This window comes from Somniosus microcephalus, unplaced genomic scaffold (assembly GCF_052327205.1).
Source record: "Somniosus microcephalus isolate GS21.2 unplaced genomic scaffold, FLI_Smic_1.0 scaffold883, whole genome shotgun sequence".
Classification (NCBI taxonomy): Eukaryota; Metazoa; Chordata; class Chondrichthyes; order Squaliformes; family Somniosidae; genus Somniosus; species Somniosus microcephalus.
In genome coordinates this window covers 18,906-80,126 of record NW_028226070.1, presented here as the reverse complement: position 1 = coordinate 80,126, position 61,221 = coordinate 18,906, and the positions used below count along the sequence as shown (strand labels likewise).

Here is a 61,221-nt window from a genome sequence, read left to right as displayed (position 1 = left end):
CAGGCTAGAGAGACAGAAGCCAAAATTACCAAAATGCACAATACTTTATCTAATCTAATATACACCCTTAGAGAGACAGAAGGCTTTGTTCCCTTGGTACCAAAAGGTCCAACACAAGGTGCAAGGAACCATTATTAACTGTAGAAAAATGAACTGCCACACTGGTACAGGTTCTGGGCTTTATAGTACCCTGTGCCACACTGGCTACCTCCAATGTTATTTGAGTGCACAGCACTCCTCAAAACCTATTAAGGTAGGCTACATAATGTGTGGCTGACACAGGATGGACAATTTCTACCACTTAAGACCACCACTGTTAACACAACTCAGCGGACCCTCTGGTGGCAAAGAATAGGTATGCGGAAGTATGTATGAGCAGAGCCAATGAAAAAAATCAAGTTATATTTTGTCATTAACAGATGACCCATGATCAGTGTCCCTTTCAATTTCTGAATAGTCGAAAATAAAAGTAGTTTGGAAATAGCTACATATTTTGTTTATTTTTCCCCCATTTAAATGGAAAGTGCCGAATATCCTGAATCTTCGTTTTTTTTTAATGTTGTTGCACATTTGAAAACTTTTCAAAAATCAAGATCGTATTTTTGGTGTCTACCATTACAATAACAGGAAAACAAGGAGGATAATATCAATAGATGGGCATGAATGTGCAAACTGCCACTGAACATTTCACTTCACAGTTTAAAACCATCAAGGATAATTAACTACCCAGATCCCCAAAAAGCTACTCAAGTAGACTCCAGAATCTGCATCAATCCCAACTGTCCTGTCCTCGTTTGTTGCCCTCCAGATTCACCTCTCCAGCAGTGCAGGAACCATGTCTCACGGAGTATTTGATCACCCTGGTCCAGGCCTACGTGCTATAATCTTCAATCCAATGACCAAATGTGTATCCAGCTCCTTTTCGAAAGGAGTCAACCAGCCTACTTTTGCTGGGAGTCTGGTCCATATATCCTCTGCTCTGCAGCAAAAGATAATTTCTTCTAATCTCAAGTCCTACTTCAGGCTCATTTACTGAACTTGTGCATTAAGCGCGACATTCTCATGAACACCCTCCCAAGCCAAACATTACTTCAGATTTCTTGTGGCAAATGAAAAATGATTTTGAGCAGCTTGGGCTAGAGAGAGACTGTAGTTTTGGAAAGTAGAATTTTAATTTCTATCTAGCTTTTATTAAATCTGGAGGGAGTAAAATTTCCCGCCCCCCCTCCCTCCCGCATGACTTGCCAAATGCCCCAGGAGTCCTTCCTGCACAACCCTGGCAGCAGCACCTACCTCTTCGGATATGGAAGGACAGCAACCTCAGGTCCCCATTCTCATCCCGCTTGTTGATGCGTTCACTGATGAAATCTACCACCTCCTGGCTGCTCATTACATTCCTGAAAGGGAAGACGAATTACTAAAGTTGGCAAGAATCCGTTTGTGGGCGCATCTATGTGGACTCCAAATACTAGAGTCCCTCCTAAATCAAGTCAATGGTAACCATTTGAGCCAAACAGGCAATTGCAGTTACGGAGCTCTGTACAATGATTCTGGGTGTCTGGAATTTAAGTTGTAAGGATAAGGTTAAGGTAGTTAGCTTTGTTTTCTTTTGAAAAATCCCCCGGCTCGAGATGATAGAAACATAGAAGATATGGAGCAGGGAGTAGGCCATTCGGCCCCTCGAGCCTGCTCCGCCATTCAATGAGATCATGGCTGATCATCCAAATTCAGTACCCTGTCCCTGCTTTCTCCCCATATCCCTTTAGGCCTTAAGAAATATAGCTAACTCCTTCTTGAATATATTTAATAAGTTGGCCTCAACTGCCTTCTGTGGTAGAGAATTCCACAGGTTCACCACTCATTGGGTGAAGAAATCCTCCTCATCTCTGTCCTAAACTGTCTTACCCCTTATCCTTAGACTGTGACCCCTGGCTCTGGACTCCCCGACCATCGGGAACATCCTGCATCTAGTCTGTCTAGTCCTGTTAGAATTTTATAAGTTTCAATGAGCTCCCCTCTCATTCTTCTCTAAACTCCAGCAAATATAAGCCCAATCGACCCCAATCTCTCCTCATACGTAATTCCTGCCATCCCAGATATCAGTCTGGTGAATCTTCGCTGCACTCCCTCCATGGCAAGAACATCCTTCCTCAGATAAGGTGACCAAAACTGCACACGATACTCAAGGTGTGGTCTCACCAAGGCCCTGTACAACTGCAGCAAGACATCCTTGGCTCCTGTACACGAATCTTCTCACTATGAAGGCCAACATACCATTTGCCTTAACCATCTGCTGCACCTGCATGCTTACCTTCAGTGACTGGTGCACAAGGACACACAGGGTCCTCGTTGCACTTCCTTCTCCCAATCTATTGCTGTTCAGATAATAGTCTGCCTTCCTGTTTTTGCCCACCAAAGTGGATAACCTCACATTTATTCACATTATACTGCATCTGCCATTTCACCCAACCTGTTCCAAATCATACTGGAGTCTTCTCTGCATCCTCCACAAAGCACACACGCCCACCCAGCCATTGTGTCGTCTGCAAACTTGGAGATATTACATCTAGTTCCCTCGTCTAGATCATTAATATATATTGTGAATAGCTGGGGTCCTAGCACGGATCCCTGCGGTACCCCACTAGTCACTGCCTGCCACTCGGAAAAAGACCCATTTACTCCAACTCTTTGCTTCCTGTCTGCCAACCAGTTCTCTATCCAAATCAGTACCTTACCCCCAATCCCATTTGCTTTTAACTTTGCACGCTAATCTCTTATGTGGGACCTTATCATAAGCCTTCTGAAAGTCCAAAATACACCACATCCACTGGCTCTCCCTTATCTATTCTACCAGTTATATCCTCAAAAATTTCCAGTAAATTAGTCAAGCACGATTTACCTTTTGTAAATCCATGCTGACTTTGTCCGATCCTGTCACTGTTTTCCAAGTGCTCTGCTATTACATCTTTTATAATGGGCTCTAGCATTTTTCCCCACTACCGATGTCAGGCTTATCTATAATTCCCCGTTTTCTCTCTACCACCTTTTTTAAATAGTGGGGGTTACATTAGCTACCCTCCAATCCATGGGAACTGTGCCAGAGTCTATAGAATTTTGGAAGATGACCAGCAATGCATCTACTATTTCTACGGCCACTTCTTTAAATACCCATAGGATGTAGATTATTAGGCCCTGGGGATTTATCGGCCTTCAACCCCGTCAATTTCCCCTAACACCATTTCCCTACACATACTGATTTCATTCAGTTCCTCCCTCTCATTAGACCCTATGTTCCCCTGAAAACTCTGGGAGGTTATTTGTGTCCTCCTTTGTGAAGGACAGAACCAAAGTATGTATTTAATTGGTCAGCCATTTCTTTGTTCCCCATTATAAATTCCCCTGATTCTGACTGCAAGGGACCTACACTTGACTTCACCAATCTTTTTCTCTTTACATATCTATAGAAGCTTTTACAGTCAGTTTTTATGTCCCCTGCAAGCTTACTCTCAATCTTATTTCCCCCTCTTAATTAATCCTTTTGTCCTCCTTTGCGGAATCCTAAACTGCTCCCAATCCTCAGGTTTGCTGCTTTTTCTGGCCAATTTCTATGTCCTCTCCTTGGATCTTATGCTATCCCTAATTTCCCTTGTTAGCCACGGTTGCACCACCTTTTTTGTTTTATTTTTATGCCAGACAGGGATGTACAAATTCTGTAGTTCATCCATTCGATCTTTAAATGTTTGCCATTGCCTATCCACCGTCAACCCTTTTAAGTAACGTTCCCCAATCCATCCGAGCCAACTCACGCCTCATACCATCGTAGCTTCCTTTATTTAAATTCAGGACCCTGAAGTGTTCAAAGTCATCCAGATTTCATAAAATGAGTGGTGCAGAAAAGACCAATGGGTTTGTTTGGCCTTTCCCTATTTATATAGATTATATTGAGATCTCCGAGTAGGTCTACAGTCTCTTTCAACAAGGGAAGGTAGAAGACTTCAAAAGGAAATGCAAAGAAAAATAATTTAGTCCTGTAGGTTTATAGAAGTGTGGAAAATTCCTTCTTGGATCACTCATTTCAGTTCCATAGTACAGTAAACAATCAGCACATGTAGGCCTAGAAATTCAGTTGGCGCCGCGCCAGGGCTTTAGCGCCGGAAAGTTAGCGCCGGCGCTAAGTCCCCCTGCGCGCGCCAAAAATTCAGTAGCGCCGCGCCCAAACGGCTGCCGGCGCTACTGAAGGGTGTTTGCGCCTGAAAATGGGCGCTACCTGCCGCATTGCGGCGCTATTCCGGCGCCCGATGCGGTGCGGCAGGCTCGGGAAGTGCAGGCCTCCTCCTTCAGTTAAGGAGGAGCTGCCTGCACCCGCCTGCTGGCCGGTAAAATCTTCACAAAAATGAGCCCGGCACCTCGGGGAAGTGCCGGGCTCGCAGCCCAGAAGCATCTGTTCCGCGGGGGGGGGGGGGGGGGGGGGGGGGGGGTGTGGAGGAGTCCGGGGAGGGAGGTGTGGGCAGGCGGCCGGCGGGAAAGCGGCCAGCCGCCGCGCGACCTTAATGCGCCGGCGCAAACTCCTGTAAGACTCGGTTGCCAGAGTCTTAGTTGCGGCTGCCACGGGCGAGGCGGCCGCAACTCAATTTCGGCGCTGGGGCCCGTCACCACGGCAACCGGGACGCTGCGCACACCGATGACGTCATCGGTGCCGGCGCAGCGCAACCGGTCTACCGCCGATGGTAGGGCCCCAGGGAATTTCTGAACCGGCTGTAAGTCCAGCGCAATGACCTCTAGCGCCGCAAAATGGGCGCAAAGCCCACTCAATTCCTAGGCCGTAGAGTATACAAAATAGTACCTTGCTGGTAAATTGGATAGTGAGAATCCCACTGTAAATCTAACATTACTTTATTCCAAGGTCAAATCTACCATCCTTTGCTTAACAAATTTATTATTTGGCGCTGAAGTCAGTGCTGGAAATTGAAACCCTTCCAGTTTGGGAGTTCAGTGTCAGGTGCACTTCCAGGCCTTGCTCCGCACTCCACCTAAGCTTTGCAAACTTCCCTCTTCCATTCAGTGCCTGGAGGGGTCTCACCTTGAACTGGCCTGGCTTCAGATGTGTGAAAACCTGATTAATTGAACACGGCTAGGTTAAGCTGGAAGAGCATACCCATTTCAGCGGTTCACCAAAGAGTTAAAACATGGAGCAATTACTGCATCATTTGCTCAGTGACACAGAAGCGCCAACTAAAGAAAGAGTAACTTGCTTACGCTTTCGTTTCACAGGCTCAGCAAAAACAAACATTCAGGTCTCGAGTACAAACCTGCCCTGGATCACCTGGTATTTCTCCAAGTCATGGCAAACCATTTTATAAGTTTTTTTTTTTGAGCCGACAAAACTGCATTAAGTTTGATAAACAATACAAGCTGAAATACAATTAAAAATTTGGTCCCCAGACCCAAGGAGGTCTGCAAGAGGACGCAGTCATCAGAATTTGTCTGTATTTGTTGACTCACATTCACTACTTCTGTTGTTCCATCTTTTTGGTTGCGAACACAGTCTTTTGGATGTTAGCTCTTGGGATCTGAGAGCATGTCAATTATTTGTAAGGGGTCCCCGGGAGTGGTGTTGGTCAGGACATTAGGAGGACTCCCTCTTCTACTTCAAAAAGTGGGGAGCGGCTTTAACATCCACCTGAACAGGCAGATGAGATTTCATCGCACACTCAGTATTGCAGCGGAGTGTCAATCAAGATTATAATGCTCAAGTCCTAGGGTGAGGGTTCAACCCACTCGGCACAGACCAGGGACCGAATTGTGGCGATTAGGGTCTAAGGTTTAATATTACAGTGCATGGTGTCTAACCACCATGTCATCAGGAACTACAGTTTCAGTTTTTAAGGTCCATTTATGCATCAGTAATAGCGGTTATCACTAGCTTGTTGGATCACTGTCTTGCCGACAGTGTGAGCTGCGGCTCAGTGGGCAGCGCTCTCGCCTCTGAGTCAGAAGGTTGTGGGTTCAAGTCCCACTCCAGGGACTTGAGCACAAAATTTCAGGCTCACACTCCGGTGCTGTACTTTTGTAGAAAATGGTATGGAACTGAGTTTTGGCAGCAATGGGCTAAGATGGTAGCGCAGACAGGGAATATTATGGAGGTAGAAATAGGCGGTCTTTGTGATGGAGGTAAGGGGTCAGAAGCTCATCGCAGGTTTGAATAGAACTGATGTTGCCAACAGTCTGATTCAGAGCGAGATAGTGGCTGGAGAGGGGGATGGAACGGTGGCAGTCAACCAAATAGCTGTAGCCCCTACCAGATTGGTTACAGCATCAATAACTCAAGTATACATTAGGTCGTTAAAATGTTCAAAAATAGAAAATGCTGTTCCTAAAGATAAATATTTGACTTCTACCTCTCCCCCCACTAGCCTCAAGAAACAGGGGGATTTGGAGCTTAATTAAAATCATAAAACCAACAAATCAATGCTTACCATATACCGTCGCATGCAATCACCATGAAGTCATGGTCATCATTTAATGCCAACGCCTTGAGGTCAGGTAGCGCCGAGATCATCTGCTCCTCTGGAGGAAGATTCTTATTCCTCTTGTAGAAATGATCACCTGCAGCAACAGTCACAAACCACTGTCAGAAGGCACTAGTTCATTTCCGCGGGATGACTTCAGGCCAGGCATTAAAGCACTGTACCGAGCAGCGCGTTAAAACCCCCGCGATTATTGTTCATATCGGAAGGGAGCATTTCCCGGTAAGCAGGAAACTAAGTCACCTACGAAGTCCTAATCAAAGTTTAAGCACGTTAACAAACAGCAAATGAGACTCTTCACATAAGGCTCCAGGCAAGTCATCCTCATGTGCTGATCAGAAAGTTGCAATGTGTTGGGCAGAAAACACAAAAGGGAAGCTTTACTGAAACAGGGCAGTGTGCATCAGATTTAGTGTGCCAACTCTGGACTCGGGAGAAACTTCTCACACCTCCCCCACTAAATCCCAGAAGCAAATGTCAAGGCAATAGGATGCTATCTCAACAGCTCACAGAAAGAGGTCAAGATGATAAGTAGAGGAAAGTTAGCCGTTAGGCAAGGATCAGCGCTGGGATGGTACTGCAAATAAGTCTGCACAGAACCGGAAAAGGTTGCGGGCAACTATTAGGGTTACAAGTGCAAAGGCATTGATGGAGGTTGATTAGTGTCATCGGCCACTGATGGTCATTTAAAAATGTTGTGGTCACCTCTTGAATGAGGTTGCGAACTGGTGGTAAATTGTGGGTAGGTTAGTGTGGTGAGCCCATCACTGCAAAGAACAGGGCAGATAGCGGAGAAGGTAGACTGCGCCCAATAAGTCTGGACTGATTTGCACCGCTTGGTCTAGTTCACTTGGTTTTCTTTGTGAACAAATGTACAAATGACATGTACAAACACTGCCTTCCACCGTATAGTCAGCTTGACTCAGTTGATAGCACTCTCATCTCAGCACGTAGCTTATTAAATAGGACATTCAATACGTTTAGAAACCAAATGCAAGAGAACAAGCCTCAACTTGAAATTTTAGACAGGGGGTGGGAAGTCAATTAGAAAAGTGTACATGAAATTTCAAGCTGAACAAGTTTCTTTCAATAGATTGAGCTTTGTTGTACTATTTAACATTAGCAATTAAAAAAAACTCCTCCCAATTTATAAAGGATCCTTTTGTGATGCCCCTTCCCTAGCCATGAGCAACTTACAAGCCTCAACCAATGCTACTAACAGGCACGAAAGGGCATCCCTGGTTGACATACTGTGAGAACTCCAATGTCCAGTGCCTTCATGCCACCTCCCCCCACCCCACATGCCTGCCCTCCCCCAGTCCCAGCTTTTAAAGCGGACTGAAAATGGTACCGGTACATTTCTCAGCGGGTAGCTGATAGTCTTTGAAATGAAGAGATTTTAACTTGACCTAGAAACACTAGATACCAAAGTGATGTACGGAACAAGAAACACGTAGGAGGAAGTTGCAGGCTTGCAATTTAACAGAGGTTCTGAAGGCATTCTATAGCAGGTCAGCAATATTCCTGGTTCAGTACATAGCTTGGGGCGACGATTCTTTTAGGAGAAACAAAAATGGGTACCTATTGCTCGAGAGAGGTTTAGTCCTCCATTGACTCTCCCGTCCAAAGTAACTTTTCCACCAGCATTCTTGATCCTGGCCAGTTCCACTTCATCTTCTGGTTTGTGGTCATAGGACATATCAATCGCCTTGCCACTCTCCGAAACAACACACCGGGAGTCTCCGGCATTGGCCACGATCAGCTGCTTCCCACGGATCAGTGCCACAACAGCCGTCGTACCACTGTCAGAGCCAGGCTAGAAATCAAAAACCACTTCAATGATCAATCAATGCTTTCAACTGTGTCATTGCACAGTAAAACCTGACGTTAAGGAGCAGTTATGTTCTGGATACAAGTTTTAAAGTGTACACTGTCTCTCTTAAAATGGGATCTGGTGGAAGTCGTAGGATAGTGTACGATATTGTAAGGTTAACAGCTTGGCTTCAGTAATGGGCCTATCAGGAATGCCCTCTACATGCCAGCCAGAATGAAGTATTTGTCATGCAACATTGCCACCTACTGGTGCAGTAGCATTATGACAAAAGGATCATGAAACAATCTCAGAATGGATAGGTGACTTGTTCTGAACCTGATGTTGCTTAGGAACTGTCCATCTAGGTGTATAAAATATGATACTGTTTTCCGTAGTTCTTTGGCATTAAGCACTGACAACACACCACAACAGGAGGGTCAGCGTCCCTGATGGATATCCTAAATCTGTATAATCTTGTTTGTACTTTGTCAATATTCATTAAAACAAGTTAATTTATCGCTGGCATCTGAAACTATACAATTTGGATTGACCTACTCCATTGCTCCAACGGAAGCGTAAGTGCAAACCGCACCCCCTTGCTAAAATAATTTGCTTAAACTCACTCCCAGGTTTCACACATGAATAATATGCAAAAGCATCAAGGGCAGCCAACCTCTGCTGAACAGTGTCCAGCAAGGACTCAATGCCTTCTAAAGCAGCAAGGTATAAGTGGGGCGGGAGTATAAGTGGGGCAGGGGAAAGAAGAGTGTTCCTACTTGCTGCTGTCTTGCCACAGCAGAGCAAAGCAACCCCTCTATTCACATGCATTAAATGTTTGAAATTCATCTCGGGTGAAGTTCAGATTGGCAAATGGGATAATAGTACATTCTCTTCCGATTTACAGGGAACACCCGCAAGATCATACCTCCTCTTTACCATCCATTCCGGGCAATATAATCTCGTCCTCCTCTTCTGCATCATCACTGTCTTCTTGCTCCTCCTCTTCTTCCTCCTCCGCCTCCTCCTCCTCTTCTTCCTCCGCCTCTTCCTCTTCCTCTTCTCCTTCACTGCTGTATTCCTCCTCCTCTTCACTGCAATCCTGCCGATGAAAGATTTAACAAAGCTCAAGTCACATAGTAGTCAAAGCACTTTTGGTCAGAGCAGTAGAAAAATAGACAACTGCATTATTGGTAAAGAATCATGGAAAATTAAATTGAATGTGTTAGAAAGGCTTCGTGGTGCTGCAGCTTGTGAGTCCCCAAAATAGCTGTAGGAAAAAATAATCTAATTTCTTTCAGTTCTTCAATCTGGTGAATGCTGTGCTCATAGTAAAATGCTAAGGAATTAACACTTTTTAATCATCAGTGCCGGCATTAAGCAGTCCCCAAGTCAAATAAAGCATAGCCAGCTAACTGCAGAGCAAATCTTCCACTACTGTTCCCCAGCCTCAGAACAGTATACTGTACCTCAAACTGATTTCTTAGCTATTAGAAGAATTTAACTAAACCAGAGATACTGTGAGTACCAAAATAATACAAAAAAAACTACAACATTACAACAGGTTTTTGTTTCCCCTGGCTGGGGAGTCTAGAACTAGGGGGTCACGGTCTCAGAATATGGGGTCGGTCATTTAGGACTGAGATGAGGAGAAATTTCTTCACTCAAAGGGTTGTGAATCTTTGGAATTCTCTACCCCAGAGGGCTGTGGATGCTCAGCCGTTGAGTATATTCAAGACACAGTTCGATAGATTTTAGGATACGAAGGGAACCAAGGGATATGGGGATAGTGCGGGAAGGTGGAGTTAAGGTCGAAGATCAGCCATTATCTTACTGAATAGCAGAACATGTTCAAAGGGCTGAATGGCCTACTCCTGCTCCTATTTCACATGTTCTTATGTAACAATAGCAAAAGGGTTATTTATAACATTTTATTGAATTTTATAAATGTGGTAGCGGTAGGGTTGCGAAGGGGTGGAAAGTTTCCGGTAAATTTCTGGAAATTTTCCACGGGAAGTTTAGCTTGGGAATTTTGCCCAAAAAACCACATGCTAGCATAATTGTTTTTTTTTGTATTTCTTTCATTTTTTTTCCCCCACAGGTCCTCTCTTAAAATTACTAACAGAGATGGAATCTTAATTATTAAGGAATTTCTTAATCAATATATGTTTATCTTCTTACAGTACTTGGCTTATTTTATTTTAGATGGGTCTTTTTTGTGGGGGTTCAATAAAGTTCAAAATTATAACCTAAATAAAGTTTTGAAAGCCTGTTTTTATTTGTATGGAACAGTATGTCTATTTTGATGACAAAGATAATATAAGGGTCAGAGACAAAAACCATCAGTGTGCAAAAAAACTCTAAATTCCCATGGAAAGTTTCCTCTTTTAAAAATTCCTGGAATTTTGCAACCCTAGGTAGCGAAAACAGATTGACAAGAAGAAAAAGCAGTTCTCAGTAATGTCACCAGTGCTGATCCAGACATCAATGCAGTTCACATTTCAAATTATTTCCAGCAAATTTATACAGAAGCTTGTGCTGATTAGGCAACATGGAATATAAACACAATATACAAAGCCTTAGGATACATAGGAACAGGAGTAGGCCAGTGAGCCCCTCAATCCTGTTCCGCCATTCAATTAGATCATGGCTAATCGGTGACCTAACTCCATATACCCGCCTTTGGCCCATATCCCTTAATACAAGTTATATCCCACTCCTGACACTTGACTGCAGCGCCCAAGTGTTGCAGCATATGGGATACAGATTGTATGAGTTTTTAGTCTAATCTTAATCTCCTGCTCGCTCTCCATACTATTTAATATTGATCTTTTACAAGCTATCAAATTCCCTTTTAAAAGGAATGTACAGACTCTGTTTCAACAGTTTGTGGTTGACAATGCCACCGTCTAACCAGCTTGTGTAAAGAAATCTTTTGCGATTACCTTTAATTTACGTCATATCACATCACCAACCAGTGGAATTAATCCCACTCTTTACCTCAGCATAATCCAGAACTCCAACAAGTCACCTTTAGTCACATCAGCTTAAATGAAAAAAGCCCCAACTTCTGAAGTCACTCTTCGTAACTAATTCCTCATCCGCACCATCAACTTTTCAATTGGTTTTATACCCATTCTACAATGGGCTGCCACAAACAGTACACAGTACTTTAACTGCGTCCTAATTAAGGTCTTCTACAATTTCAAAATGACCTCTGTGCTTCTGTATTCAACATCTTCAGATACAAATCCAAGGATTCTATTTGCCTTTATTTTTGACCTCCCTACTTATGCTGCTTCCTTTAAAGTGACCTTAAATCGATGGACCATTATCCTCATCAGGAGTCTCTTGCATGGTACCTTACCAAATGCTTTCTGAAAATCCACTGAAGGTACATCAATTTTATTCAGCATTTCTTTTTCCTTTGTACAGTAGAGAGACAGAGGAAAGCATACATCCTCTTAGTTTCCAAGGACCAAAGAAATGCACAGCAACTGCAGTAAGTCACAAAAACACCTCAATCTCCAGGCATTAAGGGGATCCAAACCAGAACTTGCTAATTTTTTTGCACAAATATTTTGTGCTAGAAAGTCAACTATTAAAATAGCAACGGGAAACGATTCTAGCAGCAACTGCCCAGGGCATCGCTCAGCGTGTTCCCTTATTGATTGGCTCAAGGACTCATTGGTGAATTTCTTTCAGCTCTTCTGCATAAGCCACGGAGATCTTCATACCTTCAATGTGCTGTCTCTCTGGACTCAGCCCACAAAAGGCATCCACCTTCTTTGGAACAAGATGCCGTTTACAGGAAATTTCATACACCAGCGTTTGCTACCATGAGCAAATAAAATATCAAATTAACCTCAACAGATATCCATCAATTGCTCCATCAATAGAGAGAGAGCTGCACTGCCGGAGGTGCCGTCTTTCGGATGAGGCGATAAACCGAGGCTTCGTCGGTCCTCAGGTGGACGGAAACAATCCCACGGCATGTTTTGAAGAGGAGGGGAGTTATCCCCTGTGTCCTGGCCAATATCTATCCCTCAAACCAACATCACAAAGAGATTATTGGTCATTCTGGGTCCATCAATATACTAAAAACAATGAGAAGTTTATTGACACAATTTACATGCATTCAGATTTTTAAAAAGACTTGAAAGCAGTTCTAGCCTTGCTAGATTCTGCATTACTTATGTACTAGTTATCCGATGTTAGTTGGTTTAATCGCACAGCTGCTACTTCAGAGTGTTGAAGATGCTCAAATGTGCTACAGATTAGGATCAGTAGGTCGCACTCTCGCCTGAGTCAGAGGGTTGTGGGTTCAAGTCCCTCTCCAGGGACTCGAACACAATAATCTAGGCTGACACTCCAGTGCAGTACCGAGAGAGAGCTGCACTGTCAGAGGTGCCGTCTTTCAGAGGAGACGATAAACCGAGGCCTCGTCGGTCCTCTCAGGTGGACGGAAACAATCCCACGGCACTATTTTGAAACGGAGATGGGGAGTTATCCCGTGTCCTGGCCAATATCTATCCCTTAAACCAACATCACTAAAAGAAATTCTGGGTCTTTATCACATTGCTGTTTCTGGGAGCTTGCTATGTGCAATTTGGCTGCCACGTTTCCTACATTGCAACAGTGACTACACTTCAAAATTTTCTTCTTCTTAGGCAGTCCCTCGGAACTGAGGATGACTTGCTTCCACATTAAAAATGAGTTCTCAGGTGGCTGATTAGTCCAATGCGGGACCTACAGTCTCTGTCACAGGTGGGGCACTTCAAAAAGTACTTCATTGGCTGCAAAGCACATTGGGAAGTCCTGCGGTCGTGAAAGGCGCTATATAAATGGATGTCTTTCTTTTCAGGAAAACCTCAGGTTTGACCATGGTCCATGCTTAGTTGACTGACCTCGCCATAGAGGCAGAGATATATAGGTGTGCGAGCACAGGGACCATGTTAGTCGACCACAGTTTACATGGGGAGAATGGCCCATCAGACAATGCACCAGAAAGCTGCGAGGACGAGTGGAATTGTAACCCGGCATAGGTTGGTGCTTTCAGAAAACCACGGGTGAAAAGGAAATAGGAAGACAAAGGGAAAATGAAAGCCGATCACCACAATGCTTTTACTTCAGGGCTTTGTCACATTTGACTTACAGCGTTGCAAGGACCTGATTAATTTAATTAGTACTTCCGTCAGGTTTTCACACCTCAGCAAGAACACTTACTGTCCTGCAATAAGTAAACAGATCAGGAGTTGGGACATTTCCTCAGATTAGATTTTTTTGGGTGGAAAGGAAAGCGGTTGTTAGGGCAGGGACTGAAAGAGCAGGGAAACTACTCTCTTGGAAAATAATTAGCAATTAGAAGAGCTTCCGTACCCAGCTATCACAAAAGCAGCTATAGCACATCAGCACACCCTAAAGCCCAAAGCCAAATACAGGAAACTCTTTTTTATCCGGCACTGACGTGGTGCCGGTTGATCAAAAAGTCCAGACTAAAGAGAGATATACTTACCAAGGTACGAGAGCCCCGTACACGGCCACAGGTGCAGGAGCCCGGTTACACGGCCACAGGTGCAGGAGCCCCGGTTACACGGCCACAGGTGCAGGAGCCCCGGTTACACGGCCACAGGTGCAGGAGCCCGGTTACACGGCCACAGGTGCAGGAGCCCCGGTTACACGGCCACAGGTGCAGGAGCCCCGGTTACACGGCCACAGATCCAGGAACCCCGGTTACACGGCCACAGATCCAGGAGTCCCTGTTGCACGGCCACAGATGCAGGAACCCCGGTTACACGGCCACAGATGCAGGAACCCCGGTTACACGGCCACAGATCCAGGAACCCCGGTTACACGGCCACTAATATATAGTAAAATTATCTGAACCTACTCCTGAATTTTGCCGGTTGAGAGAGATTTCCGGATATTTAGGTGTCGGCTAAAAAAAAGTTTCCTGTACTGGGCTACAACAGGACAATACTGAGCAATCCTACTTTTGTCCAAGGGTCTGAATACTCTTGACATTACTGAACACTTGACTGGCAGACCGTTAAAAAGATACATCTTCAACCCCTATCTGTCTTTCAGATGAGATGTTAAACTGAGGCCCTGACTGATCTCTCAGGTGGACGTAAAAGATCCCATGGCACTATTTTGAAGAAGAGCAGGGGGAGCTATCCCCGGTGTCCTGGCCAATATTTATCCCGCAATCAACAGCACAAACAGATTATCTGGTGGTTATCACATTGCTGTTTGTGGGAGCTTGCTGTGGACAAATTGGCTGCTGTGTTTCCTACATTACAACAGTGACTGCACTTCAATGGCTGTAAAGCGCTTTGGGACGTCCTGAGGTCATGAAAGGCGCTATATACAGGAAACTCTTTTATCCGGCATCGACAGGACTGGCGTGGTGCCGGTTTATCAATAAGTCCAGATTACAGAGAGGTATAGTTAAAAGGTACGAGAGCTCCGTACACAGCAACAAATCCAGGCTTCCCTGTTGCTTAGCAACAGGTGCAAGAAGCCCGGCCACAGACCAAGCGTCCCTGTTGCTTAGCAACAAGTGCAGGAACCCCCGATTACACAGCCAAGAATCAAGAAACGGCCACTAATATGAAGAAAAACTTAACTGAACCTACTCCTGAATTTTGCCGGTTAACCAAGATTTCCGGTTGCTTGGGTGCCAGTAAATCGAGAGTTTCCTGTACATGCAAGTCTTTCTTTTTCCTCAAGTCCACAGTTCCCTCACTTGCCCTTAATAAAGGCTGAGAGAATGAGAAGCTCGTCATGGAGAAAATTGGAAAAGAAATTAAATAGCTACCTCTTCACTGTCTTCCTCTTCTTCTGCTTCTTCAGATTCATCCTCACTGTCCTCAAAGAACACCGACTTGGCTGCCCGCTGTGATTTGGCAGACGATGAGCAGGAGGGTCCAGCATCAGCAGTGGACGATGACACAACAGCCTCTTCGGAGGTGCTCTTGTCGGCTTTGGCAGCTTCTTTATCTAAACCAGAGCCAGTAGTGCTGCCCCCACTCCCCAATCCAGCTTCCTCGCCTCCGCAATCAGAGCTCGAGGAGATCCCCACAGCCGCCTCCGATTTCCCATTTTTGCTCTCTGTCTCACCCATGCCCACTTCACTGCTCTCCAGCTCTCCGTTAATTTCCTTTTCAGTTTTGTTTTTATCTCCATCTTTGGGCAGAGGTTTCTTGACAGCGGGTGAAGTTTTGCTCTTTGCATGTTTGGCACTGTTCTGGTTTTGTCCATATCGGGTGAGTAATTCTTCAATCGTCATTGTAGCCTCTTCGTGTAAAAGTGCAGCCTCCTCATGGTCAACTGAAGGAAAAAAAAGAAACACAGAAAGTTTGCTGAACTATGATGGGGTGGGCATATCTTATTAGTTACAAATGGGCTTAGTGTATTGGCACTAATATGCCGGGGGAGGGGGAGAGAGAAGGGGTAAAATGCATTTACCGTACATGCTCAAATATAATCCGACCCACGTAGAAAACATCACCCCCCCACCCCCAAAAGAAAATAATCTACAATCTCATGCGAATTCACATTACAAAACTCCTATAAGAACATAAGGCGTAGGAGCAGGAGATCATTTGGCCCCTCCAGCCTGCTCCGCCATTCAATAAGATCAAGGCTGATCTGATCTTGGCCTCAACTCCACTTCCCTGCCCGCTCCCCATAAACCTTGACTCCCTTACCATTCAAAAATCTATCTATCTCCACCTTAAATATATTCAATGACCCAGCCTGCACCGCTCTCTGGGGAAGAGAATTCCAAAGATTCACGAGCCTCAGAGAAGAAATTCTTCATTTCCGTTTTAAATGGGTGTCCCCTTATTCTGAAATTATGCCCCCTAGTTCTAGATTCCCCCCCCCCTCCCCGCCCGAGGGGAAACATCCTCGCTGCATCTACCCTGTCAAGCCCCTTCAGAATCTTATATGTTTCAATAAGATCCCCTCTCATCCTTCTAAACTCCAGTGAGTATAGGCCCAACCTGCTCAACCTTTCTTCATAAGACAACCCCTTCATCTCCGGAATCAACCTCGTGAACCTTCTCTGAACTGCCTCCAATGCAAGTATATCCTTCCTTAACTAAGGAGACCAAAACTGTACGCAGTACTCCAGGTGTGGTCTCACCAACGCCCTGTATAGTTGTAACAGGACTTCCCTACTTTTATACTCCATTCCCTTTGCAATAAAGGCCAACATTCCATTTGCCTTCCTAATTACTTGCTGTACCTGCATGCTAACTTTTCGTGATTCATGTACAAGGACCTTTTTGCTATCTAGCAAAATTCTCATCTTTATGCCAGCTGCAGAGTCCACAAGTACATTTTCTGTTCTTTCATTTTTACCAGTGCACACCTATCCACTATTGTTTCACTTCTTCAGCACGGTGATATTTAAATACTAACTTTCCCTATCGACCTCAGTTCCGTCTCCCATTGCCAATTTTACATTTCCTCCCCTTGTATCTATTGCCTCTCCCTATATCCATCTTCCTGGGCTTTTTCCTCATTTTTAAAATCAATGCCGGGAGCTTAGATTGAAGTTGGGAATCAGAAGGGAAGGCTGCCATTTAAAGATCACAACACTGTAGGCAAACAGCATTAAACAGGTTACAAATAAGACGAGATGAATGTACTACTGGGTGTGCTATCTTTTTCAAAATTGAGTTGCCAAGAGAAGCTAGGAGGGAAACGCGAGAGGACTTGATCTGCATACAAGTCAATCCCCCCTGCCCATTTTTAGATTCCAAACCGTATAGGGGGCGATTTTCCCTGGATATTTTAGGCACTAAAGAGCCTCCGAGGTAGCCAAGATGGGGCCTTAAGCTGAAATGGCAGTTTAGCCCACATTTAGCGCAAGACGCCATCTTGGTAAAGGAGATGAAGCTTGCGCAAGGAACAGCCGCCCAAAGGACCTTTAAGGGGCTGATTGCCACTTAAGTCACCTGCTAGCACTCATTAATGAGGCGGCATGGCATTCTGGTGGCTAGCACTTGAAATAACACTCTCTCCTTACAGCGACCAGCTGATTGGGAGTAAACAAGTCATTGCAGAGGATTGAGTGCTACTTAAAGATACATCAGCTTTTACTCTTCACTTGCTGCTGGAGGTCTGAAGAGTAATTTTGAAGCACATCAGGAGATTTTCCGGGACACTTCAACACTCTAGCAACATTTATTCTGGAAATTCTCTGAGAACTTCACCTAAAGAGAGTAAGTGCTGTGCTACTCTACATCATTGGACACCTTATAGGAGTCACCAGGAGAAAAGGAATGCTTGGTCATCGGCATCGTGCTAGGGGTCGCCCTTGGTCTGCAGGAGGAACGGGAGGACGGCAAGAGGCCAGGCAGAGCAGCACCAGCTGCTGCAGGAGAGGGGGACAGGAAAGTGAGGTAGACTCCTTTCCCCCATGCAGGTACAAGACATCCCTCCTCCTCTGGACCTCCTCCACCAGGAACCTCCGTGCTGCAGCAGAGAACCCTGTGCACCATCTCCCTCGTTCCCCAAGCTATCCTGAAACATGCCGCTGTGTGTCAGCCAGCACACTCCACTCCTTCAGTGGAAGTGGGTGGGCGGAGCCCACATATGCTGCTCCATGAAAATTGTGTCTAATCAGCGCTCAAGTGATAAACCTACAGGTGTTTGTTTTAGCATCCCAAGCAAGTTGAAATGGTAAGCACCAATATTGGGTGCTAAAACCACTGTCAAACAGGCGTGTTTTATTAGCAGAGCACCCATTTAGCGCCTGTTTCCACCATTTCACCAAAATAACCCCATAATCTTATACGCAAGTCTACACAGCACGTAGTATGCTTTATATGTTGTACGACTTGCTTCTGTGTGATACCTTTAATCAGCCACTACCACCTGGGACAGACCTGTAATCACCAGTACTTCACCCTACTATTATATGGATTAAAAAGCCTTCTCTAGACAGATGTTTGATTTGTACTAAGTGTATAAAATTATATCCCTGGTTATTTTCAGCTCAAGCGGACCTATGAAAAATTCGCATGATCGCCATTACACTTTATTGAAATCCTAGTGACAACAGCGATACGGTTTAAGCATTGGTGAACAAAGTGCTGAGTTTAGAACTACTTCTCTGTTGGCTCAGTACATTAATGTAGCAAAACGAAACAACCTATTCATTGTTAATATAAACCTAAATGACAATCTCGGTCAAGTGCATTACTGATAGATTGAACTGACAAACATATCCAGTACATTTGAATGACTGTAAAACTTGTGGGGATCAACAGACATGCAATGTTCACACTTTACGCTATGTAATTCAAATTGAGAAACACATTGTACACAAGTAATAATTTACTCTTTAACAAAAAGGAAGACCTTATTTTAAATTACTGCTGATAATTAATTTAACATCTCATTTCAGCTTTTATTACTTTCTTAAAGTTGGATTGTAGCGCACTGCAGCAGAGTGCCTGATAAAAGGATTGCTTCTGTACTATTTTCCCACAAGGAAGATCACTTGAATTTGTACGTTTATTGCATTAGAACTATTGCACCAAGCTCATTTAGGGCAAATTCCATGCTCAAAGAATGGCAAGTTAAATATTTTAAGATAGTCTTTCTCATTATAAAAAGAAAAAAAAGCCATTTTGTCCAATAAGCCTTTCAATATATCCTTCTGTCTTCTCCCTCCTGTGGAAATACATCAAGTTATCTCTTGAACCTATTAATATTTGCTTCATTAGCCTGTCTGTATATGCCTCGTTCTTTTTAAAGTAGGTTGCTCTTTTACGTTTTATATTTGTTGGGGAAGGAGGACAACAACAACTTATATAGTGCCTTTAATGCAATAAAACATCGCAAGACGCTTCACAAGAGAGTTAGCAAAAAAAAAAAAATCAACACCGAGCCATATATGTTACGGCAGATGACCAAAAGAGGTAGGTATAAAGGAGCATCTTAAAGGAGCAAAGATGAGGAGAAACAGAGAGATTTAGGGAGGGAATTCCAGAGCTTTAGGCCTCAGCAGCTGAAGGGACAGCCACCAATGGTGGAGCGATTAAAATCAGGGATGTTCAAAAGGCCAGAATGGGCAGAGTGCAAAGATCTCAGGGGATTATATAGCTGGAGATTAGAGATAAGATGGGGGGAGGCCATGGAGGGATTTGAAAACAAGGATGAGAGGTTTTTTTTAAATCGAGGCGTTGTGTAACCAGGAGCCAGTGTAGGTCAGCAAGCACAGGGGTGATGGGTGAGCGAGACTTGGTGCGAGTTAAGACACGGGCGGTAGAGTTTTGGATGAACTCAAGTTTATGGAGGGTAGAACTAGGGAGGCCGGCCAGGAGTGTGTTGGAATAGTCAAGTCTATTAATAGGCAAGGAGGTAATATGGTGGGAAATGGGGGAAAAAAAATCAAATTATTATAAATAGTTGCATAGTTCTTGGGGAAAGCTGCAGTGCTGGTTTGTAGCAAGTCAAATCACAAGGCACGCAACCAAAATTGAATTCCTTAAAGTCTTTATAGCATTGTTTGTGTATTCTGGTCCTTAGCTATCAGTAGGCCGAGAATGGACTTCACTCCACTTTTTATTTATGATGCCACTCCCAAGCTTACAAACAACTTTTTTTCCTGTAGAATTTGAACCTTGCGTGTCTGGGTTCCACTCCATTCAAAAAATCAGTTTATTTCCAACTTACCATCATCTTCATCAGCAACCTTCTCGCCGTCATCCTCCTGAGGTCGGCCTGCGATCTGGGCAAGTTCTTTGATGACTAGCTCCTCTGTAAGCTTGCCATCTATGGACAGAAAGGCATCCTCCAGCGCCTTGAATTCAAAAAAGGTAAAAAAACAAAAACAAATTAAGGAGATCTTACTATCAATTTATCACCTTCCCCTTCGCCTGGCACCTTCCCGTGCAAGCGGAGGAGATGTAACACCTGCCCCTATACCTCCCCCCTTCCCACTGTCCAGGGCCCCAAACACCCCTTCCAGGTGAAACAGCAATTTACTTGTACTTCTCGCAATCTAGTATACTGTATTCGCTGCTCACAATGCGGTCTCCTCTACATTGGGGAGACCAAACGCAGATTGGGTGACCGCTTTGCGGAACACCTCCGTTCAGTCCATAAGGGTGACCCCGAGCTTCCGGTCACCTGTCATTTTAATTCACCGCTCCATTCCCACTCGGACCTCACCGTCCTTGGCCTCTTGTATTGTTCCACGGAAGTTCAACGTAAACTCGAGGAACAGCATCTCATCTTCTGATTAGGCACTCTGCAGCCTTCCGGACTCAATATCGAGTTCAACAATTTCAGATCATAACCTCGGCCCCTATTACTTTTTTACTTGTAATTTTTCCACTCCTTTCCCCCCCCCCCCCCCCCCCCCCCGCCCTTTCCTTTTGTTTCTCTCTCCCACCTGGCAGCTATCTCTTGCCCTGCCAGTACACTTCACACCTAATCTCAGCCTATTACCATCTCGTCTGGCTTCGAATACCTTTTATTGTCTCTTTTACTTCTTTTGTCTCTTTTTGTCCGATCACAGCCCTGCCTTCGATCTATATTCTTTTCTTTCTAGTTTTGAAGAAGGGTTTCGACCTGAAACGTCAACTCAAATTTCTCTCCACGGATGTTGCCTGACCTGCTGAGTTTTTCCAGCATTTTCTGTTGTTATTTAGGGTTTCAGAATACTGACCAGTCACAGATAAAAGTGTGGTGGTTATAACTGAGCATAAAAAAGGAACTTTTCTGGGGGTGGCATTGGAGGAGGTAGAGGCAGAGAAAGAGAAAATAAATCACAAAAACCAGGCTCTAAGAACTTATTATATGCCCTCATTGCAGTATATTATCCTTACAGAACGTTATAAAATTCGATAAATCACACCTGCACATGTCTACTGAAACCATGCACTATTGGCCAACCCAGGAGGATAATGGCGAGAGCAGTACCAACTTGGTTTAACGGTAGCACTCTTGCCACCGAGTCAGAAGGTTGTGGGTTCAAGCCCCACTTCAGGACCTGTGCGCACAAACTAGGCGGATGCTTCGGTGCTGCTCTCGGGGACCCTCGTTGCCTGTTCCAGTAGACACAAAAGATCCCATGGCACTTTTTCCAAAGACACAGGAGTTCTCCCAGTGTCCAGGCCAACATCCATCCCTCAAAGCAACGGCAGCAAAAACAGGTCAACTAGTCGTTCATCTCATTGGTTGTCCATGTGTGCAAACTGGCCGCTATGTCTCGTGACAAAACGGCAGTGGCTGTTGCTTCAAAAAATAATTTATCGGCTGTGAATTGCTGAGGATCTGAAAGGTATCGTATAAATTCAATCAACAACCGCAATAGTTACTTTTTTTTTTTAATTATAAAATTGTCTTGTAACACTAAAGAAAAACAGGAACAATGTTTTGAAAGGCTTCCTTTTCATCACAAATGACACAGGCCATTAGAAATAATGTTTGGCATAAGACCAGCAATCGGACACAATTACAAGAATCAGCTAGAAAAAAGGTACAGGAAACTTTGTGCTATCCGGAGGTTGAATGTCCAGCAGCTTCGATCTAACGGCAGAAATCAGCAGCCGTTTTGGTTAGGTTTTTTTTCTTCTCCTAGCATTCTTTTCACAGGCAGGCTCTGGAAAGCGTCCCTGTAGCTTAGCAACAGCTTCAGAGACGCTTCCAAGCCACGGGCCGAGTGTTGACAAGCTGTTGCTAAGCAACAGTCTTTGTTGTCAGATACGGAGATGAAAAGCTCCTATCTGATAACATTGACGCTGGTCTATCCGGAAGTTTTGAGGCAACGGCAGCAGCTCGGTCCCATGGGTGCCGGATAGCACAAAGTTTCCTGTACTTTGTAAAAGACTCATCTCTTCATTGGAAACTATCAGTAGAGCAGCATACTAAAAACATAATGAAGGTAATGGGTGAAAATTATCACTGGCAAATGTGACTGTGCTTCAATCAGAGCATGGGGACAATGTGAATACTTCAGACCAGTGGGAGTAGGGTCAACTGTACTGCCGCCACTGGATGCCCTTAATGAGTTTACATAACTCTTCAGAACAGAATTGCCCTGGACAATTGGCCTCAGAGGCTTCATTGGCCCTGAATTTGCAGTCGAAGGCTTCCCACAGGGAATTGCCTCTGATCCACAAATAAAATGCCCGTCTACCTGGTGGTCCGGAGACTCACGGTCCTGGGCCTCTCGGGCAGAGGCCCACATATCCGGTTCGCAAGCATCCCTGGGATCACCTGGGAATCCCCATTCATGTTTATCAGGATTCCGTATGTACGGAAACCCCCATAATTATGAATGGAAATGCCCGAAAAAATACCTCTACACTTCAAATAAATAAATCACATTTAAAATTAATTAACATTTAATTAAACATTTAAAACATTTAATTTTTTGAAAAATAAATTTACAGTACATGTTTTAAAGAGGCTAAAAATAAACTTACCTTATTTCACAGGTTTTTAAATCTATAAAGTATTGATAAAAAATTTCTGTTTTTAAAACTCTTACACTGGTAAAAGCAGGTCGTACGCAGATTGTACAACAGATCGCAAGTTCCGGGTTTTAGCGCGTGCCTAAACCTGGAACTTGCGTGGCCCTTACGGGCGCATGCGCACCTCGTACGCACCTCAAATTACGGCCCAACATATTTCTCCGCCACACTCGCAAAATGTTTTATTTTAATTTTAAATTGCTCCCTTTCAGGTTGCCTGGCCACATACCATTGTCATACTATGTCAGCAGGCTTCCCGGCCCCCTCAATGCCACAAGAGCCGATTGCGGAGGTGAGCGAGCATGGTCCGGTGTGACCCCTTCCGTTTACTATTGGAGAGGCACCAGCTACCCGTTTGTACACACAAAAACAGGTATGATTTGGGGAATCGTTGTACTCAAGGTGGGGTGCCTTAGCATTGGGGAATGGAATATTTTCCCATTTCAAGTATCCAAGTGAGATTACCACTTTACTGCCAAATTAAGGGGCTCTTATTTGGGTTTCAGAGAGCTCAAATACACTGCATATTGGACCCAAATAGCCAGAGACTTTATCCCATCAGCCCAAGCAAAAATTCAAATCCAAACCCCAAAGGAGAGAACGGGATAGATAACCCAGCCACTTGCCCCAACATTCAGCAATATCCAAGCTGAAAAACGTGTCATTTAAGATAAATAACTTGACAGCATCACAAATTCTCAGAGGGAAGCCGTGTCTGAGGGGGAAGAAAAACTATTTTTAATGAACTAATAAGGATCATTAAAGACGAGGTCACCGGTTACTGTCATAAATTCTGGGACTTTCTGGTGATTTGTTAAAGGCCAATTCCCAATCTTAGAAGAACACCCTCCCCACCCCCCCCATCGTACAGAAAAGTGGGTGCCATAATGCATGCGCATCACATTCATGACGTGATGCAGTCCGTGTTGTGTCATGTACACCATACAAGGTACATGATGACTTCATTAATGTGATGTGCGCATCATTTTCAGCTCTAAAGTCAATGCAGAATTGCCCTCAGTTGAGTTCAGACAGTTATTAGTGTGTGTTATCTTAGGGGGCATTGGCACATGATACTCAATAGGGTATCTGTGCACGTTACAGTGATGTTGCAAATAAAACCTTATTTTCGCTGAATTTACCCCCCTCCCCATCTCATTTTCACACGGCTTTTTTGATGCTACAAGTAGAATCTGAAAAACCTGGGTTTTTTAAGTTGGCATTAAATCCAATTTCAACTGTTTCCAGAAATCAAGCACTCAACACGGCTCATCTTACATCTGAACCAGTCTACTGTCACGAATGCTTTTCTACTCTGTGATTTCAAACACATTTTGTTTTAAATTATGAAAGTTATACCTTCTGCAATTTTCCAGTCCTGTAAGCCTGTTGCTCCTTAATAACATCAGGTAGATACTTCGCACAGTACAGTGCCACCTCTTCACCTGGAAGAAATAATAAATTTAGGGCTCCAATTTTAATCAACATACACGTTATCTTTTGAAAGGGAGGAAAGATGAATTCTGAGGGAGTGGGATGCACATTAGACCAGAGTTGGAAGAGCAGAGAATATAGGGTTGTAAATCATTACTGAGGTACGAAATCAAGCCTGTAAGTGGTGAAACCACAGATGTAGATTCCAGCAGCATTGAGATGTAGGCAGGACTGAGGGTGGGGTTTGAATCTCAGTCGTGGTTGAGCAGGACACCCAATCTCAAGGCCAACCTGAACAATGTGTACGTGTGGGGACGGGGACGGATGATCTGGGGGGGGGGGGGGGGGGGGCGCACAGGAGAGAAGGAAAGGTGGAATAGTTACCCGAGAATGTAGTGTTGGGCCAACCCAACAGAATGGCCAAGTCTTGGAGACGCTGAGCTGGAGGAAGTTGTGGCTCACGTCAGATTGCTCAGCGGCAGTCGTGGAGCCAAGGATTGTTGTGGAGGTGTACGGTTGGATCTCATTGGTATATATGGAAACTGAACCCGCACATGTGTGCAACGTCACCAAGGGGCCAGCGTGTAAATGAGGAATATGAGGGGCCAAGGATTGATCGCTGGATGTGACTGCGAAGGCATAGGGGAAGCCATCATTGTGGGAAATGGCCTCTCCTTTTGCAAAACTATAAAAATGTAAGACACTGAAAATACCCTGTAGGATGGTCAGCAGTCGAAAGAGAAACACAGATTAGCATTTCAGATGTTCTGATGAAGTGCCCTACCTCAACAAGTGTTTTTAGGCGCTATTCAAACAATTGAATTTTCAGGGCCTCACGCTTACTGCAGTAAAATGGTCAAAAATAGATGACTCCCTCCACTTCAAAATGACAACGGCACCCAGTTCAAGAATTAGAACACTTTTGTGGAATTTAGCTTCTTTCAATTTAATCTCTGTGGTGTATAAACTATTATTACAAACTTCAATCACAAACATTAAAGTCTGCAGAAATTACCAGAGAACAGAGTTTGCAATATAACTTGGGCTTAGTAGTTGCCATTACTACAAACTACTCAAAACTCGAGTTACAATTTGGATTCTTTTCAACATTTTTTGTGTGCAAACCAGACATACGAATTAGGAGCAGGAGGAGGCCATTCGGCCCCTCGAGCCTGCTCCACCATTCAATCAGATCATGGCTGATCTTCCACCTCAACTCCACTTTCCTGCACTATCCCCATATCCCTTAATTCCCCTAGAGTCCAGAAATCTATCGCTCTCAGCCGTGAATATACTCAACGACTCAGCATCCACTGTCCTTTGGGGTAGAGAATGCCAAAGATTCACGACTCGGAGTGAAGAAATTGCTCCACATCTCAGTCTTAAATGCCCGACCCCTTATCCTGAGACTATGCCCTCTCGTTCTAGACTCTCCAGCCAGGGGAAACAACCTCTTCAGCATCTACCCTGTCAATCCCCCTCAGAATCTTATATGTTTCAATGAGATCACCTCTCATTCTTCTAAACTCCAGAGAGTATCGGCCCAATCTACTCAATCCCTCCTCATAGGACAACCCTCTCATCCCAGGAATCAATCTAGCAAACATTCGTTGCAGCGCCTCCAAGGCAAGTATATCCTTCCTTAGATAAGGAGACCAAAATGTGCACAGTACTCCAGACCGCTTCAGTTATGATCTGAAACCTGCATTTTTCCACTGCCGACAATGCTGAGTTAGTGGAGGCCAGGATCTTACAATTAACCCTTGCTATAGTAAATTGCTTACTAAAAGTTACCTCGGACTACCAAGTCTCTTGTCAATCCAGGAGGCAGAAAACGTCAAGCACAATAACCACTTTGCTCAGTCTAAAACTACTTACAAAATGCTTTCCTCTTTAGATTTACAAGCAAACATAGTCATACTATATAGCACAAATAGCAAATTATTAGAACTGTTTAGAGTCCACTGGTCTTCCAGCTTTTTGCAGCAAATGAAATGACAGTCTCTTGAAACATGCAAGCCAACTGCTTAAGGGGTTTGATTTACCCACACATACATCAGTACTGCCCAAAACTGATCACTGAAAAATTCTTGTGCTTTACATCATTTAATCCCATAGCAGCCAAGTTACATTAGCTAACAAATCAAACACAATTGACGTGGTAGTCTGTTAATGAGTTAACACATGGCTGAAACAATCCCAAAATGTGTACTATATTTGCATGTAAAAGTTTCTGGAAGCCAGATGCATTCCTGTCTGGAGCTGCTGGCAAATGACAAAAGAAATAAATTATATATATCACAAGACAACCCCACACATTTTTCAATCGCTTGAGGTGGCCGGAGAGGAATGCTCCAGATTCTATTTTTTCCTTATTGGCCTTTATTTGCCACTCCCAGGAGATTACATCACTGGGGGGAGGGGGGGCGGGGTAGGAAGTGTCTAGTCATGATGCACCAGGCATCATGTCATTTTCGTATGTTCGTATCCAAGATTGCAGACTGTGTGGCAAGTCAACTTCCTGCAGCGCTGCACACAGGGAATCAAGACAAAGAGCAGTCTTCAGGTGAAACTGGGCAGTAGGGCGTGCAAATGTTTATTCAGTCCCCATTTTAAAAGGCATATACATGTCCTTGTTGATATTCCTGTCATAAATTCCTATGTCCACATACACACACTCTTGCATGTATGGATGCACAATAAATGACCCTGCAGGCAAAAAAATTCTATTGCTCACATTCTCTTACCTCCATGTCCATCATAAACTGCAAACATAGCAGTTTCAGTATCCAAATCAGGGATACAGTTGTGGGCATCCTGAAAAATATAAATTCAGAATACATTTCAGTTTGTACAAATATCTGAATAATGATCTGCCATATTTAAATTGGAATCACCACATTACTAAGAAACTTGCTAACTTCAATAGTGTAACAGGTTCTCTCATCAGGCCTAACTGCCTGTATGTATTAATATCTTGAGAAATGCAAATGTGACAGTCTTCACAGCATCGATATTCCTCAAGTCAGCCATTGAGTGTCGTCAAAAGTAATGCAGATGCTCACAATAATGAAATTGTCTGATACATACCTTGAACTAAAGACGTGCTATCTAACATGCATGTACATGCCACCTCAGTCTATTAAAAGATTTTTCTTTCAGAATGCAAGTGTAGCAAACAAACGATAAACACATTTCGCAAATTAGCACATGCCCTCATGATTAGACCCTCTAATAACTCCTTAACCTTCAGCTGATCTGAGCATGAGGAGGGCACAATCTGGAAAATTTTGTACAGCTCCATCATAACCTCCCTGCTCTTATATTCTATGCCTCGGCTAATGAAGGCAAGTATCCCATATGCCTTCTTAACCAAAATAACAACAGAAAATGCTGGAAAAACTCAGCAGGTCAGGCAACATCCGTGGAGAGAAATTTGAGTTGACGTTTCGGGTTTGACCCTTCTTCAAAACTGGAGAGAAAAGGAACTAGATCGAAGGCAGGGCTGCGATCGGACAAAAGAATAAAAGACCCAAAAGAAGTAAAAGAGATTAGAAGCTAGACGAGATGGTAATATGCTGGGATTAGGTGTAAAGTGTACTGGCAGGGCAAACGATAGCTGCCTTCTCCCAATCTCACCCCCTGCCGTGTGTTCACTATCCCCTCTGACCTTCCACTCTCTGACCCTGAACGATCAGTCCTCAGCAAAGGCCTGAGCTTCATCCCCTTACGCCCCCACCTCAATGAATTTCGAGCTCGGCACGATGCTGAGCTCTTTTTCCGCCGCCTTCGTCTCCGTGCCCACTTCTTTGGCCAGGAGTCTTCCCCCTCGCACAACTGACCCTTTCTCCCGCTTGCAGAATTCCCATTCTACCTGGACCCCTCCCCCTGGCCTCTTACCCTCTCTAGATCTTTTCATCGCTAACTGCCGACGTGACATCGGCCGTCTCCATTTCTCTGCTCCCCTCACTCACTCCAACCTACCTCCCTCTGAACTTGCAGCACTCCATTCTCTTAGATCCAACCCTGACATTGTCATTAAACCCGCTGACAAGGGTGGTGCTGTTGTTGTTTGGCGTACTGACCTCTACCTAGCGGAAGCTGAACGCCAACTCTCCAACACCTCCTCCTACCTCCACCTGGACCATGACCCCACTACCGAACATCAAACCACCGTGTCCAAGACTGTCACTGACCTCATCTCCTCTGGAGATCTTCCCCCCGCTGCCACCAACCTCATAGTTCCCCAACCCCACACAGCCCGCTTCTACCTCCTTCCCAAGATCCACAAACAGGACTGCCCTGGTAGACCCATCGTTTCAGCCTGTTCTTGCCCTACGGAACTTATCTCTTCCTATCTTGACTCTATCTTTTCTCCCCTTGTCCAGTCTCTTCCCACCTACATCCGCGACTCTTCGGACGCCCTCCGCCACTTTAACAGTTTCCAGTTTCCTGGCCCCAACCGCTTCCTTTTCACCATGGACGTACAATCCCTCTACACCTCCATCCCCCACCCGGATGGCCTGAGGGCACTCCGCTTCTTCCTTGAACAGAGGCCCGGCCAGTCCCCATCCACCACGACCCTCCTCCGCCTGGCTGAACTTGTTCTCACATTGAACAACTTCTCCTTTAACTCCACTCATTTCCTCCAAATCAAAGGTGTTGCCATGGGTACTCGCATGGGTCCTAGCTATGCCTGCCTTTTCGTGGGCTATGTGGAACAATCTTTGTTCCAGTCCTACTCGGGTCCCCTCCCTCACCTCTTTTTCCGATACATTGATGACTGTATCGGTGCCGTTTCCTGCTCTCGCCCCGAACTTGACAATTTCATTCACTTTGCCTCCAATTTCCACCCTTCCCTCACCTTCACATGGTCCATCTCTGACTCTTCCCTTCCCTTCCTCGACTTCTCCGTCTCCATCTCTGGGGATAGGTTATCGACCAATATTTACTACAAGCCCACTGACTCCCACAGCTACCTGGACTACACTTCCTCCCACCCCGCTTCCTGTAAGGACTCTATTCCATTCTCCCAGTTTCTCCGCCTCCGCCGTATCTGCTCCGACGATGCCACCTTCCACACCAGTGCTTCAGACATGTCTTCCTTTTTCCGCAACCGAGGATTCCCCTCTACCGTGGTTGACACTGCCCTCGACCGGGTCAGTTCTATCTCCCGCACCTCTGCCCTCACCCCTGCCCCTCCCTCCCGGAACCACGATAGGGTTCCCCTTGTCCTCACCTTTCACCCCACCAGCCTCCACATTCAACGGATCATCCTCCGGCATTTCCGCTACCTCCAAGGTGATCCCACCACCAAACGTATCTTCCCCTCCCCTCCCCTTTCAGCATTCCGCAGGGACCGCTCTCTCCGAGACACCCTAGTCCACTCCTCTATCACCCCAAACAGCCCTTCCCCTTCGCCTGGCACCTTCCCGTGCAAGCGGAGATGTAACACCTGCCCCTATACCTCCCCCCTCCCCACTGTCCAGGGCCCCAAACACCCCTTCCAGGTGAAACAGCGATTTACTTGTACTTCTCGCAATCTAGTATACTGTATTCGCTGCTCACGATGCGGTCTCCTCTACATTGGGGAGACCAAACGCAGATTGGGTGACCGCTTTGCGGAACACCTCCGTTCAGTCCGTAAGGGTGACCCCGAGCTTCCGGTCGCCTGTCATTTCAATTCACCGCTCCATTCCCACTCGGACCTCACCGTCCTTGGCCTCTTGTACTGTTCCACGGAAGCTCAACATAAACTCGAGGAACAGCACCTCATCTTCCGATTAGGCACTCTGCAGCCTTCCGGTCTCAATATCGAGTTCAACAATTTCAGATCATAACCTCGGCCCCTATTTCATTTTTACTTATATTTTTCCACTCCTTTCCTCCCCCCCCCCTCTCCTTTTGCCTTCTTAACCACCTTATCTACCTGTCCTGCTGCCTTCAGGGATCTATGTACATGCACACCAAGGTCCCTCTGATCCTCTGTCCTTCCTAGGATCCTACCATTCATTGTGTATTCCCTTGCCTTGTTAGTCCTCCCAAAATGCATCACATCACACTTTTCAGGGTTAAATTCCATTTGCCACTGTTCTGCCCATCTAACCAACCCGTCTATACCGTCCTGTAACCTGAGGCTTCCCTCCTCGCTATTTACCACTCCACCAATTTTCGTGTCATCTACAAACTTACTGATCATACCTCCTACATTCATATCTAAATCATTAATGTACACTACAAACAGTGTATCTTCTATATAGACCAACGTTAAGAACTTAAATATCAAGTATTTTTCCAGCCGCATCTATGGATGGCACAAGAACTGGCTTACAGGAGATACTGTGGCAGCTAAATGAAGGATGGGTGAAAAATCAACCCAATGTACAACTACAATCTTGGCATTTGAACTTTAGCTATTAATTCAGTTTCCTCACGGCGTTGAATCATTCCAGCTGCCCCCCAAGAATGATCCAAACCAGATCTTTAACTTGTAATGAGACCCATGCGCTAAAAGCGCGTTGTTTCAACCAACACGTTTATACTTTCTATGAAAATCAATCACGTTGCCCAGTCTTAACCAGCAGAGTCTGGGGGCTCAAAACCAAGAGGAAAGAGATAACGAATAGACCATTAAAATATTAGTGTTGAGGCATGAACCAAATACATAATTCCTTGAAAGTGATTGTGGCTTTAGACGCCTGCACTAAAATGGTCATTAGGATTTTGGGCTTTATAAATAAGGGCATAGAGTACAAGTGTAAAGGAACAATTATAAATCTGTACAAAACATTAGTTAGGACAGTGGCGGTGTGTAGTTTTGGGCACCTCATTCCTGAAAGGATGTTAAAGGCATGTATACTGTAGCTGCATCAGGATGACAGTGCATGGGAAACAAATAGTTTGAGGAGAGAGAATGGGACCATTTCCACTGGAGCAGAGAACACCAAGAACAGGTTTAATGGAGGTTTTTTTTAATTTGATAAAGTGATAAACAACTTGCATTTATATAGCGCCTTTAATGTAGTAAAACGTCCCAGGGCGCTTCACAGGAGCGTAATGAGACAAAACTTTGACACCGAGCCGCATAAGATATTAGGTCAGATGACCAAAAGCTTGATCAGATTTTAAAGAAGGAAAGAGAGGTGGCAAGGTTTAGGGAGGCGATTCCAGAGCTTAGACAGCTGAAAGCACGGCAGCCAATGGTGGAGCAATTGAAATCGGGAATGCGCAAGAGGCCAGAATTGGAAGAGTTTGGCAGGTATCCGAGGGTTGTAGGAGGTGAGAGATAGGGAGGGGCGAGGCCATGGAAGGATTTGAAAACATAAATGAGAATTTTTAAATTGAGGCGTTGTTTAACCGAGTGCCTTGGAATAGTCAAGTCTGGAGGTATCAAAGGCGTGGATGAGGGTTTCAGCAGCGGATGAGCTGAGGCAGGGGCGGAGTTGGGCGATGTTACAGAGGTGGAAATAGACGGTCTTACGCGGTGGTGTCAACATGTGGTCGGACGTTCATCTCGGGGTCAAATAGGACACCAAAGTTGTGAACCGTCTGGTTCAGCCTCAGACAGATGCCAAGCAGTCTGACAATTTAGAGACTGTGGAGGGGTCTGGAGAGGTGGTGGCGAGGTAGAGCTGGGTGTCGCCAGCATACACGTGGAACCTGACGCTGTGTTTTCGGATGATGTCGCCAAGGGGCAGCATGTAGATGAGAAATAGGAGGAGGGGGCCAAGGGTAGATCCTTGAGGGGACACCAGAGGTAACGGTGCGGGAGCGGGAGGAGAAGACATTGCAGGCGATTCTCTGGCTATGACTGGACAGATAAAAATGGAGTGCAGTTCCATCCAGCTGGACGACGGTGGAGAAGGTTGGTTTGGTCAACCGTGTCAAAGGTTGCAGGCAGGTCTAGAAGGACAAGAAGGGATAGTTTGCCACAGTCACAGTCATCATAGAGAAAGACTATTTCCTCTTGAAGGCCCTTCGCCACTGACTCCCAACAATTTAAAACTTAAAGAGCAAAAGAGGGGTTAGGAGATTTTTTTGTGTCGCGGGAGCATGGATGCTTTGCCAGAGTGGTTGAACCAGTGGCAGCTGCACATTTTAAAGGAAATTAGATAAATATTCGAATTAGAGGAAGATACAAGTCTATAGGGAGGACAGCAGGGCGATGTGACTAGTATTGTATTACTTTAGCACAAAGCCAACAGACATGATGGGCCAAATGGCCTCCACCTGTGCTGTAACGTCCTTTGGCTCTAACTCTTTTCCTCCAGATAAAGGGAAAGTCATCTTCATGACGTGGTCACCATGGACTATTTTGAATTTCCCACTACAACCTTTTCCCATTCTTGCATCCTTCCAATAATGCTGTGTCAGAGCACAGTAAAATAACTCCCCCAAACCACCTTACAGCCAGTCTCATCTTTTCCTGCATTTATATTAGCGTGGAGATTAAAATAGTCTAGAGTATGTGTCTTACTTTCAGAATAAAGATACTCTTACAATTATTTTTCCAGCTTTGGTCTCCTGGTTAAAACAAATTGGATAGGATACTTGCGTATGAATACAGCAAGACCAGCTACAGACATCGCATGAAGATTTAAAAAATAAATAAGGATATTCAATTTGTAGAGAATTATAAATGCCAGGTTTGGAAGTCATATGGAGACTCAAACGACCCTACTTTTAAAGTCACAATACAATCATGTTTTTATTACAGTACTTCATATCTTTCATGACACACTCTTTAATTGTTTAAATGGAAAGTGAAGTTCAGAGGAGCAACAGGATTAGTAAGGTGTTTGGGGGGGGGGGGGGGGGGGGCGTGTGGAGGAAGAGAAGAGGTGGAAATGGATAGATACCCTGACACAGAGTGGAGGTATCAGTCAAATGATCTGTAACCTACTTAAAAGAAAGCAGGAAATTGTTAGATCATGTAAAAAAAAAAAAAATTTAGTCAGACAATACAAACGGGGTTACGGTAGAGAAAAGCTAGGGGAGGTAGTTGAAGGCATGGTGAAGGATTTAGATTTTGAAGAAGCTTTTGAAAGCGAGGTAACAAGATGGAAGAGGTTAGCAAGAGAATTCCAGAGTGCGGGTAAGGGGAGGGGGAAGGAACAGTCAAAGTTCCCTGATGGACTCGGAGAAATGACATTATTGGCATTTATATTGCACTGTAACATTTTGCGATGAGAATTTGGACAACAGACAACACTTGAGGTATTACTACTCTGCCTATAACCTGGAGAAACACACAAAGGCGTGGATAACTGGTGCTCTGAGGAATAGCTGCATCATTTTAACTGAAGTACGGCACTATAGGGCAGAAAAATTTGCCTTCACAGTTGGCAACTGTGGGGATAACGAAGTGCCTGCAAATAAAAGCAAAATCCACTGGAATTATTTTCAACACTGTAAACTCATACCACCAGCACGGAAGCAGCTACACCGTACACAGCAGATGACCCCACACAGGTGCTGACGGCCAACCCCCACAGTAACAAACCTCTTTGTTTGACTACACTGCCTGTTGTGACTTCCAGCAGACATGAGCTTTGATTCCATTGCCGGTATGGACCAGGAAACCCTGACCAACGTGGAAATTGACAATGCTGCACATGGGAGGGTGCTGCGCCTAGTGGATGCAGCAGTGAGGAAGAGACCCAAATGAACGGAGCCAGCCAATAGATGGAGGAAGAAGCAGCAGCCTCATCACAGTCATGGTGTCCAGTTCTGTGAAACTGTTGAGGAAGTGACTGATAACCAAGGCAGGCGTCCCAACAGAACTTTTCTCTGCGTTAAGTACTTGGTGGGCAAATCAGTAAGCAAACCACATTCACAGTATTTTGCAAAGTGACTGACTTTGCAATGCGCAATGTGTACAATGCTCAAGTTTCAACCATGTGCAGTGCAACAGTTGCTTTGATGCTTTCTGACCTTTTAAGTGTTGTTGTAGTGTTTTGCTGTCCGGTGTTTCATTATTACTAATTCAAACTATTGGATAATTTGAGCAAATGACAATTGAAATTAAAACGGAGTAGATTGCATTTTCTGACCTTAAAATTGGCAGTCAGCATACAGGGGTACTACACAATGGGTTATAGTCAATGAGCTAAATCATGACCAGGACATACTTCTGATTATGCACCGTGGGTTCAAGTCACCAAGAGAAGTGATAGAAAATAAAATAAATTTGACTGACCGTTTTAGAACAGTGGGATGTACAGAAATAATTTATCTGGCAAAGTTGCAAAACTTCATGCATGTTTCACTGCTGTAGTATTTTTCACAAATTCTATTGATTCAGTTAATTGACAAAAAAACTTACAATATTTGCCCTATCAGATTACCCATAAACCTTCAGGTTCTATAAACATGTATACCCTCTGTTTTACATCATCCATCATCTTTAAACACAAGAAAATCGATTATGAAAGAATGCAAGCAATTTGAGAAAAAGAGATCACTTCATGTGACATTGTACCTGTAATTGGAATTTACAGCAAATACTCAGTCAGAAGTCAAAAGTGTTGGTCTATGACTTTATCTGAACCAAATTATCATGCAATTCAGTGACTCACTTCGTTCATGCTTAGCCTGAAAAGGTACAGTGGAACATGTACTTAAGTGAGCTTTTAAAAAACAATTGTTTATAGCTGCCACACTTTGCGGTCCAGAACAGATAATACAAGAGCTTTATCGTCTATATTACAACCACCTAAATCCAATTATTCCCAACTGTAGTCACTACTGTAAATTGTACTGCTAACAACAGTTGGCCAGGATTGGACTAGAGTTAGAAGCTCCTCAGTCCGGTCAAGTGTTAGCCATGCATTACAGGTTAGTAGTTATTCCTGGCCAGTTGGAGTTTTGTCTTTCAAATCATATAATTACATAGATTCGGTGTGGAGACGCTTAATTTCTTGTATATACTAGATTACTTGCCAGGTGAGGATCAGGAGTCAGATACATTAATGTATCTTACACTGCTAAATAACTACTTGTGAAGGTTTCCACGCATAAACATGTGGTAATTATAGAGTGTTCTGAAAAAGCATCTGATTGAAACATTAACTTATCTTTTCAGATGCTGACAAACCTGCAGGGTTATTTCCAGCATGTTGTTTTTAATTCCAGATTTTCACTTTTCCTCTTCGCATTTTAAACCACACTGTCTTTTGCTATATTTGTTACCATCTGTACCTTCTCTGGTGGGATTTAGAGTCCAAGGTTGCCAGAGTCTCAATTAAATGCCCACCTGTGAATTGCAGGTAATTTGATCATTTTTGTGAATGACTGACAATGAAGTCTCACTCTACATAACACAATTGCTACTGGCACTACCTAAGAAAAAGTGTAATCTGAAACAACAGAAATTTTTTGGAAATAGGCAGTGGGTCAGTGTCTGAAAGAAAAATGTAGGTTACCAATTCTTGGAAAGTTGTGCATTTCCAAAAATACTACTGGCGTTAAATCCTGCATTTATTTAATCAAGTCTCTCAAGCATGAGAAAACAGGAGAGTCTCAACAACTTTATACATGGAACACTTTAAGTACAGCAAGAATTGTACTTTTGTTAATACACCTGCTTAACCGAATACACCTTTGATGCAAATCAATAGGCTGGCTGGGTCTTTTCTCCACGCGGTATTACAGAACAGTTCACTTTCCAGTTTTACTTAAACAATTTTAGATTACATGACGTGCCTAGATCCCCCCACCGTCGCTCACGGTTAACAATGAACAATGTGTTTGCTCCCATCTGCCAGTGAACGCGCGAAATAACGCGCGACAGGAAAAGATTGGATCCAGCACACACACACACACGATCAAACACCAGGCGAAGCCCAGTCACAAGGCCCCGGTGCAGATAACGTGTGTGGTGTGCATGCATGCACTCACTCACTCTGCACTCACCTCCATGGAAACCCGCCAGCCTTGCATGGCAGAGACGCCGAAGCCGAATTTGTCGGTGCATCGCTCGCACGAGCTCTTCACCGTGTTGGGTTGCGACAGGTAAGCACCCATGCTTCTTCAATAACCCCCCCGCCGCCTCCTCCTCCTCCTCTTCGCTCTTTCTTTCTTCCAGCAAGCAAGGCCAAGGCGGCAGCAGCAATAGCAGCAGCACCTCCTCCTCCTGTAGCCGCAGATGGGTTTTCTGGCGGGCGGGCTGATTGACAGGCACACGGATGGGGGAACCGGCGCGGGCGGGGGGGTCAGAGCGCACTGACAGCCAATGGGAGGGAGAGAGGGAGCGATCACCACGGCAACCGGCGCGGGGGGGGGTCAGACCGCGCTGACAGCCAATGGGAGGGAGAGAGGGAGCGATCACCACGGCAACCGGCGCGGGGGGGGGGTCAGAGCGCGCTGACAGCCAATGGGAGGGAGAGGGCGCGATCACCACGGCAACCGGCGGCCCTGAGATGGCGGCGCGCTTCAGCCGCTGCTCGCCCGCACATACCGACTTCATTCAGTAAAATCTTTTGCGTTTTTGCTGAAGGGGATTTTTTTTTTTTAAATCCTCCTCACTTTTTAGTTTAAATAAAGACATGTGGTCTCCCCCTCCGGCACACGTTCGCTCACCACCCCAAAAAAGGGAATTAATTCTTATATATGTGTATATTCTATATAAAAATAGTCTATTTCATCCAGCTTAGCCTATTACTTTGCCACCCTCGGAGCACAACAAGCTTTAAATTATATATAAAATGAGGTGACGGGACAACGCACACACACCGAGGGGGACACTCTTGGAAGATGGCGGCGGACTTCACGCGTCACTTCCGGCTGACCATCGACGTCACTCCTGGAAGTGACGTGATCAAAGCGCGGGATTTGGACTCGCTTCCCCCCCAACCCCGGAAGTTCCAATGATAGAACTACAAGGTCCAGCACACTCTGAAACCAAAAAAAAAGCAAGACTTGTATTTTCAACGATAGTAAAATACTGCGGATGCTGGAAATCCGAAATAACAACAGAAAATGCTGGAAAAACTCAGCAGGCCCGGGCAACATCCGTGGAGAGAGAAACAGAGTCAACGTTTCAGGTCGAAACCCTTCGTCACGATTGAAAAAGCACAGGAAATGAAACAGATTAAGAGGCCAGTTTGGGGGCTGGGAAATGGGGAGACCAAACGCAGATTGGGTGACCGCTTTGCGGAACACCTCCCTTCAGTCCGTAAGGGTGACCCCTGTAGTGTCCGCGTATCAATAACACACGGACTGCAGGAGAACAATAATAACAGGTATTTACTGAACAGAGGGTATGCTGAAATTGAAAGCCTGCTATGGCTTTATATACAGGTGTGGTCACTGCCGGTACTACAGTATAAAATCAGTTCTCTCTTAAAGGTGCATACACAACAATTCCTCCCCTTTTAGATAAACAGTACATAACATTCATTTAACAATTAAATAATAACTAATTACAATTACAATTTTCTCTGTACTATATACATCAACTGAAGTAATCATTTATAAATTCAGTCTTTGAGGAGGCTTCCTGATCCTGACTGGATAGCGCCTTTCTCGAGTATCCTGTTCTTGCGGCGGAGTCGATTCTGGCTCATTGTCATTGGTTGGTTCGTCAGCTTCCAATACCACTGATTCTGAGGTAGACGCAATCTGTACTTCGGGTTCATTACCAGGTGCGCATGCTCGTGGTGTGGGTTTGGCTTGTTCCTGAGACTCCAGAATCTGGTCAGCATAGCGTCTCACGATGCTCTCTCCAACGTCCACTGTGTACATTAGTGGTCCCTGCTGTGTGCATATCGTTCCTGGCTGCCATTTTTCTGTTCGGTAGTCGCGGGCCAAGACTGGTTCCCCTATCTTGAAGCTCCTGGTTGGCTTCTCATTGATGTGCTGGAATTGCTTATCCTCAACATCTCGTCTTATGTTTGGTTTGAGCAAATCCAGGCGACATCTTAGCCTTCGGTTGAAGAACATTATGGCTGGAGCTTGGTTGGTGACTGCATGTGCAAGCAAACAAGAAATTATCCACCTTGTGTTGTAGTGGTATGTCGTCGTTATACATCGCCTTTATTGCCTTTTTAAAGGTCTGTACAAACCTCTCAGCCAATCCATTTGTGGCTGGATGATATGGGGCAGATGTGTAATGTTTTACCCCATTACTCCTCAGAAACCTCTGGAAATCCTCGGACACAAACTGTGGTCCATTGTCGGAGCAAATCTGTTCTGGCAAGCCATTCCTGGCGAAGATGGTCCGTAGGACTGCAATAGTTTTCTCTGTGGTGGTGGAGGACATTTTGATGACCTCTGGCCATTTTGAAGGTGCATCCACGGCGATTAAAAACATTGAGTCCATAAATGGACCAGCAAAATCAATGTGTACCCGTTGCCATGGAGATGAGGGCCACTCCCATGGGTGTAGCGGGGCCTGTGGTGGAGCGTTTTAGACCTTCTGGCATCCTGTGCATCTCTTGGTCATATCCTCGATTTCTTTATCGATTCCCGGCCACCACACAAACGCCCTGGCTAGGCTCTTCATTTTTACCCCTCCCAGATGACCCTCATGAAGCTCATTGAGCACTCTATCTCTCAACTTGGGTGGAATTACCACTCGGGATCCACACATCAAGGTCCCCCGGCACACTGACAGCTGTTCTCTCCTTGGCGAGAATGCTGGCAACAGTGAGTCGCCATGTGCTGGCCATCCCTTCACCGTCAAATCATAGACCCGAGAGAGTGTCGGGTCATTTTGGGTTTCCTTCTCTCTGGAGCCCGCAGACAAACTTATCCCTTAAGGTGTCTGCCAGTCCTGCTCCGAACTGGCAGTGCTTCAATAACTTGCGTAGTTCCGTAAGATAGTCAGCATTGCTCTCATCTTTGTGCTGGTTTCTTTTATGGAACATGAATCTTTCTGCTATCAGCAGCGGTGTAGGGTTTAGGCGTTCCTGTAAGATATTAACAATCTCTTCAAACCTTTTCTCCATTGGTTTAGCTGGAGTAATTAAATTCCGCAATAGGCCGTACGTTCTCGCGCCCATCAAATTTAATAATACCGACGCCTTCTTTCCATCGGCCACCTCATTTGCCTTGCAGTACACTTCAATTCTTTCCACATACGTGGTCCAGTCTTCTATTTCGTTGTCGAAAGCAGTGATACTGCCACTCTTCGGCATCTTGGGTGGTTTAAAATGGCGCCTCCCGCGCTTTTCCTTCTTCCCCAATGGATTAAAATGGCGCCTCCCGCGCTTTTCCTTCTTCCCCAATGGAATAAAATGGCGCCTCCCGCGCTTTTCCTTCTTCCCCTTGCTACCAACGCTGCTCCTAGCGTTCTACAGGGTAATGGCGGCGGCTTCGGCGCGTCTCTCTTTTCCTTCCCCTCGTTTTATTTTCTCTACGCTGCCCTGTTCTTGAGCACCGACCGCGCCCTGTGCACTCCACCCTCTCTCTCTTTTCCTCCCGACAACGCTGCACGGCCCCTTTGCAGAGCCGCTCGATCGAGCTCGAGCCCGCCGCAGTCCGGAAGGGTCAGCACACTACCTGCTGCCATCACGATTTGCTGGAACACCTTGGCTGGGGAGCCAAGCCCAGCTCTCCACAGCCTCCCCTGCGATTCTCCGAACTCCGATGGATCACTGGGCGGTTGCCCGCGGTCGACGCCCGTTGCTTTGACTTCGACCTCCAAGAAGCTTCTTTTCAGGGAAAGATCCCCGTGAGGTGATGCAGTACTGCAGGTGAGTTCGAACCTGCTCGTCGCCAGTGTAGTGTCCGCGTATCAATAACACACGGACTGCAGGAGAACAATAATAACAGGTATTTACTGAACAGAGGGTATGCTGAAACTGAAAGTACAGAAGCCTGCTACGGCTTTATATGCAGGTGTGGTCACTGCCGGTACTACAGTATAAAATCAGTTCTCTCTTAAAGGTGCATACACAACAACCCCGAGCTTCCGGTCACCTGTCATTTTAATTCACCGCCCCATTTTTAATTCACCGCCCCATTCCCACTCAGACCTCACCGTCCTCGGCCTCTTGCATTGTTCCACGGAAACCCAGCGTAAGCTCGAGGAACAGCACCTCATCTTCCGATTAGGCACTTTACAGCCTTCCAGACTCAATATCGAATTCAACAATTTCAGATCATAACCTCGGCCCCCATTACATTTTTATATATATTTTTTATCCACACCTTTGTTTTGTGCCCTTCCCCCTTTTTTTCTCTCCCACATGGCAGCTGTCTCTCATTCTGCCAGCGCATTTCACACCTAATCTAGAGCCGTCTTTTGTCTCCACTAGTCCGATCACCATCTCGTCTGGTTTTGAATACCTCTTAATGTCTCTTCACTTCTCTTTTGTTCTTTCATCCCCATTTCCCAGCCCCCAAACTGGCCTTTTAATCTGTTTCATTTCCTGTGCTTTTTCAGCCTTGACGAAGGGTTTTGACCCGAAACGTTGACTCTATTTCTCTCTCCACGGATGTTGCCTGGCCTGCTGAGTTTTTCCAGCATTTCCTGTTGTTATTTTGTATTTTCTACAACCCCTTTCACGGCCACCGGATGTCCCAAAGCGCTTCACAGCCCATGAAGCACTTTTTGTAAGTGTAGTCACTGTTGCAATGTAGAGAAACGTGGCAGTCAATTTGTACACAGCAAGCTCCCACCAGATAATTTGTTTTTTTTTAGTGATGTTAATTGAGGAATTAATATCGACCAGGAAGAACTCTTAAATGGCTACTCTTTTATTGGGGTGACTAAACAAAATTGACTGTAAATTAATAAAACTTTAAAGGAACCTTAAAAAATTTAATTAAGATTTGGTTGGCCGGGGTGATGATGCATTCCAGTCCCCACGGTGCCCGCCAGTCACGGAAGGCCTCAAACGTGCCGGCGGACACCGCGTGCTCCATCTCCAGGGCCACCCGGGCGCAAACGTGGCCACGGAAGAGAGGCAGGCAATCGGGCCGAACGACCCCCTCGACCGCCCGCTGCCTGGACCAGTTGATGGCTTTTCTGACCAGGCTCTTAAATGGGTAACGTGTATGGAATCCTGGATTGTCTAGAGTGGAGTATAAAGGTTTGTAATAAAAAAAGAAAGACTTGTATTTATATAGCGCCTTTCACGACCACCAGATGTCCCAAAGCGCTTTACAGCCAATGAAGTACTTTTTGAAGTGCAGTCACTGTTGTAATGTAGGAAATGCGGCAGCCAATTTGCGCACAGCAAGGTCCCACAAACAGCAATGTGATAATGACCAGATAATCTGTTTTTAGTGATGTTGATTGAGGGATAAATATTGGCCAGGACACCGGGGATAACTCCCCTGCTCTTCTTCGAAATGGTGCCGTGGGATCTGCATTTAAAGTTTTTTTTACTATATACACATACAAAAAAATAGAATTTTATTTTTACTGATTATATGTAGGCTCCATTTTGTAATGTCACTCAATCTGATAGACAATAATGAATGTATATGACAAAGGATATACGACACAGAAACAGTTCTGATGAAAGGTCATTGCCCTGAAATGTTAACTCTCTTTCTCGCTCCACAGATGCTGCCTGACCTGCTGAGTATTTCCAGCATTTTCTGTTTTTATTACAGAAACAGGCCATTCGGCCCAACCAGCCCATGCGGCGTTTATGCTCCACTCGAGCCACCGCCTGTCTTTCCTCATCTAACTCTATCAGCATAACCCTCTATTCCCTTCTCCCTCATATGCTTATCTAACCGCTCCTTAAATGGATCTATACTATTCGCTTCAACCATTCCCTCGAAGGTTCACCAGACGGGTTCCTGGGATGGGAGGATTGTCCTATAAGGAGAGACTGAGTAGACTAGGCCTATATTCGCTAGAGTTTAGAAGAATGAGAGGTGATCTCATTGAAATTCTTACAGGGCTTGACAGGGTAGATGCAGGGAGGATGTTTCCCCTGGCTGTGGAGTCGAGAACCAGGGGTCACAGTCTCAGAATAAGGGGTTGGTCATTTAGGACTGAGATGAGGAGAAATGTCTTCACTCAGAGGGTGGTGAATCTTTGGAATTCTCTACCTCAGAGGGCTGTGGAGGCTCAGTTGTTGAGTATATTCAAGACAGAGATCGATAGATTTTTGAATATTAAGGGAATCAAGGGATATGGGGATAGTGCAGGAAAGTGGAGATGCTGTTTTGGTGCGATCAACTAAAACTGTTACTTAACAAAAATACAACAAATGAAACTTAACAAATTAAATTAAAATTTGGTTACCGGGGTTGATGAAGCACTCCAGTCCCTGCGGTGCCCACCGGTCGCGGAAGGCCTCGAGCGTGCTGGCAGACACCGTGTGCTCCATCTCCAGGGCCACATGGGCGCGGACGTGGCTGCGGAAGAGAGGCAGGCAGTTGGGCCGAACGACCCCCTCGAGCGCCCGCTGCCTGGACCAGTTAATGGCCACTTTGGCCAGACCCAGGAGCAGTCCTACGAGGAGGTCCTCCGATCTGCCCGCTAGCCCCGCCCCCCCCCGCACCGGGTGACCAAAGATCAGGAGCGTGGGACATTCTCACCAGAGGACTGGAGGAAATATGTGGATTGATTATACTGTGTAAAACTGCTACGGTATCGGGAAGAACTTCTATCCTCAAAAAAAAGGAACCTGGAGAAATTAGTCCCAGAGACAAAACCATTCGAGGACATTTAAAAACACAGTTGGATGTCAGTATGAAGAGTCAAGCTGCCAAATTATGAAATGGCCCTTTCTTGCGTTAATAAATTGTGCACATCACTGCCAGCAATAATCTCAAAAGAAAGCCAGGGAAATCGATTCATTATAAAGATGGATGTGATGTCACTGAGGTGCCATGTTTAACTTCAACGTTGTTTGACTTGTGAACTGGTATTAAATTGGATCGTTAAAGTAAACCAGTTACTGTTGTTGGGTCAGATCTGACGTGTTTGCAAAATTTGCAGTTGAGAAGGTTAACACTGAAAGGGGGTGGGAGGTTTGTTGTGCTTTGGGTCATAAGGGTTCCGGATGGAAGAGCTGACTGAGCAACAACACTGGAAATACTCCTCTACTGGAAACACTCCTCTATCACCCCCAGCACCCCTTCCCCCGGCACCTTCCCGTGCAAGCGCAGGAGATGCAACACCTGCCCATATACCTCCCCCCTTCCCACTGTCCAGGGCCCCAAACATCCCTTCCAGGTGAAATAGCAATTTACTTGTACTTCTTGCAATCGAGTTATAGTAATCTGGGATGTTATGATTAAGGTTATCCACCAGGTGGTGCTGTAGCCAATGCTGCTGCTAAGATCAGGGGTTGCTTCCTGTTAAGGTCAGGAGATTTGCTTCCTGTCAAGGTCAGCAAAGGTGCAATGCCTGGATGCAAGTCTGCCTGGTTGTTTCGCAGTCGTTTAATAAAGTACTCATATTAATCCTAATACCTCGCCTCTTCAAGTCCTTGTCTCACTATATGGATTTATCACATTTGGCGACGAGGTAACTAAAGGACCCTGAATAAAGAAGAAAAGTCTGCCAGGATGTTTAAACAACAAAATTACGAGCTACGGTTAGCTACCAGCTGGAAGAGAGCATAGCTGCCACGGTAGGAACGGTTTCCGCTTTTGATAGTCAAGCACAAACCTGGGAGGAATACTGTGAAGTGTTGGGTTATTTTTTCGAAGCAAATGAAATAAATGATGCCGGAAAAAGGAAAGCCATTCTGCTTAGTTCAGTGGGAAGCCAAACCTACAGTTTGATGAAGAATCTGCTCAGTCCTGAAAAGCCTGGAGACAAATCATTTGTTGAATTAGTGGCCTTGCTAAAAGAACATTTCAACCCTAAGCCTAGTGAGATTGTGCAGAGGTTCAAGTTTAATTCAAGGAACGGGAAAGAGAAAGAGAGTGTAATAGACTATGTAGCGGAGTTGCGTAAATTAGCACAAGATTGCAATTATGGGAACAATCTGAAGGAAATGCTGAGAGATAGGCTAGTTTGCGGAATAATGGACGGCCGAATGCAACGCAGATTATTATCCGAGACTGGGCTTACTTATGAAAAAGCATTGGAACTTGCTCACGCCATTGAGAGAGCGAACCGAAATGTAAAAGAAATACAGGGTTCAGACAGGGCTAATGCTACGCAAGTTGCAGGTCAGGTTGTTGTGCACAAGGGCGATCACCTGGCGAGTGAATGCCGGTTTCTGGAGGAGAAGTGCTACAAGTGTGGGAAACAAGGACACATAAAACGAGCTTGCAGGGCGAAATCACCTGTGGAGGAATCCAAACCAAAAGGGGGAGGACAGCAAAACCAAGGGAGAGAAGTGAAAAAACATGGAGCACACCACATCAGCAGGGAAGCTGAGGAAGAAGAGCACATGTTCATAATGTATAGCATGTTAGAGAACATTCCAAAAGTGGCTCCTATCACATTGCAACTGACAGTAAATGACTCTAAGGTGAACTTTGAAGTGGATACAGGGTGCGGCGTGACCATAATGAACAAGGCAGAGTACTCAAAATTGTGGAACCGTGCAAAAGTTCCAGAGTTAAAGCCTTGCTCCCTGCATCTTAAAACATATACAGGTGAACGAGTAGCGACATTAGGTACAGCTAATGTAACTGTGGGACACAGTGGAACAGCTACCTGTAGTTATAGTATCAGGTACCGGACCAAACCTGTTAGGTCGGGGCTGGATAAAAGAACTTAAATTAGACTGGGGAGCAGTACATCAAATAGATGCGGGCAAACAGTTGACTTTGCAAGAAGTGTTGAGTGAACATGAGAAGATGTTCAAGGAGGAACTTGGCACATTTAATGGCCCCCCAGCTAAGATTTATGTAGACAAGGAGGCACCGCCAAGGTTTTTTAAACAATAACCTGTGCCTTATGCCATGAAGCCAAAGGTAGAGGCTGAGCTTGACCGTCTATTGAGAGATAACATACTGGAGCCAGTGAAATGTTCGGAATGGTCAGCTCCCATAGACTCTGTGGAGACTATAAATTGACAGTCAATCGGGTGTCCAAATTAGAGCAGTATCCGATTCCCAAAACAGAGGATCTCTTTGCAAACCTGGCTGGAGGAAAGAAATTCACAAAGTTGGATATGAGTCATGCCTACTTGCAGATTACACTGGATGACGAATCAAAGAAGTATGTCACCATAAATACACACAAGGGCTTGTTTACATATAACCGCTTACCGTTTGGTGTCTCATCTAGTCCAGCTCTCTTCCAGAGGACAATCGAAGGTGTACTGCAAGGGATTCCACATGTTTCCATCTATCTGGATGACATTCTGGTGACGGGAAGAACCGACCAGGAGCATCTGAGCACTCTGAGAGAGGTACTACAGAGATTAGAGAGGGCAGGGTTCCGGCTCAAGAGGAGTAAGTGCACTTTCCTGGGGAATGAGGCAGTGTTCCTGGGACACAGAGTGGACGCCACCGGGCTCCATCAACTCAAGGAGAAGGTACAAGCACTGCAGGACGCCCCTGCTCCCACCAATGTGGCTGAGTTAAAAGCTTACCTGGGACTGCTGAACTATTATAACAGGTTTTTACCAAACTGGTCAACTGTGTTAGCACCTTTTCACAAACTACTGCGCAAGGAGACACAGTGGCAGTGGGGAGAGGAGCAGGGGGTTTCATTTGAACAGTCCAAGAAACTGATGCTGTCGTCGGATGTGCTGGTTCACTACAATGCAGAGAAAGACATCATTCTCTCTTGTGATGCTTCACCTTACGGGGTGGGGGCAGTTCTTTCACACTGCATGGAAGATGGAACTGAAAGACCAATAGGGTTTATGTCCCGAACTCTAACACCAGCGGAAAAAAACTATTCCCAGTTAGACAAAGAGGGGTTAGCAGTAATGTTTGGGTTACAGAGGTTCCACAAGTACATATATGGCAGGAAGTTCACCATATGCACCGATCATAAACCTCTCTCTTTTCAATGAAATGAAAGCAGTTCCACAGATGGTGTCACCCCGGATCCAGAGGTGGGCAGTGACGTTGAGGGCATATGAGTATGTCATCGTCTACAAGGCGGGCAAGTACCATGGGAACGCAGATGCCTTGAGCCGTCTTCCACTGCCAGGCACACCTATCCGTGCAGCTCCAGAGGACAGAGTTTTGATGTTGGAGGACACTGACACGGCACTTGTGACTGCAGTGCAAGTAAGAACATGGACAGGTAAAGATCCAGTACTGCCTAGAGTTCGAGAATATGTGGTGAGGGGATGGCCACAGCATCCGGAAGGGGCTGACTTCACACCCTACAGTGTCAGGAAAACAGAGCGTGTGCAGGATGGTTGCGTGTTGTGGGGAGCACGAGTGATTATTCCACAGCCAGCACGACCGTCTATCCTAGAGCAACTACATCAGTGTCATCCTGGGGTCTCGCGTATGAAAGCCTTGGCTAGGAGTTACTTGTGGTGGCCAAAGCTAGATGAGGAGATAGAAAATCTAGTCAAGACATGCAGCACTTGTCAGGAACACCGGAAGGCACCAACAGCGGCTCCTCTCCACCCCTGGGAGTGGCCGGATAAACCATGGAGAAGATTGCACTTAGATTATGCGGGTCCATTCATGGGGAAGATGTTCCTCATAACCATTGATGCACATTCCAAATGGATGGATGTTTATCCTGTAAATTCTGCTTCCGCCACTACTACTATAGACTGCCTGCGTCGGAGCTTCAGTAAGCAAGGGCTACCGGAGATCGTGGTGAGTGACAATGCCACTTGTTTTGTGAGTACAGAGACAAAAGAGTTCTTGAGAAAAAATGGCATAGTGCAGGTGACCTCGGCTCCATATCATCCGTCCTCAAATGGACTTGCGGAGAGAGCCGTACAAACATTTAAAGAGATGATTGAAAAAAGTGCAGAAGGGAGTTGAGCAGCCAAAGTGTCACGGGTTCTGTTCAGCTGTAGAATAACACCTCAGTCCACCACAGGACTCTCTCCTGCTGAAATGTTATTAGGTCGTAGACTACGCTCCACTCTTGACCTTGTCCACCCAGACCTAAAAAGGAAAATGGAAAACAGACAAAACAAACAAAAAGAGAACCATGAACAAAGAGCCGAAGTTTTGGAGAAGGAGATGCGGTCCTTACCAGGAATTTCAGTTATGGACCCAAGTGGATTCCTGGCTTCATAGACTCAGTGACCGGTCCCGTATCATACAAGGTCATGTTGGGTGATGGTAGGGTAGTACACAGACATGTAGATCAGATACTTACCAGACAAGGGGAAATTGAAATGAAGGTTCCAGATGCAATGGCTGAGGACAGGTTTGCCCCCAGTTACCCAAGTGCATCTGTGGTGCCACCACCAGGGACAGACAATTCCACAGGAACCCATTCATCAAGAGGAAACCATCGTTGCAGAGTCAGATACTCTGAGCACTGCTCAGGAGCAGCTGGTGGCTTCACCACAAACAAGCAGGGACTTTACTGTCAGACATTCACAAAGGACTCGCAAGCCACCAGAGAGATTGATACTGACCTGTTAGATTCGTCAAGTATGGAACATGGTGAATGGAGACTTCTTATGTAACCCTTAGGAATGGTTGTTTGTTAAGAAATTCATACTGAAATCTTAAGGGGGGAGGGATATAGTAATCTGGGATGTTATGATTAAGGTTATCCACCAGGTGGTGCTGTAGCCAATGCTGCTGCTAAGGTCAGGGGTTGCTTCCTGTTAAGGTCAGGAGGTTTGCTTGCTGTCAAGGTCAGCAAAGGTGCAATGCCTGGATGCAAGCCTGCCTGGTTGTTTCGCAGTCATTTAATAAAGTACTCGTATTAATCCTAATACCTCGCCTCTTCGAGTCCTTGTCTCACTATATGGATTTATCACACTAGTATACTGTATTCACTGCTCACGATGTGGTCTCCTCTACATTGGGGAGACCAAACGCAGATTGGGTGACCGCTTTGTGGAACACCTCCGTTCAGTCCGTAAGGGTGACCCCGAGCTTCTGGTCGCCTGTCATTTCAATTCACCGTTCCATTCCCGCTCAGACCTCACCATCTGCGGCCTCTTGCATTGTTCCATGGAAGCTCAGCGTAAGCTCGAGGAACGGCACCTCATCTTCCGATGAGGCACTTTACAGCCTTCCGGGCTCAATATCGAGTTCAACAATTTCAGATCATAACCTCGGCCCCTATTATATTTTTTATCCACACTTTTCCTTTTTTTCTCCGGGTTCGAATCCGGCCTCGGGCGACTGTCTGTGTGGAGTTTGCACATTCTCCCCGTGTTTGCGTGGGTTTCCTCCGGGTGCTCCGGTTTCCTCCCACAGTCCAAAGATGTGCGGGTTAGGTTGATTGGCTATGATAAATTGACCCTTAGTGTTAGGGGGATTAAATACGTGGGGTTACGGGGATAGGGTGGGATATGTGTTGGTGTAGGGGTTACGGGGATCGGGTGGGATATGTGTTGGTGCAGGCTCGATGGGCCGAAATGGCCTCTATCTGCACTGTGGGGTTTCTGTGACTCTGTGATTTCTTGTTTCTTTACCTGTCCTATTACTATCTCGTCTCACCTTGAATATCTCTTAATGTCTCTTCTTTCATCCCCTCCCCCATTTCACAGCCCCCCAAACTGCCTTTTAATCTTTTTATTTCCTGCCTTTTTTTTCTCAGTTCTGTAGAAGGGTTTCGACCCGAAACGTTGACTCGGTTTCTCTCTCCACGGATGTTGCCTGGCCTACTGAGTTTTTCCAGCGTCTTCTGTTGTTACACTGGAAATAATATTGATTTGAAACAAACTCGGAAAGCAAGGATGGACAAGCCCTTTTTATATCTTAAAACATTTATAAATAGTAAATAAGGCGGCTGAATTCATTAATGTTAGTGCTCGGCAGATAATAATTGGAGGTTTTAAATGGTCCCCATTTATTAGCATGGAGCTGATTATCCGTGCCAACGAACGAACGGATGATTGAACGATTGAATGGGTAAATGATGCCAATAGGACTGGCGTGATATGTTTTTTTTTCTTGGTTTATTGAAATAGTGGTAGTTTGTACTGTAAATATTATTGATTTATTTGTAAAAATTTATCATTGCATTTATATTGTTAACCATAACGCTGTTTTTTTAAGGCTTTATTCTTTTCTTATTGTGGTCAATGGATGTAATGGATTTACTTTGTAATTGATGAGTTGTATAAATACTGTTGTACTTGAATTAAAAAAAACACCTTTGCGGCCTTCTGCGCCTGCGCGCGGTATCATGCGTCCGGGCTCACCCTTCTGCGCACGCGCGCGGTATCATGCGTCCGGGCTCACCCTTCTGCGCACGCGCGCATTGTTTATCAGGCTGTGTGGAGGAAAGAACAAACCGCCCCCTTTTCCGAATCCCTCATTGGATGTTGTGACTGTCAATCATCTCCGGTGTGGGTGGGGGGAGATGGTTGAAATGACGTCACAAGAAAGCGGGGAGGAGACAATCCAACCAGGGGGCGGTGAATGAAACCGACGTCCCGTCCTCCCTTACGTCACCCGGCTTTGCGCGTGACATAACCGTTAGAGGAAAGTGGTGGGGGGGGAGGGACTGGTTCGCTGGCTTGCTCTGACGTCAACTGCCTTAACCCCCGCCTCCCTCCTTGAGTTGGAAGCTGATTGGTCTGTTGGAACGTCAGTCAGGCCCCCCCCCCCCCGTGGACGGTGGGCGGGGCCGGGCCGGGCGGTTCGGTGCGAGTCAGAGCGCTCGGACGAATGGAGCGGCGGTCGCTATTAGCGCGCTGAGGAAAAAACGGATCAGTCAGATCGTGGGTCTGTTTATATATTAAAAAAATTCAAGTGGAGCGGAAGGGAACTATATATATTCATCAATCTTTTAAGAAAAGAATCTCTCAAATCTATTTTTTTTTTAAATTTCAATCACTCAGCGTTGGTCTTTCTCCTCAGCCGCCTCTCAGGTTACCCCCTGGCCCGGCCCCCCGAGTGTCTGAGCAGCGAGTCCGCCTTCACTTGGCTCTCAAGGGGAAGGGGGTGTGGTGGTGGTGGTGGCGGGGAGGGGAGGGTAATGTCGGAAGGGGAAAAAGCGACGACGACGGTGGCGGCGGCTGCTGCTGCGGCGGCGGACAAGGCGGCGGAGGCCATGAGCGCGACGGCCGAGGTGGACGACGAGGAGGAGGAGGAGAGCGAGGACGAGAGTGAGATCCTGGAGGAGAGTCCGTGTGGTCGCTGGCAGAAGCGCCGGGAGGAGGTGAGCTTATTGAACGGGACGAGCAGTGGTGAGCTCTTTAAAGGCGACTTATCTACGCGCGCCAGCCCCCCTTTTTAATTGAAGCTTTTTAAAGCAAAACTTCCCCCGTTTTTTTTCCAGGTGGAATAAAAGCTTAATTTGAAACAAGTTTGCGCAAACTTGTGGCTTTGTTGGTGTCATGTACTTTGTTTTACATAGAAACATAGAAGATAGGAGCAGGAGTAGGCCATTCGGCCCCTCGAGCCTGCTCCGCCATTCAATGAGATCATGGCTGATCATCCAAATTCAGTACCCTGTCCCTGCCTTCTCCCCATATCCCTTGATCCCTTCTTGAATATATTTAATGAATTGGCCTCCGCTGCCTTCTGTGGTAGAGAATTCCACAGGTTCACCACTCTCTGTGTGAAGAAATTCCTCCTCATCTCTGTCCTAAATGGCTTACCCCTTATTCTTAGACTGTGACCCCTGGTTCTGGACTCCCCCGACATCGGAAACATCCTTCCTGCATCTAGTCTGTCTAATCCTGTTAGAATTTTATAAGTTTATAAGCAGGCAATAATAATAATTAAAAAATGCTGCTAATGTACAACAGGCTCCTCGGTATCCATGAAGGAAAAGGACAGGTTGATGATGCCTGGGCTGTGAAGTCTCTTGATCAGAGAAGTGTGCCGCTTGCTAAAAGGGGCAGAATGGAGCTGTGGGTGCCGCTGCTACTTCTGCTTCCCCCCTCCACCCCATTTCAGCTCCTACATTGTGAAAATACTGAGCCTCCAGTGACGATGTGTCTCAGCCCATGGAAAATCAGTTCTGGTGACACTCTTTTAGTTTTATACAGAGTGCAGCTGTTTTTTATTTAAAGCCAAGCTTTCTCTTCTGAAAATATCTAGCACTTGGTTGCCCTCCTTGGAGCAGAGCAGGCTCAGAGGAGATTTGATGGAGGTGTTTAAAATCATAAATAAAGAGAAACCGTTTCCAGTGGCTGAAGGGTCGATAACCAGAGGGGACAGATTTAAGGTGATTGGCAAAAGAACCAGAGGTGACATAAGCAAGAACATTTTACGCAACGAGTGTTTACGATTTGGCGTGCTCTGCCTGATGGAGTGGTAGATACAGATTCAAGAGTAGCCTTCAAAAGGGAATTGAATAAACACTTGGAGAAAAAATTGCAGGGATATGGGGAAAGAGCGGAGGAGTGAGTCTAACTGGGTTGCTCTTTGAAAGAGCCAGCACTGACTCAATGGGCTGAATGGCCTCCTTCTGTGCTGTACTCTTCTATGATTCCATAACTTGCGTATTAGTCTGCAAAAATTTGGAGTATAGGAGACAAATATTCTATTCCATTGAATAGCAATGCTAACTGTTTGGAGGGGGGGGGGGTGGGGAGTTTTATTTGGCTTGGATTTTGTTGATAGCGGATACCCTGGATAGAGACAGGTGCCAAACTCCCGTGATTGAAACTTGTGTTGTCGTCGTACTGGCTGCTTTGGAGCGCAGTAATAGCAAGATTTATTTCACTGCATATTATGGGAAATCAAATGTCCAGTAGTGCTCAAAGGTGATCTATCATTCCAGTTTAAAAATATATACATTTTGTAGATGTAACCCTATTTGTTATCTTTGTGCTGTTCCAATTTTGGAAATACCATGCCACAAAAGGAATGGCCCCATTTATGTTCAATATTTCACCCCTCAATAAAGGATTCATAACTTTTTCTTGTACCTCAAATTTAAATTAATCTCTAGCATGTCCGCAATCCGCACCTCACTGAATTGGGTGCGTAAGAGCATAAGAAATAGGAGCAGGAGTAGGCCATTTGGCCCCTCGAGCCTGCTCCGCCATTCAGTAAGATCATGGCTTTATGCAAGCTTTGTTTCCGAGCTGAGCTTCTGCCCCACATCTTCTGCATCGCAAAGACCGCCTACTTCCACATTTGTTACATCATCTGCATCAGCTGATCTGCTGTTGAAACCATTGTCCATGCCTCTGTCACCTCCAGTCTTGACCATTCCAATGCTTTCCTACCCAGTCTCCCGCTGATCATCACCCTGTCCTTGCTGATCTACAGTGGTTTCCGTTCCTCCAATTTAAGATTCTTGTGTTTTTATCCTTTCATGGCCTCACCCCTTCCTACCTCTAACTTCTTCCAGCCCTGCACCCTCCTCCCCCAGAACACTCTATCCCCAAACTGGTGCCAAGTCAAACGCACAGGGTTGGTCAAAGAGGTAGGGTTAAAGGAGGAGAGAGAAGTGAAGAAGTTTAGGGAGAGAATTCCAGAGCTAAGGGCTTGGACTGCTGAAGACACGGCTGCCAGTGGGAGATGCACAGGAGGCCAGAGTTGGAGTAATGTAGAGTTCTCAGAGGGTTGTAGGGCTGGAGGAGGTTACAGGGAGGGGACAATGCATGAAGGGATTTGTAGATGAGAATTTTAAATTGATAGTGTTGCAAGACTGGGAGTCACTAGGTCAGAACACCAGGGTGATAGATGAGCACAACTTGGTGTGGGTCAGCATTCGGGCAGCAGAGCTTTGCTTCAGCTGACGTTTGTGGAGGAGGGACACTGGGAGGCCAGCTTGGAGAACTTTGGAATAGTTGAATCTGGAGGTGCTAAAGACATGGATGGTAGGGCGGAGACGGGTGATGTTTCGGATGCGCAAGTAGGCAGTCTTTGTGATGGAGGGGTTATGGGGTCGGAAGCTCAGCTCGTTGTCAAATAAAATGCTGAGGTTGCAAAGAGTCAGCTTCAAACTGATAGTGGCAGGGAAGAGGCGTGGAATTGGTGACAGTACGGTGTTTGTAGCCGGGGGTGGAGATTGTGTTTCACGATGTTTAACTGGAGGAAATTGCGGCTCAGCCAGGCCTGGCTGTTGGACAAGCAGACTGACAATGCTAAGGGTCCAGAGGCGTTGGAGAGGTGAAGCTGGATGTCATCAGCATATGTGTGGAACCAGACCCCCCTGTTCGGATGTTGTCATTGAGCTGAAGCTTGTAGATGATGAAGAGGAGGGGACCAAGGCGAGATCTGTGGGTGACTACAGAGTGAATGGTGTGTGGTGGGAAGAGAAGCCATTGATGGAAATGCTCTGGCTATGATTGGATAGGTAATGGTGGAGATGTGCTTTTTCGTTGCTGAACAATGGAGGAGTGGCGTTTAAGGAGGTTAGTGTAGTTAGCTGCGTCAAAGGCTGCAGAGAAGGACGCAGAGGATGTCATTTGTGACTTTGATTAGTGCTCTTTCAGTGTTGTGGTCGGGGCAGAAAATTAATTGGAGAGATTCAACTGTGAAGTTGCGGGAAAGATGGGCACAAATTGGAGAGGCAAGTTCAAGAATCTTTGAGGGAAGGAATTTTGCAAGGCCAGAGGAGTGGAGTGTTTTTTTTTTGAGGAAGGGGTGAAAATGGTAGTGTTGCAAGGGGGACAGCACCTCGGGAGAAGGAACCATTTACAATTTAAGCCAGTATTAGGGCCAAGAAAGGAAATTGGGTGGGAACGAGGTCAACGGCGCAGACAGTGGGCAGGATGGACAGGATGCACTCAGATGGCCTGAGATGAGATGAAATAAGTTTAACCATATAAATAAAGTATCTTGGAGCAGCAAAACTAGTTTCATTAATGTCACTTCCATGAAATTAAATATGATTACATGCTGAGGGAATATCTGTGGTCGAAATCCATTTTTCACTTCCTTTCTCCCAATCCTTTTGTTTTACAACATAATGCTTGCTGTGAAATGAATGCACAAGCAGCACTAATGGAATTAGCAAGGGAGAAGTTGCAATCTGTTTTCTCTCCGACTGTTTATGACCAAGCTAAGATTTGTTTGTGTCATGCACATCAGTGTTTTCCAGCTTTGTCTTTAGAGTTGTGGAAGCCGGATGAGGACAGGATCTGTCTGATGGTCAAGCAGATGAATAGTATGATCTGCCTGCAGCTGAATAACTTGCCTACACCAGACTGACCTTCACGTATGAACCCATACACTTGGACTAGATGGCAGAGGGTGCCAGCCAGGCATCTTGGTCACATAACAGAAAACGCTGGAGAAACTCAGCAGGTCAGGCAGCATCTGTGGAGAGAGAAACAGCGTTAACGTTTCAGGTCGAAACCCTTCGTCAGAACTGGAAAAAGCAGGAAATGGAACAGGTTTTTAAGCAAGTTTAGAGGCTGGGAAAGGGGGGAGGGGAGGAAAGAACAAAAGGGAAGGTCAGTGATAGTGTGGAAGGCAGGAGAAGTAAAGAGGCATTAAGAGATATTCAAGGCGAGAGGAGATGGTAATGGGACAGGTTAAAAAACAGGATGGCTCTGGATGGAGTGTGAATTGTGCTGGCAGAATGAAAGACAGCTGCCATGTGGGGGAAAAAAGCACAAATAAAAAGTGAGGATAAAAAAATGTGATGGGGCCGGGGTTATGATTTGAAATTGTTGAACTCGATGTTGAGTCCAGAGGGCTGTAAAGTGCCTAATCGAAAGATGAGGTGCTGTTCCTCGAGTTTACGCTGAGCTTCCGTGGAACAAAGCAAGAGGCCGCGGACAGTGAGGTCCGAGTGGGAATGGAGCGATGAATTAAAGTGACAGGCGTCCGGAAGCTTGGGGTCCCCCTTACGGACTGAACGGAGGTGTTCCGCAAAACGGTCACCCAATCTGCGTTTGGTCTCCCCAATGTAGAGGAGACCACATCGTGCAGGGTGACCCCGAGCTTCCGGTGGCCTGTCACTTTAATTCACCGCTCCATTCCCACTCAGACCTCACCGTCCTCGGCCTCTAGCATTGTTCCACGGAAGCTCAGCGTAAGCTCGAGGAACAGCACCTCATCTTCCGATTAGGCACTTTACAGACCTCTGGACTCAACATAGAGTTCAACTATTTCAGATCATAACCTCGGCCCCTATCATTTTTTATCCACACTTTTTGTTTGTGTTTTCTTCCCTCCCACATGGCAGCTGTCCTTCATTCTGCCAGCACAATTCACACCTCATCTAGAGCCATCCTTTGTTTCTTAACCTGTCCCATTACCATCTCCTCTTGCCCTGACTATCTCTTAATGCCTCTTTACTTCTCCTGCCTTCCATCCTATCACAGACCTTCCCTTTTGTTCTTTCATCCCCCTCCCCCATTTCCCAGCCCCTAAACTTGCTTTAAAATCTGTTCCATTTCCTGCTTTTATCCAGTTCTGACAAAGGGTCATTGACCTGAAACGTTGACTGTTTCTCCACGGATGCTGCCTGGCCTGCTGAATTTTTCCAGCGTTTTCTGTTGTTATTTCAGATTTCCAGCATCCGCAGTATTTTGCTATTGTATCTTGGTCACATATCCTCGCTTTTCAAACAAGAAATCTGTTTCTTTTGCCTCTCTGCCATATAAAGTAGAGGGTTGGAAAGATATTTTTGAAGTTTGTGTGCAACATACTGCCCGTACTCTGTCAGCCTTAACATTGGACAGGTCTACAGTCAACAGACTGCAATGGCACTTTGACACTAGGGAGCTCGTATTTGGAATGAGATCAATAACCCGCAGCAAATTGGCTTGTGTTCTTAAGGTGTAAGGCAAGGCATTCCTGTGAATGTTGCCCGTCTGTGGTGAAATCTTGTTCCTTATATCACACGTGAAGGAGTAGCTAATTTCTGACTTAAGCGCGGAGGTAAGTTTAGGAGGCACTTCTTATCCAAGGTGCAGCCCCATTTTTTTTTAAGGGGAAAAAAAATGCACTCATTTTTAAAAATCTGTTTCCTTACCTGCAGGGAGATGCACCAGATCAGATCTCCCTGCTAGCTAGGTCGCTCCATTGATCTCTCAGGCTGAGTGCGGTCTTGGGATGATTACATCAAAAACCTGGGCCGTAACTTCCATCCAGCCAGAGAGCTGATCTGGGGCCATGAGACCCAGGGAAAGGCTGCTGTCAGTTTACCATCTTCAAGTTTTTAATGGGTTTACAGAAAGCGTGACTCTCTAACACACTTTTATCCATTTTACTGAAATATAGCTCAGTAAAAATCCGACTGCTGAGCAACCTAAAAATATTTGACTAATGCTAAAGTCTGTAGCCAACAACGTGTGTTTATATAGTGCCTAATCTGGGAATTTATGAACACGGCTGGACAAATGTTAGGATGGGTCGCAAGGGCATTTAACTGTGAGATCGAACCAATTTTAATCACTGGTGGAATATTGTTTGTGTTGGGTAGCAAAAACGTGTATGCTTTGGAGTGGGTTCCGAGAACAGCAAAGTAGATGCAGGTTTCACCACAGTTTCATCAGATAATCTCAGCTGGGGTGCAAAGTTCTTGTCAATTTTCTCTCCTTTACTGCTGACGCACGCTCTAATGTGTGCCAGCAGCCTGCTCATCCTTCATGCTTCAGTCTGGGTACTGAGTATAGATGGGCTATTTCATGGGGGGGGCCATCACAGCCAACCCTGATCTTGTGCTCACTCAACGTCTGCATTTGTGCACCTTCCAGTAGGTGTCCTCTGATATCAATTATTGAGAACCTGGGCTAATTTTTCATTTTTCCTTCTTCCTTCAAAGACCGACGACAACTCTAGTGTACTAGTTGCTGCTCCAGCTAAGATCATTTAACGCCCAGTTCAATACAAGACTAGGAGCGACACCTGGTCTGTATGGCTTTGCGATACACTGCCATCAGTAGGATTTAAGTTGTTAGAGGCAAAAATAATGCTTTCATTTTCTTGGCCTAATCCAGTGTTCTACTGAGCGTGTCAATTCACCGTCTCTAGATTCATTACTGTGCAGTCCTTTTGGCTGATCTTGAATTGCCAATTTTAAAATTTGGTTTTGGTGATTCTACCTTTTTGTAAAAAAAAAAAAAATTCAAAGGCGTCATATGTTTGAGTGCCAATGCACCCTGTCCTTTTATTGTGATGGAAGGAAGAAACGTCCTCAATAGCTGTTTGACTTGTGTGGAGTCCTTTACGTTAAAGGAGCTATGCTACTTTGCCTCACACTTCAGCTGGCTGATGTTCAGAGAGGGTATAAACAACATTAAAAATTATACCAGACTTTTCCTAATACTGCCAGGATAACCAGACTGTGTCACTGTGCACTCAGTATATTGGCATTGTAAACTTAAAGTTTATAAATTCAAGTCGGAAAATACCAAAGATGAGCATTCCAGCAAGTCCTTCAGTTTCAGGAGATTCAATCTAAGACTGACTCTTTAGATGAATTCAATTTGTTCTGAAGTAGTTACATTGTTTAAGAGCAACGAGGGCAGTTTATGTATTCTGTGTGATCATCCGATTAGTTTGTGAGATGCAATAGTAAGTGGAATTTACATTGTGTATTTAATGTTTACCTAAGCTGTAGAGGTTCAATTTTCTTTGCAAAAGTTTTCGTTGCGCACAATGCAGGTTGTCTTTTTTTTTATCAAGTAGTCATGTGTCCAAAACTAACCACTTCCTCCTGCTGCTTAATCTCGGTGGAAATCTTTGCGCAGTCAGTGCTTATTTTTGTTTGAGATCTGGCGGACTGAGTGCATTGAACAGATCCGTGTCTTTAAGCGAATGTCAGTTTGCAGTAATGCCTCATTCGGTTTATTTAAAGTTGTTTTCTACCTCTTTCCTTCCCTCTTCCCCTGCAATCCCAGTTTGTACAGAGGCTAGTGTGCAAGAAGTGAAGTTAGCTTACATTGGAAATGCCTGTAGTATTCTAGGCAGTAGAGAAGAACAACTTTCATTGATTAATACTGGAGGTATTCAATACCTTGTAGTATGGACTTCGTGTTCTCTCCTGGGAATGCGAGGACTGGTTTCAAAAATGAAATCCCATGCATTCCTTTTTGGAATTTGGTTGACTGGTGTGGTTATACAGCACTTCTAACTCAGTTGCCTGAATGTATCCTTTATTCAACTTTGCCCACCCAAAGAATACATAGAAACATAGAAGATAGGAGCAGGAGTAGGCCATTCGGCCCCTCAAGCCTGCTCCGCCATTCAATGAGATCATGGCTGAGCATCCAAATTCAGTACCCTGTCCCTGCCTTCTCCCCATATCCCTTGATCCCTTTAGCCTCAAGAAATATATGCAACTCTTTCTTGAATATATTTAATGAACTGGCCTCCACTGCCCTCTGTGGCAGAGAATTCCACAGGTTCACCACTCTCTGGGTGAAGAAATTCCTCCTCATTTCAGTCCTAAATGGCTTACCCCTTATCCTTAGACTATGACCCTTGGTTCTGGACTCCCCGGCCATCGGGAACATCCTTCCTGCATCTAGTCTGTCCAGACCTGACAAAATTTTATAGGTTTCGATGAGATCCCCTCTCATTCTTCTAAACTCCAGCGAGTACAAGCCCAATCGACACAATCTCTCCTCATACGTCATTCCTGCCATCCCAGGTATCAGCCTGGTGAATGTTCGCTGCACTCCTTCCATGGCAAGAACGTCCTTCCTCAGGTAAAGTGACCAAAACTGCACACAATACTCAAGGTGCGGTCTCACCAAGGCCCTGTACAACTGTAGCAAGACATCCTTGTTCCTTTACTTGAACCCTCTTGCTACGAAGACCAACATACCATTTGCCTTCTTAACCGCCTGCTGCACCTGCATGCTTACCTTCAGCGACTGGTGCACAATAACACCCAGGTCTCTCTGCACTTCCCCTTCTCCCAATCTATTGCCATTCAAATAATCTGCCTTCCTGTTTTTGCCACCAAAGTGGATAACCTCACATTTATCCACATTATAGTGCATTTGCCATGTTTCTGCCCAATCACCCAACCTGTCCAAATCTTACTGGAGTTTCACGACATCCTCCTCACAGCTTACCCTCCCACCCAGCTTTGTGTCGTCTGCAAATTTGGAGATATTACATCCAATTCCCTCATCCAGATCATTAATATATATTGTGAACAGCTGGGGTCCTAGGACCGATCCTTGCGGTACCCCACTAGTCACTGCCTGCCACTCGGAAAACGACCCGTTTATTCGAACTTTTTGCTTTCTGTCCGCCAACCAGTTCTCTATCCATGTCAGTACCTTGCCCCCAATCCCATGTGCCTTAATTTTGCACGCTAATCTCTTATGTGGGACTTTATCGAAAGCCTTCTGAAAGTCCAAATACACCACATCCATTTTGCAAAATTATGTCTTGTATCCATCTTGATGCGTTAAATCCAACTTATTTTCTACATGGTTACCACTCTTGGCTTAATTCTATTATGTCTTACTAGCACATGACTAAAACATGATATTTGATTGGGCAAGAGGGTGATCGCGCTCATCACAGCCATGTACCACACTAGGGTTTTTGGTTTTTCATTGCAGAGGGTTCATGAAATTATTTGGCAGAATGTTATCTCCTTATTTATTTTAAAGAGGTTAATTATATTTCTTATTCAAAGTTTGCTTCAGTTATACAGGGCATTGGTGAGACCACATCTGGAGTACTGTGTACAGTATTGGTCTCCTTATTTAAGGAAGGATGTAAATGCGTTGGAAGCAGCTCAGAGAAGGTTTACTAGACTAATACCTGGAATGGGCGGGTTGCCTTATGAGGAAAGTTTGGACAGGCTAGGCTTGTATCCGCTGGAGTTTAGATTGAAACATACAAGATCCTGAGGGGTCTTGACGGTGGATGTGGAGAGGATGTTTCCTCTTGTGGGAGAATCTAGGACTAGGGGTCACTGTTTAAAAATAAGGGGTCGCCCATTTAAGACAGAGATGAGGAGAATTTTTTTTCTCTGAGGGTCGAGAGTCTTTGGAGCTCTCCCTCAGAGGGTGGTGGAAGCAGAGTGAATATTTTTAAGGCAGAGGTAGATAGATTCTTGGTGAGCAAGGGGTGAAAGGTTATTGGGGGTAGGTGGGAATGTGGAGTAATCAGATCAGCCATAATCTTATTGAATGGCGGAGCAGGCTCGAGGGGCTGAGTGGCCTACCCCTGCTCCTAATTCGTATGTACATTCTTTTCAGTGTAGAATTACGGCTTTTGGGGATTTCTAATACTACAAAATGATGCAGAATTCTGTATGAAAATAAAGATAGTGAGTGGATAATTGGTGCCTAACCATGATTCGAATCATAAGGGGAGGTCGGCACCTGTTTTCTAATTAGGTGTTAATTGCCAGCACAGGTCAATGTATTGGGCAGAATTTTGTCTGCTCCGTCTCTTCTTGTGCCCTACTTCTCTCTCCCTCAGTCATATGGAAACCTACAAATGCGATACTTTAAGCAAACCTGGTTTACCATCTCTGTTTACCTTGTTACTGTGAAATGATGCAGGATAGGGGTAACGTCTTTAATTGAAAGAATAATGGATACAATTATCTAGACATGGTAAAGATTGAAACAGCGATACCTTACAGGTATTTATTGTGTATGTATCATTTTTTATATATCTCTGATATTAAAGCACTGTCTTAAAATGGTCAGCCGTGGCACTGTTTCAAAAGAGCAGGGGCATTATCCCTGGTGTTGTGGCCAATATTTATCCCTCAATCAACATCACTAAAAACAGATTATCTTGTCATTATCATTGCTGTTTGTGGGACCTTGCTGTGCACTTCAAAAGTACTTCGCTGGCTGTAAAGAGCTTTGAGATGTCCTGAGGTTGTGAAAGGCGCTATATAAATGCAAGCCTTTCTTTAAAATTGCCCTTTAGTATCTTTTACATTTTTACTTCACATTGCTTTCATTTAGTTTTGTCATGCCAGTTGTGGGTTTCTGTGCTGATCGTCATTTCCAGTGGGCTTCACATTGATCCATGATGCTATTGTTTGTCCAGAATGTAGCACTTCATCACTCCTTTAACTTTATCCGGCAGTATTGTGCAGGGATTGGAT

The 61,221-nt window shown here is 45.3% G+C and overlaps 1 protein-coding gene across 1 annotated transcript; it reads right to left on the bottom strand.

Annotated features, from left to right (window-relative positions):
- Nucleotides 1–1,293: 1,293 nt before the first annotated feature.
- Nucleotides 1,294–36,490, bottom strand: LOC147081022 (protein phosphatase 1G-like; the record flags this gene model as incomplete). The annotated part of the gene is made up of 9 exons (XM_085980991.1): nucleotides 36,189–36,490; nucleotides 27,023–27,092; nucleotides 24,201–24,286; nucleotides 20,035–20,161; nucleotides 15,158–15,669; nucleotides 9,266–9,439; nucleotides 8,109–8,343; nucleotides 6,477–6,606; nucleotides 1,294–1,397 (listed from the first exon to the last, which is right to left on the bottom strand). Coding segments are annotated over exons 1-9 (1,549 nt in total), but the record flags the coding sequence as incomplete, so codon positions are not given.
- Between the last annotated feature and the right edge of the window lie 24,731 nt (nucleotides 36,491–61,221).